Source organism: Phragmites australis, chromosome 4, assembly GCF_958298935.1.
Source record: "Phragmites australis chromosome 4, lpPhrAust1.1, whole genome shotgun sequence".
Classification (NCBI taxonomy): domain Eukaryota; kingdom Viridiplantae; phylum Streptophyta; class Magnoliopsida; order Poales; family Poaceae; genus Phragmites; species Phragmites australis.
Window position 1 is genome coordinate 293402 of NC_084924.1, and position 69242 is coordinate 362643.

A 69242-nucleotide genomic window follows, 5' to 3' on the forward strand; every position below is an offset into this window, starting at 1 on the left:
TACATTTCTTACCCCCTTCTCAAGTCTAATCCCGTTTATATAACCAACCGGCAGTGTCTAACTAGTTAACCCACTCCGGACCACACACGCGCGGGTTCACGCACCGGACTCGCTGGCTACGCGGGAGTTCAATTTCACTAGGCTTCAAGGCTCCTTCTTCAGTTTCGTCAGACACGCGTACATCTTCAGAGTTGCTGCTGACATGTACATCCTAATACCGAACACAAGACAATTCATCAGCTACTCTTTCCAAGTTATTACAGTTAAGGTGCCATTCATTCTAACATCAATCTTATCAGAAACATACAGCCGAATGGTATGATACAAAGGAGCTAATTCTAATAAGCTTGCACGCAGATGATGAATGATCAGGGATTTCTCTGGATCAGCTTCTGGGAACTGATTGCCCTGCTCTCTCACTGACGCTTAATTGCTTCAGTTCCTTGAGTGCCACTGTAACAAGCTAACAAAGCACATATTAGCTTGCATACCCAGTAAAATCACAAATACGTTAGGCAACACTCAGAGGTAAGCTTATTATGCGGGTTTTTTTCAACCAGATATTTGTGCAAGAAGCCTTGGGCAATTACATATTGAAATAGATGATGCTAATCCCACACCTGCACACACCACTGTGACTAAACTTGCCACTCATTTGGTTGCGATACTTTTGAGGTGAATTTTACAAAATCAATGTCATGGGCAAAGTTAAAGTAAGGTATGTGTGATGCACAGAGGTCATTGTTCACACGCATAAATTACTATTCCCACGCGTGAACAGTGCTGGTGGTACTGTAGCGCGAGTTTAGTATATGCTACGGCAGAAGATCTAGACTTGCCATTTAATTAGAAGATAAGTTTGGTAGGAGTTAGATTTGATTTGGTTAGAAGATAAATTTGGTAAATTAGAGATTTGGAGTTGATTTAGGATTGTAATGTCCTCTCTCTATATAAAAGGGCAGCCGTGCATCATTGTAATGAAGCAAGAAGACTTAATCTAGTCTACTATAATATTCTAAGTCTTTCTCATCTATAGTCTAATCTTTCATCCCTAGCAGCTAACGCCGTCCGACTATCCTTCGCGGATGTTTACCCTGTTATGATCATAGGATCATAACAAATTGGTATCAGAAACCATAGCTTCAAGTGCTGAACAGGAGCAATTCAAGGTATTACTCGATGTGCAAGAAAATTTGTTGCGTAAGGAATTTCAGGATGGCATCAGCAACATCAAGAACGTGTTGTCTAATCTGACACGTGCAATAACAGGCCTCATGGAACGAGTGACGACACTCGAGAAGCTCAAGGGCATGGAAGGCATGCCGATCACGGGTGACACCTCTGTTGCGAGTTCGTCGAGCGCGGAGACCATTGCGGTACATACCTGCTCGCCAGGTATTCAACAATATGCCTGAGTGGCGGCAACGACGCCGCTAGCGCTGCTACCGTGTCGCCACTAGTGGTTATCACCATCGCCAACCATGATGTGCATGCTGCTGCTGCTTCAAGCATGGACACCACCCTCGACACCAAGCCACTCACCATCTCTTCGATGAGATGTTCCGACAACAACAACATCAAGCTAAGGCATGCGGCCAAGCTGGCCGTGTTCCTGACTTCATCAACGACCACCGCGCTACCACTAAACTACATCTCGTACCCACCATACACTAACGAAAGTATGTACTATTGAGAAAGTCCATTTTATTTTCAAAACTACTGTGAGAAAAATGAACTAATGAACTAAAGTAGATGAAGCAGAGCAAGAATTGAATGCTCACCCTAACGGAAGCTCCATTTTGTAGTCTGGGACTTCTCCGAGGTCCGGGGTTTGGGTTCTGCGAGTAGCCTGGAGCGCTCCCGGAAATGGAAGGCTGGTTCTGGTTTTGCAAATAGGCTGGACTGCCCTGGACAATGGATGACAGGTTGCCATTACCTGAACTGCTATCCGCACGGTTTCCCCAAGATTGTTCTCGCATACCAGTTTCACGTTTAGTAGTGGCATTATGGTCCTTCCTTGAAAACTGACTAGCTGCAGCTCGAGCCCCGGCTATTGCTTCTGTAACACTTGGGGTTTTTCGTACCGCGGATTTGGAAGAATCAAACGTAAGAGATCCTGGCTTCAAGGAGAAAGGATCTGTTGGATCCGGAAGAGGGAACTTGACAGGTAGTGGACCTTGAACGGGTGAAAGACCTCTCACAGCCCCATCATAGATCTGTGACACAACGCAGAAGAAATTCGAAGTTATGACTTATGAGTAACAGCAAGCATTGCTTATGCTAACCAGAACTGAACTCACCCTTCTCTCTAAATTGTAAACACCCTGATAACCCCTCATCTCGAACGGAACCACCAACTTCTGCATAAATCAATGTGCCAAATGTGAGCGAAATCACAAGCATCTTGGATCTTTTAGCGGCATTGATGAAAGGGAAAGCTGGAATTTGGAACGGCAGCACCACTGACAGTATAGGACTTATATTTACTAGTTAGGGTCTTAGGGACTGGTAAATGGATAGAGCAGTAGTACGGTGTGGCAAACCCACCTGTGGATTTTCACAAAGCCAACAAAAGTCAGTGAGTCCTTCAAGCCTGACCTGCATTTGGCAGAATAGATATTTGATCTTGCATCATGAGCTAAGCAATAATGCATTGCATTGCAGGCTACATAATCGAAGGAAAGGATAGGGGTGGGGGACATGAACATGACATACAGACTCAGGCACATCTTCCCAGCAAACAAGCTCTTCAGACCTAACGCAGCCTACCACTTCAACACAGCCTGCAGTTTAGTGTAGGTGTAGCACATAAAAGGAAGAAGGAAATGACGTGAGCTGCATTTTTCTTTTTCATGTCCCAGCTCAACTCCTTCATCAAAGGATGATGTAGGCTGGAGTAGTAGCATCCTTCCTAGCTAGTGGAGGAGTAGTAGAAAGACGAGACATAAGATAAAAGTATCAGGAGTGGCACAAGTTAGTTTACCAAGGAGGCGTGAGACGGGGTAATGGTCGGGAAATTTGATGTCAGTGATCCCGTTGACGGCATAAATCTCCCTGTAGAAATCCTCCATGGCTTTGATGGTGTCGGGATCCGGAACCTTGGATGCCGCGTGAATCCATAGGCGGCCTGCGGTGGGGAAAAGAAAGAGATTTTCAGAAGCACAAACGAGCAATCAATTGATCAGACCCTCGGTTGCAGGAAAGAAGAGAAGAGTACAGACTTGGAAACCAATCCAATCCAAATCTAAATCCAAATTCAAATCCAGTGGAGGAGGGGCACGGAGGGACCTGTGATTGGGGATGGCCAGGAGCGGCCCTCGACGCGCTTGATGCCGTGCACCAGTAGCGACGCCCACGGCTGGTGCATCGTCAGACAAGGGTTCCGGTAACTGCCACCGCTGTTGCTATTCCGGCCGCCGCCGCGCATGCTGCCGCTCGTGGTCGGATTGGATCGCCTTGGCTGCTGGTGGCGGTGCGGTGGCCGGAGCCCGGATGCAGCTCCTGGAGTCGAGTGGTGGGCCTCGGGGAAACCCAACTCGTGATGGGCTTTGGGCTGAGGCTCCTCCAATCCGAGGTTGGTTTGCTTGCTTCACCCTTTGTCCTACCTTCCTTTTTAAGATGTGTTTGATTTCTCGGATATCTCTCATCAAGATCCAGTAAATACATAGAATCTTAAAAACAAGTTTGTTTGGTTGTATTTATTCACCATTGCAGTTTGACCTAGTGGGTACAAATATATAATCTCATCATAGCTCTGATCTATTATAAAATTATATTCATATGAGTAACCAACCGAAATCTTAGGATCGAACGGTTAAGATGCTGGTAAAGTCAAGGATTAGCGACTTATTGGCTTCAAAAGGCGCATGTTGGATCTTAATTACTCTGCCCTGGGCGTACCCCCTCCTCCTCCTTTTATAATCAGGACGAGGCAGTCTTATCCTACTCGGACTCCTCCGAGTGTAAACTTTTCAGATCGTAGCTCTCCCGGATATCTTGGAGATCCTTCCAAATACGGTGGTAATCTTCGTATCAGATACAATTATGTACTGGATATTTTGTCATATGTATTATTTACCCATGGCAGGTACGATACTTACTTAAATAAGTAAATGATACGTGTATGGTGGATACTCGTTATGGATATACCATACTTATAGTAATATTTAATAAATAATTATCCATTCCTCGTCAAGAGGATGCCGATGTAAGTGACAAGACGGATCGGGAGCAGGAGATACTTTACGAAGGTCAAGATCGCGAGATAAGATGACACATGTCAACATCAAAATACTTGCTTAGGGTGTAAACAAGCGGCGGGAAATCATGCTTTGAGAAGCGTGCAAAGTGGTTTGATAGTTTGACCTCAAAACCACATTAGGGATGGAGGTGCACACAGCTCCTAGCGGATTAAGCCAACAACTTCATCACACAGATATCTAGTCCACACACTCACTTATCAAAGACACACATGCCCTCTGAGTCTAACCAATGAAGTCATTGCTTTGCATATATCCATAATCATAGACACGACTATTCGAATAGATTTACATTCTACAAAGGTTGTACACTGCACCCACACGATATGCTCAGCCTCTAATCGTTGCAAGCGAAGGAGCGAATCATACTAAGATCCTGTTCCCATCGAGCATGTTGCTACACGATCCACCCATGGGAAAAACAACATGGGTCTGGAGTATTGGATTAATCGCGGCTCAACGACCATTGCAATGTCACCAGCCATCTCTCGTACTATGCACAATAATAAGTCTTTTCCTGAGTTTCCATTGTACCCTTGCTCTAGGGTGTGCAATGAGCTCAGCTAATGGGGTGTGAGATCAAATTCTACCCATATAAGACGCATGGTTGCACTGGGATGGCTTAGCATGATGACGCAATGATTCAGTACTTATACGACCGAGACAGGCATATTCAACATTGGCAATGAGTACCACGCGGTATCTCAAGCCCGCAAGAGTATCCTCACCGGAGGACTACTCTACCTGCCACTACCAAAATAGTTTTCACTCATTTTACACACCACCCGCCATATCACACACTACATCAAGGATTTCACAATCACTAAAAATTTGGCATATAAGTTGAAATGATTATTTAGTGATTTCACAATCACTAAAGAAAAATAATTTTTGTTATTGTCCGTCTGTATCTTCACACCACAGACGGTTTTTCTTAATGTTCGTCTATGTCTTCCTATCACATACGGTTTTTCTTAATGTTCGTCAGTGTCTTCACATCAAATATGATTTTTCTTAATGTTCTTATGTGTTTTCAAATCACAGACGATTTTTCTTTATATCTGTATGTGTCGTATGACACATCATAAACTGATTTTTTTAATGTTTATCTGTGTCTTATGACATATCACAGATATTTTTTTCTTAATGTCCGTCTGTGTCTTCTCACAGACGATTTCTATCGAAAAACGTCTGTGATTTCTGGCAAACTAAAACGGTCGGTCATGTTACAAACACATCTATTTTAGTAACTGTCCCTGTTTACTTTGTCAGTGACGGATCTTAAGAAACTGTCTGTGACACTCCGTCTACTTTCGTTGTTTCTATAGTAGTGATACACATATATATATTCTGGATTTTATGTTAGTTTAATTAGTATTTTTCAGAAATGTTTCAGTTATAGATTTTATCTGAAAATATTTCTCTGGTGAATCAGAATCATCTCTAAAAATAATTTAGCTAACTGCCTGAATTTGGTTTATTGGAGAGGATGATGGTGTAATTAACCAATTTACCCTTGCCATGATATTTTTTTTGTTTTTTGTTTTACATTAACTCATCAGATCATGAATTTTGTCATTATCATCACAGGCTATACAACATATATGATTCCTTAAGTCTAGCTCTTTCATATGTCATCACTTGCACCAGTGTCAGCCTCGTTTCATATATTGGCAATATGAAAACTGCTTGGTGCACCAGAATTGGCAGCATGCAAATATGGACAGATGCATGATACCATCATCGACCACCTCCACAACATAGAAAACTGGCAGACACAAAATAGTCAAAAATCAACTTGCGGTGTATCAGGATTTGCCTCAGAATTTGACAACACGTAAACATCACTTCATCTCATTGCATGTCGGTTTGTTCCACTGTTTATTCTGAGTCCAAGTTTCTCTCTCTCCATTATCCTCAGCTCTTATCCTCTTCCTCCACTGCGTGCTCTATCTCTCTCTCCATTGTTCACGCCCGCAGTGTAAAATCTCGAAACGCTTGTTACGCTTCTGCCCGTTCCGAGCGAGAAATGGTTGGCGGGAGGGAGGCGGGGATCATGGAGTCGGTTGGCGCGGAGAGAAAAGGTGTGACATCAATCCTCCCCTCTAATCGTTTTTCTGGGTCCTTGAATATTAAAAACAGCAGGCACACACTCCCTATCCATTTTTCCTAGAACAGCGACCGCATCGTTGAAGTGTTTGTTGCTATCAATCTAGGAGTAGTCTGAAAATTGCTTGCTTGGAACCTATTGAAGTATTATTGAGTGAGCATGCTGAAATCGAAGTAAAAGGCAAGGATGGACGAAGAAATCAACGGCATCGCTTTCGGCAACTGAACCAAGCCGGACAAATGTCAACAATGAGAGGAGAGGATGGAAGTGACAAAAGCAAGATTCTCAAAATCTTTGCAAAGCTTTCACTTGGTGCGGAAACCCCGCCACCCGTAAATTTTAAGGTCTCCTACTCTCCTGCAGAAGCGTGCTTGCTTTATTTAATTTCTTCTTTGGAATCTTGCTTGATTTGTGATGATGCGAGCAGCACGGGCATGATTGGTTTATCTTGATGTCCCGTCCCGGACTTTCGAGTTGAGTTTCGTCGGCTCCTTTCGTCCCCGAGCAAGCAGCTGAGCTGACTCAACCTCGATCATGCCCGTATTGTGTGATGTATATATAATAGAAAAAAGTTCTGATCTTTTGTATTGTGTGATGTATACAGCTATCTATCTATTTATTATCTTAATATTTGAGACGAAAAAAGAACATTCATGTTTGCTCTCAAAGGCTACATCGGACGGCACCGGAGAAGGAGGCTAGCCGCCGGCCAATGCGACGACGCTTTGGTGGTCGGGAGGCAAAGCAGAGGTTATGGACGAAGAAATCGGCCGGCGCAGGAATCACCGAACGCGATGAACGAGCATAACGGCGCTCCTCGCCGGAGTTAGGGAAGAAGCGCTCCCCGACTGCGCTACGGTAGCACTTCGGCGTGGGTTTTTGATGGGATGAGAAGTGCACGGTGCCGTAAATTCGAGAGTGATAATTATATGACGCCGAAGTAAAAAAAAATTCCATAACAGGGTTGCCCCCGGATTCCATTATCACAGATAATGAAATTAAAAAAGTACTTCATCCACCAGTTTAAAACGCGAAGAAAGAATGAAAACAACGAGGTAGTTCCAACCAGGAGATATGGCACCGAAGTAACGAAGCAGCGGGAGTTGCTTGCCGGAGATGACGGTCGCGAAAAGGAAAGATAGGCGTGGTGCTCGCGGGATTTGAGCGGTGGCTTTGTTGTTGTGCGTACGTCCGCGTGCATCGGACGTGCATGTGATGGGAGAGAATATGCATGTCTGCATTCACGCATGTCCACGGAAAGATGCGTAAATGCGCCCATTCACGTTTGCACGTTCCTGAGCTAGCAATGTCAACAAGGAATAAGAAAAGTTGTGACAATCAGATGAAGGCTGCGAGGCGGCAAGGAACATTTGAGAGTGGCAAATTCGAGCTGGAGATGGACGGCAGGGCATCCTATAGGTATCGACATGGAGAAGCCTCATGTTGGATCTTTGTGACGTCGCTGGTAGCAGCTTGCAGATTCAGGACGTGGCGCTGGTTACATGATGTTGAACAGTAGCTTCAGATGGATCAAGGCACGCCGACGGCGCTGTCTCCAAGGATATTCATGCCCTCGCCGAGGTGCACAAGTTGAACGGCGGCTCTCCTCCAAGATAAAATGATCTTGTATCCTCTATTGTGCACTCAACTGACGTAGCTCTCTCTATATCAATATATCAGATGGATACGTAAAGCAAAAATGTATATTTAAAAGCAGCAGCAATACATAGCTTATATAGCCCTCCATCTCAACAAGAAAATCTTATCTTAGAGCTAGAAATCAAACAACCAAAAGGTTGATTCGTTGGCCTAAAAATCTGCAAAGATAGAGGTTATCTTCCACATAAAGCTCAAACCAAATCAAACATAACAGAGAACCGAAGTTAGATAAAGCAAAGTTTAGAGATATCCTAACTGAACAAATGGAGAAAACTAAGAACAAAGAACGTATCAAAAGAGATAAAACTGAACAAATATCAAGCATCGTTTGTAACTTTCATTCAGAAATAAGCAGCAGGAAAACACCTAAACTCCAACAATCGCCCACAAAGTTACAAATGATGTTTTGACAATAGAGAGTTTGATATATTGTGTTTTCGACAAAGGTGCCTTCCTGACTTGAACCTTATGTCTAGCTGGTACATGACGAGCCATTTACATAGGAGCGTAGTGGAGGTGACCTTGAACTTTACTCCTTGGTGTGCAAACTTCATCAAGTAGGCACACAATATATGGCTACAACCACATGAGCCTTATCAGTTTGGTGCATTTCGGTCATACACACGTATCTTGGATCTCATGAGTGTTTTAGGAAGTGGCCAGTAGAACTTCCATGGATTGCGACAAAACAATCACGCTCTCCAAGGATATCCTGCAAGGAACATATCCTATCACTTATATTTGAATCCATTAAGAGCCACAACTCAACCTCTTCCTTGCAAATAAAAGTACTAAATCAATGCCAAGAGGTACAATATATAGTTTAATTAGTACTCACCATTACTGGATCAATTTGTTTTCCCATTGAACCTGTGTCATGGGATTTCCAATCGAGAAGGTTGGGTTGCCACTGTCAATAATTTATTAGCAGGCCTCAGTCCCATCCCTTTCGACAATTCTTGCATTGGGTTTCGAGCTAATCCTTTTATGAATGGATCGGCCAAATTCTTTTCTGTCTTCATATAGTCAAAAGGTGACTACACCAGCATTCCTCAAGTCTTCAACAGACTTTAGCCTCCTCTTCACATGTCTGGAAGATTTCATATTTTCTTTCTTTCTTGTAGCTTTAGCTATCACTACTTGGTTGTCACAATACAAGAGCACTGCAGGAACTGGTTTTTTCACTACTGGAATATCCATCAATAGTTCTCTAAGCCATTCAGCTTCACAGCAAGCAGTCTCCAATGCTACTAGCTCTACTTCCATGGTGAATCAAGTTAATATAGTCTGTTTTGTGGACTTCCAAAGTATGGCAGCTCCACTAAAGGTAAAAACAAATCCACTTGTTGATTTCATTTCATCAGAGGTAGTGATCCAATTTGCATCACTGTATCCCTCCAGCACAGTTGGGAAACCATGATAGAACAAGCCTTGGTCCATGGTTCCTTTCAAATACTTCAGTACACGATCTAGAGCATGCCAATGATTTGAATCCGGCTTGCTCGAGTACCTGCTCAATCTGCTAACTGCATATGAAATATCTGGACAAGTGACCTTGGCTTTTATGCAATTTTAAATAGTGATCATAAGGAGTAGCTACAAGTTTACTATTAAAATGACCAAAATGATGTAGCAGCTTCTCCACATAATGTGACTGATTGACTTCAATTCTATTGTCTTTTTTCTGAATTTTAATGTTTAAGATTACCTTGGCTACGCCTAAATCTTTCATGTCAAATTTATTTGATAAAACCCTTCTATTTCATAAATAACATCAAGATTGGTACCAAGAATTAAAATATCATCAACATAAAGACAAAGAATTACACCTACAATTCCATCAAACCTGGAATATACAATTTGTCAGCATCATTTACAAAGAAAACAGCAGAGATCAATGTTTCATCAAATTTTTCTTGCCACTGCATTAGGGCATGTTTAAGTCCATACAAAGACTTCACAAGTTTACACACTTTATCTTCTTGTCCAGGAATAACGAAACCATCTGGCTGCTGCATGTATATTTCTTCTTCTAACTCTCCATTGAGGAATGCGATTTTAACATCCATTTGATGGATTTCATAGCCATATGCAGCAGCTAGTGCTACCAGAGCACAAATTGTAGGCATGCGAGCCACTGGAGAGAATATATCAAAGTAATCTTCTCCCTGTCTTTGAGTGTACCCCTTTGCAACTAACCTAGCTTTGAACTTGTCTATAGTTCCATCAGGTTTCAGTTTCTTTTTAAAAATCCACTTGCTGCTTATAGCTTTGTAGCCTTGAGGCAAGCGTGTGATTTCCCAAGTGCCATTAGAGAGGATAGAATCCATCTCACTTTGTACAGCATCCTTCCAGTATGCAGCTTCAGAAGATGCCAAAGCTTCTGACAGAGTACTGGGCACATCATCAACGAGATATATGATAAAATCATCACCGAATGTTTTTTCAGTTCGTGATCTCTTGCTCCTCCTTAAAACAAGGGAATCATTTGATGAAATGATAATTCTAGGTTCAATAGGAATAGGTACAGAACTAGATGAGCTTACCTTCAGCGGAACGTCTTCGAAAAAGGTCGCATCACGAGATTCCATCACTGCATTTTCACGAACTTCTACATTTTCAGATTTAACTAGAAGGAAATGATAAGCTGAACTGTTCTGGGCATATCCTAAGAACACGCAATCAACGGTCTTAGGTCCAAGCTTCCTCTTCTTAACTACATGTATATTTACCTTAGCAAGGCACCCCCACACTTCCAGAAAATTTAGATTTGGTTTTCAACCTTTCCATAGCTCATATGGAGTAATTTTTGTTCCTTTTGCATGAACACGATTCAGCACATAACATGCTGTGTACAATACTTCACCCACATATTATTTGGAAGACCAGAATTGCTAAGCATTGCATTCTCTAAATCAGTGAGAGTGCGATTCTTTCGTTCAGCTACCCCCATTTGATTGGGGTGAATACAGAGGAGTGGTCTCATGGATAATTCCATGTTCCTTATGAAATTCATCGAATTCATTTGATAAGTATTCTCCTCCTCTGTCAGACCTCAAAATTTTAATTTTCAGGTCAAGCTGATTCTCAGCTTCTGCTTTGAAGATTTTAAAAAGCTTAAAAGCTTATCTTTAGATCCCAAGAGATAAACATACCAGTATTTAGAGCAATCGTCAATAAAGATAATAAAGTATCGTTTACCTCCTCTAGTCAAAATTCTATTCATCTCACAAATATCAGAGTGCACTAGTTCAAGCATAGAGATGTCTCTATGCTTTAAAAGGTTTACGTGGTTGTTTAGCTTGCACACAGATTTCACATTTTACACCTCGTGTATCATGCTTAGGAATTTTCTTAGGAATTAAATCTAGTGACATCATGCGAGATATAGACTTGAAATTAACATGACAGAGACAATTATACCACAAAATTATCACAAGATGAATATTGAGACGAAACAGAGAAAGCTTTATTACTAAGACTCGAAAAAGGAATCAACAAGGATGATCTAAACAGGCCATGATCTAGATAGCCTTTCCAAACAAAAGAACCTCTAAGAGTTATTACAACTTTATTACTTTCAAAGAAAAGCTTATGACCTGACTTTATTAACAAACTTACACTAATCAAATTTGCTTTTGCTGTTGGTACGTAGAGCACATTGTGTAGAGTCAGGATATTTCTTGAAGAAAGCCTCAGATCCACTCTACCACTACCCAGCACCTTGGAACGGCCTCCTTGTTATTCCTGAAAAGTGGACAACAAAGATCAGAACACACATGAACAGATGCTCCAGTATCAACCCACCAATATGTAGATTGACACTTCTCAAAACTTTGAGAGATGTTCAAAATGCACCTTGCAACCTCAGCTTCGTCAATCACCATATTGACTTTGGCATCGATCTGATCTTTAGGCATGTCTTTTTGGACCTTCTCATTTCTTTTCTTGTAACGACAGTTCCTAGCAAAGTGTCCAGGCTTGCCACACTCGAAACAACTGTTCAGACCTTTGCTGTTTCTTTTGCCGTTGCCTTTGTCGATCTTTCATCTTGGCTTAAAGCCACTGTTGTGTTTTTTTTAGTTCTTCTTGTTCCTTCTCTAATGAGTATCAGTGAGATTCACTCTAGAGTTATCATCTTCATTAACCAATGGAGCATCCTTCATGTGCTTTTTCTTCAACATCGAGGGAAGCAAACAGGTTATCCATAGTCATTTCCTCTCTACGATGTTTAAGAGCAGTAGCGAAATCCCTCTACGAGGGTGGGAGCTTTGCAATCACCATTCCCACCTGATACTTGTTAGGGAGAGTAATCTTGTTGTGGTTGAGCTCCCCCACTAGAAGCTGGAATTAGTGGGTTTGCTCCACCACAGACCTTCCATTGGTCATCTTGAAATCGTGGTATTTTTCAACCAAGTGCATGTTGTCGGTGTATCAGGAACCGGGGGTCCCTGAGTCCCGAGGCCAGGCCAGCCGTCCGCCACGTGTCACCATCCCGCGAGGTCCCTCCTGCGGGATGAGAAAAATCTAAGTTTCGGGAGAAGGTGCTCGGGGCCACAGCCTCTGGTCCCCGAGCACCCCAGTTCCCCGATGACCCGCAGAGTCCAAGTACCGGGAAGAAAGTGCTCGGGGAGGTGCCCGGTCACCCCCGAGCACCCTAGTCCCCCGACGATCGGAAGAGCTAAGTTCTAGGAGAGAGTGCTCGGGGGGCTGCGTGCGGCAGCCCCCGAACGCCCGGTTCCCCGAGGGTCAGTGCAAAAGTGCTCGGAAGAGAGTGCTCGGGGTTGCACATGGCAGCCCCCGAGCACTCGGTTCCCCGAAGGTTCGTGCGAGAGTGCTCGGGAGAGAGTGCTCGGTGAGGTGAACAGTACCCCCGAGCACTCGGTGCCCCGATGACCCAGAAGGGCCCCCGAGGGGCCCGTCGATGAGGTGTCAACCAGTCAGAGGTCCGAGGCCGCATTTAATGGGCGTGCGCGGCCTGACATCCCCAACTGCTCCCGCCGCAGTGTCAGTCCCTGCCATGCTTTGGCAGAGAGGCGTGGGGCCATTAATTGCACGGGTCCCGTCCCGCATCATCCGGTGTGTCTCGGGAGAACATCGCCAGGATCAAGGCGTTCCGCCTGCCGCACTGCCGTGGCAGAGGAACAAGACAGGGTGGTCACGCCGGGTGCCTCTGTGGCTGCCCGGTGGGCCCTCTCAACGGTGCCCGTCGCCAGGGCGTCCACAGTGACGAGTGACCGGACGCGCGCCGCATTTTTCCACCGCCCCAGTCACTTCGCCCAGAGGAAATGATGACGCCTCTCTCAGTCGTGGCGTCTTGGAACTTGTGCCCCTTCCTTCCCGTTCGGGGTATGTCACGACCGGCGAGTGCATAAAAGGATCGGCATACAGAGAGAAAAAAAAGAGCCCAAGCAATCAACCATGACACATTCAGATGAAGAAGACGAACCCCACAACGAACCAAGCCAACGGACGAAGACATTGCAAGCAAGCCTGAGCAGAGCTCCTGCTGGAGAACAAGGAGCCTCAAGCTCTTAGTTAGACACTATATTCTTGTAACCAGATACATCCTTGAGGGATCCTCCTTAGGATAAGTTATTTCATCCATACAGGAGTAGGGTATTACGCCCCCGTGCGGTCCGAACCTGTCTAAACTCCGGTGCATTTACTTCCCTTTGCACTAGGTCGATCATCCCCCACCACCGGCCGTTGCATTTACTTCCACTTCCATTTATTTCTCCGACGAACTTATTCAGGATCATCCCCCCGGCCGAATCTCTAAAAAGGGGTCTCTCGGGATCCCTGCGATAGGAGTTGATCCTCCGACACATGTCCTTTCCAGCATCTGGAACACTGTACTTCTTCTCTAAAGTTTCCCACAATACACGAGCAGAGGTACGATGCATGTATATATCATAGAATTTATCAAAAAGTAGGCTCAATATTCTACCCACACAATTAATGTTCCTGGCCTGATAATTTTCAGCATATGGAACAGCCCCAGGTAAAAGCTCATCTGCTTGTGGCTCCTGGTCAGTGATGACCGAAAACAAATCCAAAGCAGTGAGCCAATACATCATCCAGGTCTGCCAACGCTTAAAGTGATTGCCATTGAACTTCTCAGACTTCACGGCATCGTCGTAGGAGTTGGGTGGTGCTATGGAAACTGTTACCTATGAGTCGAAGATCACGCTGGATCTCCTTGAAATTGTTGGATCTTTATGACGTCGTAGGCAGCAGCCACTTTGACCACTAACTACTAATATAAAATATATGTAAAATACAGTAAAATTGTAGTATTTTGAAACTACTTTTCAAAACAAATTTATACCATTTTCAAAAGTTGAACTAACAAATTAAAAAGATATTGATGGTCAAATCTGTTGACCTCACGCAAACCCAAAATGACAATCCTTTTATAATTGGTGAGAGTAAATAGGATCTATTTAGAAAGAAAAGAGCATAGTCTTGTTTTTTAAACCAAAAATAAATAAGCCCTTCTTTAAGGAAAGACCACATATAACAAAGACTTCAACGTACATATGTATGTCTATTCCCTCTGTTATCAAATAGATATTGTTTTAAGAACTTAGTTTCGTTCTCAAATAGATGTTTTAGATTTTTAAGTGATGTATTACTAAAGACACCATATTAAAAGCCATTGAAAAGTGTAATTTAATTAATGAGTGTGATGGATCTGTGGATTATATATCATCATTTATTAAAGGTGAGAGGAATGAGATGAGTAAACATGTTATGTATGGAACAATTGACCGCTACCTTGTTCTAGGTGCTACCTTCGAAGTCAAGGTGGAAGTCAATTCGTCCACTTATTTCCTTTTGCACTTTGCGGCGCCCATCATCCACGTTACTTGGTTTCTCACCAATGCAACTTGATCATATGCGTACTCCGATATATGGATCCAGCTCTGAATTGTTATTTCTTTCTTGTTCCTTTCTTCAATTCTTCCTAGAGAGCGACAGCTTTTGTAATCCGATCAGCAGTCTGCAATATCGATCAAGCATGCGTGCCGCTCTTTATCAAGCAGAGAAAATTCGCATGCATCACGACTTCACGAGTAGCTAGGTACCTAACTTAACCTGTCGAATGTCGACGTCGATCGGACGCTTTACGACTTGCCGAACCCAAATTTGACATTTTGCTTGCCTTTTTGAATGTGTGCCTTCATTATTTCGTTCAATACATCCAACTGGAGCTAGTTTTTTCGCAAGGATTAGAAACAAAAAAATATAACCAGAATCGAGCTCTCACGCTTGCTCGTTGCATGCCTCGTGCATATGCTAGCATGACATCATCGTTAGAAAAAAAATGGAATGTGTGTACCTGCATATATGTATATAGCGTTATCATTATTAACAACATACAAAAAAATCTAACAACAAGTGCCTACCGTTGTTTTTTTTTTCTAGAGATCAATACCTACTGTTGTTGACCTTCCCACGTCTTTAATTAATAATAAGTATATATACGAAAGAAAACAAAGAGGGTTGCTAGCGCGCATAGACAAATTATGTTAAACGTACATGTACAAGGCCAATCGAGACAAACTTATTTTATTTGGATATACAACAATATATAATCATGCATGCATGTGTTTAGTACACTGACTACGAACTTAAATTGTTATTTTAATATTTCAAACGATGAACATATTTAAATAATTGGACATATACATACCCATATACCGCTACTACATAACACCATATATCTAACTGAAAATCACATAGATTTTATAAAAACTATATGTGATAAACTAATCTCATACAACTTTTATAGCCACCTGTCTAAAAGAATATCAGAGGGCACTACGCCAGAACAACATATTAGTAATAGGTGATAAACGTCATTAGTGACGGTTACCGCACTCATCACTCTTATTGCGTCACTGATGCTACAATCACCAGTGACGGGTCATAATTGAGACCTGTCACTAAAATGTGTCTCCTATAGTCTGAGCATGCATGTTGCTCGTCATTGTGACCATCATTAGTGATAGGTGTATGTACCACCCATCACTAATTATCAATCTCCAGTGACGAGTAGCTTTCTAACCCGTTTCTGGGGCTCGGTCATTAGTGACGGTTGTTAACCACAAACCGTCACTATTGTCCGAGTCATTAGTGACGGGTTATTACCACCGTCTCTGGGACTCTGTTATTAGTGACGGGTGCTAACAATAACCCGTCACTGGTGACCGAGTCATTAGTTATGGATATATTTACCACCCATCACTAATTATCTAGAACCAGTGACGGGTAGCTATAACCCGTCACTGGTGACCATGTCATTAGCGACAGGTGTTATAAGTCATTAGTGACGGGTATACTTCCAACCCGTCTTTAATGACTGAGTTCTAGAGACGGGTTAGAAAGCTACCCGTCACTGGGACTCGGTCATCAATGACAGGTGAATTTACCATCCATCACTAATATTCTCATCCCCCGAAAGGATTTACCTGTTTCCTGGCTGCATCCTAAAGCAATGTTAAAATTTGGCAGTCGTCTTCTCCTACAAATAAGACACATCCAGATACGTTCATGCCATAATCACCATTCATTTCAAGATATATACACTCATGCCATAATCACCATTCATGTTCTCCGAGAACTCTAGAAAAGTATTGACACCATCATTGAACAAAACGTTCATTTGATCCATAGTGAGGCCATCGAACTTCAGAAGGGTCAATGGCACTCTCTCCCGAGAATTAAGGTATATGAGCTTCCGCAACATCTGCAGGGTCTTCTTCTTCGTAGGCATGCTGTCATATCGATTTTCATGATGGTAAATTTTTCAGCCGGCCACTTTTCTTGTGCCCTTGGCTTTCGTACTGTTGCTTCACTGGGACCTGGTTACGCAGACTTCTGACTGGGAGCTTGTGCTTCGTCAGAGGATCCCGATAACTCGTTGGCAGACATCTAGTAGATACGAATATGTAGATAAACTTGTATAAGTCTTAGTAACCATATTCACTTTTATATGAATTTATGAAAATATGATGCATTTCTTATCTAAAGCGAAGGATTCTAGCTAATTTCTAATAGACAAAGATAAGTCCTAATCACATTCGAGGATATGTGGTCTGAGTAGGTTTACATGCTCTTGTACGGTTCTGGAGAAAATTTCGACAGCACCTCCCCACTGTTCTCCAAATACACGTCTCGACAACGAGCTGAGAGGGTGTGTATACGGAGAACAATAGGGAGTCACCACCGAAATTCTCTCTAGAACCATATAAGAGCACATAAACCTATTACTCGGGCCACATATCCTCAAACTGTCCAAAATATGTGGACAATTCGGGAGCATCTTCTTATAAATATGATAAGTTGCCAAGTCATATTTATAATCAAACACTCCCAAATAGGAGATGACATAATAGGTTACGCAACCTAAATTCATTTTTAGTATTTTCTTACAAATTTAATTTTTAACCATCATGAACTTGTTGTACAATATGCATACATTAGTGACAAGAATATACAGCAGCAGATAAACAAGAATAAGAATTAATGTGTGCTGTTAGGACTGAACATAAGCAAGAATAAAAATAGGTAAATATGGAAATTGCATATGCCAAACATATAAACATCAAGAACATGTTTATGTTATCAAGTTTTACTCTCAGAAAGTGGATTACAATTGATGTCGCCATCCAAACGTCAAATTAGCTATCTCATATCATCGGTATGTGTGACGGCGTACTCTTAGTTCTCATATCATTCCCAAAAACAACATACATTGTAGCCTCCATATTTATGCATATTAAAAAGTAAAAATTCTACATGGTTGTGTTGAACTACTAACTATTGATTCGCATACCTAGAAACTTGAATTTAACTCAAGTTAATCATACAATATAGTTATACATACATTATGTACTTATCCAAATATCCATACATCATTACACTTTAGCATTTGTCGGAGCACGTAACCTCTGATATTTAACATAGTTGAAATCTACAATATTGTATCCTAGTACTTCATCGATATACATTAGCGTATGAATTAGTGCACTCTCTTTTACTTGACATGGATGATTCGATGCTTTACCATAGACAGTAAACATCTTATTAGCTGATTCATTTCCACTTAAATGAAACCTTATATCAGCCTGAATGTTACCTTCAGCAGTGAATTCCACTTTAGGGTCATAGAAGCTTAACCTAAGATGCTCCATAGCTTGATCTAAGATAGCATGAAAGCTGATTGCCGTAAAGGTGTCACCAAAAATATCCTACAAGCAAAGAAAATAGAATTATGAAAACAATACCACTAACAGTCATGTATATCAAAACAACCGGATTACATATTATTATACCATATCATATTCATCGAACTGAGCAAGCCACTCACTGATCGAAGCCAAATCCTCTTAGCCCTCCTCAAGCGCTTTTATTCGAAAATAGTTATAGTCATGCAAAAAGAACTCATGCTCCTCAAGCACTTTCATGCACCCTTCAACAGCGGTTTTTTCGTAATGCAATAAAATCGGTGATGCATTGCCACAGGCCCTAATAGTTATATCCCCACTACTTTCTCCCCTTGAACATATGACAAAAGAGATAGATAGCTTCACAAAATTCCTTCCATCTAGAGTGGATTACACCAAAAGTACAGTACCACCTATCGCAGGGATTACATCTTTGAGTCATATGATCGATTTCATCATCTACATGATAGGATGATATGAATTGAGCATAGTGTACTATAAACACAATTAAATTGGTGTGTCCTAATGAGTGTTACTATGAGTCTAACAATGAGGGAGAAAAAAAAAGAGGTTATTATGATCGGTCTCGATCGTGGCCGGTGGGGGAACGCCTAGATAGTAGTGTACGCCTCGTGCATGAGCCGATGGAGGAGTTGTCAGGACCCATCAAAGTCCGCCACAGCGACGGCAACAACCCCCACCACTACCTTGATCCATCGCCCTAACCCTAGCAAGTAGAGGGGGCGGCGACGTACGTCGGGTTGTGGTGGAGGGGGGAGGATGGTGGCAGCGTTGACGGCGAGGTGCGAACAGCAGCGACGGTGGGAGGAGGAGGCGAGCGGACGTGAGCGGAGATGAGAGTGGTCGAGAGAGAGAAATGAAAGGATAAGAGTGGTTGACGCAAAAATTAGTGACGGGTGATAAGGCACCCATCACTAATGAGTCAGTCATTAGTGACAGTAACAACTATGATCCGTCACTAATTACTTTAATATTAACAACGGGTCTCATAACGATCCGTCACTAATGAGTATGCTATATTTAGTGATGTGTGGCCCATATACCTGTTACTAATGGTTGGATTATTAGTGACAGACTTTAATGTGATCCGTCACTAATATTTTTAGTGACGGGTCATTCGCTCGTCGTCACTAATGAACCCTCATTAGTAACAGGCTTTGGCTGGGTCACAGGCTGGGCCACACATTAGTGACGGGTCGGCAATAGACCTGTCACTAATAGTGTATTATTGACGTGTATTGAGGAGCCGTCACTAATAACGTGTCTCATTTTATGGTTTCTTACGTAGTAAGGCAAAAACAGTTTGGAACAACATATTATCACATACGGTTTTTTATTAAAAAACATTTATGATAATATCACAGACAGGTTGTCGAGGATTTGATACTTGGTCGCAAATTATTTTATGATATTGAAAATAGGGATATTTGCTAGCCGTCGAAGTATATCGCGTAGAGAGACACAAAGTTTATACATATTCAAGTCTCTAAGTTGAGTAATAGTCCTACATCATATCTTATCCTGATTATTCTTATATCACAATATATAATGATGAAATATAGGGTGTCTAACCCTAAGTAGGTGAATTTGACTGTGTCTAGAGTTTAAGACCTAATCTACTAGGGAATTATTTATGTCGTGAATCTTTAATAGGTGTTGATGTTCTGATCGACTAGTCTTTGAAATTCTTCGTGACTTTGGAGATCTGAAAATGCAATTTGCTTGTATTTCAATTGGCTCAATATAAGGATCGATGGTTTGGTTGCTTGATGCCTGGAACTACTCCTGTAGATGCGGATTTTAGGATGTGGCAACGCGATCCGGTGAAGATCCACGTTATAGCTCTTGTTTTGTTGTGGCTTGGGCGTTGTCTGTCTCTAATTCGATCTGATTTGTTTGTAATCCCACCGCAGCTCCAGCTCCGGCTGCTGGTCGGGCTCGAGCTGCTCAGGGAAGGCGGTGATGGTGGCTGTGGCCTTGCGTTCCACATGGAACGAGCTCGGGTCATCGGGTGGTTCGTCAGGGAGCACATGCAGGTCCGACTGGATTTGAGGGGCTGCGCAAAGGAAGAACAGTCTTTTTTTTTTAAGGAAGCGATAGAGAGAGAGCCGTCTATTTATTGTATTAAAAAGAAAGAAAGAGGGAAGCTGAAAAAAAGAAAAGCTTGGATGGCATCTGGCAACACCATGCCAAGTCGTCGTCTTCTCTTGTCTAGCCCGGTGACGGTGACGGGAAATTTGTTTCCCGATGAGCAGAGAAAGCACCTTGGACTCAAGGAAGGTGTGGCGACGTCTTGATCCGCCGCCTTTCTCGTGAGTAGAAAATAAAACCGAACCCGAGCCGAGGATACATTTCTGCTTCTTTGCGTTGCTTTGCTTTGACCAACAACAAAGCAGATCCTCTGCAGTCGTCGTCGTCGTCTTCGCCAACAAGAAAGATCGATCGAAGATGGCGCGCGACCAGCTCCAGGTGCTCAGCGCGCTCGACGCCGCCAAGACGCAGTGGTACCACTTCACCGCCGTCGTCATCGCCGGCATGGGCTTCTTCACCGACGCCTACGACCTCTTCTGCATCTCCCTCGTCACCAAGCTCCTCGGCCGCATCTACTACTACCGCGACGGCTCCCCGGACCCGGGCTCCCTGCCCCCCAACGTCGCCGCCGCCGTCAACGGCGTCGCCTTCTGCGGCACCCTCTCGGGCCAGCTCTTCTTCGGCTGGCTCGGCGACAAGATGGGCCGCAAGCGCGTCTACGGCATGACGCTCATGTGCATGGTCCTCTGCTCCCTCGCCTCGGGCCTCTCCTTCGGCCACACCCCCAACACCGTCATGGCCACGCTCTGCTTCTTCCGCTTCTGGCTCGGCTTCGGCATCGGCGGCGACTACCCGCTCTCCGCCACCATCATGTCCGAGTACGCCAACAAGAAGACGCGGGGGGCCTTCATCGCCGCCGTCTTCGCCATGCAGGGCTTCGGCATCCTCACGGGCGGCGTCGTCACGCTCATCGTCTCCGCCGCCTTCCGCGCGCGCTTCGACGCCCCGGCCTACCAGGACGGCGCCCTGGCCTCCACGCCGGCGCAGGACGACTACGTGTGGCGCGTCATCCTCATGTTCGGCGCCATCCCCGCGCTGCTCACCTACTACTGGCGGATGAAGATGCCCGAGACAGCGCGCTACACGGCGCTGGTGGCCAAGAACGCCAAGCAGGCGGCCAGCGACATGTCCAAGGTCCTCCAGGTGGAGATCTCGGCCGACGACCAGGCTGCTGTCGACAAGGAGGAGAAAGGCCGAGACTTTGGTCTCTTCTCCGGGGAGTTCGTGCGCCGGCACGGCCTTCACCTGCTGGGCACCGCGACGTGCTGGTTCCTGCTGGACATCGCCTTCTACTCGCAGAACCTGTTCCAGAAGGACATCTTCACGGCGATCAACTGGATCCCCAAGGCTCGGACGATGAGCGCGATGGAGGAGGTGTACCGCATCGCGCGCGCGCAGACGCTGATCGCGCTGTGCGGGACGGTGCCGGGGTACTGGTTCACGGTGGCGCTGATCGACGTGCTGGGTCGGTTCAAGATCCAGATGATGGGGTTCGCGATGATGACGGTGTTCATGCTGGGGCTGGCCGCCCCCTACCACCACTGGACGACGCCCGGGAACCACATCGGCTTCGTGGTGATGTACGCCTTCACCTTCTTCTTCGCCAACTTCGGGCCCAACTCGACGACGTTCATCGTGCCCGCGGAGATCTTCCCCGCGCGGCTGCGGTCGACGTGCCACGGCATCTCGGCGGCGGCGGGGAAGGCGGGCGCCATCATCGGGTCGTTCGGGTTCCTGTACGCGGCGCAGAACCAGGACAAGGAGAAGGCGGAGCACGGGTACCCCGCGGGCATCGGCGTGCGCAACTCGCTCTTCGTGCTGGCGGCGTGCAACCTGCTGGGCCTGGGGTTCACGTTCTTGGTGCCGGAGTCCAAGGGGAAGTCGCTGGAGGAGCTGTCCGGCGACAACGAGGACGAGGCGGCGCCCGCACACGCCAGAACCGTGCCGGTGTAGGCGCCTCCAGATGATGGAATCATTCTATCCATAGACATCCCACCAATCAAATACCATATATATATATTCTGAAGTTGCAACGAGCGATCAACTTAATTTTGTCTCGTCAATTTAATATATAGCTTCAGTTGTTCTTTAGCGTGTGACTGATTGTCTGCATGCGGATGCATATAATCCCGCCCGTGATCTTTTTTGTTCCATTGATACCGGCGCGGCGCGGCAGTTTCCGCTGTCTTTGTCCAGTTAGTCTTTGACGGCGACCGGAGGATTGATGGACCAACGCTACCTAAGCCCCCTCCTCGGTCATATCAAAGCTCAGCTCATCTCTGTCTCTCTGCCTGCCAAGTGCCAACACGCTGCCCACAGCGTGCATGGAAGCCTCCGCAATTCTGCTGCCTTTCGACCAACAGTACGCTCCTTGCCACAAATAAAATAATACTCGTACAAGCTGATGGAGATCTTGCAAATTTCTCACACATAGAAATTTCAAAATAAATTGGGATTAGGGTTAGCGGATTTAGGTTCTCGGCCGGGGATTTACCTGATGCAAGTGGATTTAGTGCGTGTTTGTTTGGTTGAACAAAACTGAATAGTATGGGATCGCTTTGGATGAATAGATATAGATATGGTTATTTGGTTAGATGCAATAAGTACAGAAACATATTTGATTAGATATATTAGATGATACGAGAACATATTTAGTTACTTAAAAGTTATATGATATCTATATATAATTTAATTATTTTACAGAAATAATAATTTTATATTTATTATTATCAACCAACTATGTTAATTAATATTAATCATTACTGAGTCCAACTAATCATAATTTAAACTGTCAATGCTAATTAGATTTTGGTGTTTCTTCCCTTCCTCACTCCTGTCACTACTATAGAATAACATAATACTACCGATTCCAAACTGATTTTTACTGTCGTTTTTAGAATCAACAGTACATAACAAACAGTAATAAATATAATAATAAATGAGCCGGCTGCCCCCACCGAGCGCCACCGCCGCCGCGCCGGCTCGGTCTTACTCCGACCTGCACAAGAAACACGGTGGCACAAAGACCACTGCCACATAACACACCACTAATTCGACATCAAACTAATTCAACATCAAACTAATTGGATATCAAACTAATGAAATAAGGTAATCACTTGTTACTGATGCTGCAGATGCAAAGAGATTTTTGTTCGACGATGCAAAATGATCCATGTTATCATTTGCATTGTACAATGTAATGATGAGAGAGATCTAGATACTACTAGTAGAGACCAATAAATTTTTTTGGAGATCCAAGCTCTGATCATCCAAACGTCCCATCTGCCTCAACCAAGAACTCACTCCCACCAATGTAACCTCAAAAGCAAACGAGACGAGAGAGCTGGCTATCACAGGAGGAGAGAGACAACGAAAGAGAGGGCTGCCAGGTCGTTGGCAGAGGGCGGCAGGTAGGTGCCGTTGGCTATGGGCACGTCGACCCAGAGCTTCTGGCCCTTTCGGCAGTGGCCTGGCGCGCCGCTGGTGTAGTAGAAGCGGCCTGGCGTGGTGAGGTTAAAGACGGAGTTGCCGTCGTCGAGCTTGAGCACGGGGTCGGACACCTCGCAGGCCGCGACGTGACCTGCAGCACCGAGACCTGGCTCGCCGTTGGGGAGATAAGGCAGAGATCTAGAGAGAGCCAGATGTGGGGAGGAGACAGCGGACGCGCAGAGATAAGGCTGAGACAGAGAGGCGGACGTGAGGCTTTTGCGAGCAAAAATTTATTAAAATCAAATTTCGGGTCCGGCCACTCTTTTACTGTCGGTTGCTATTATCGGCTGCCAGGAAATAGCATCACTGCCGACTAATGATTTAAGTCGACAGTGATATCTTTTATCATCGTTGATTTATAGGTTATGTTGACTATTTTTTTATGTTTATAAATTGGCTGTAATGTTTTATCACTGTTAACTTATTAAAAACTGGCAGTGATATGTCAGTATATATTACCGATTTTGTAGTAGTATATAAAAAAGAATTTTGAAGTGAACTTGTATACTCTCTCTGATTGTAAATGTAGGTCGTTTTAGATTTATGCATAAGTATTAAGAAAGTAGATTCAATGACCTTATTGTCTTTCATTTATTTTGTATTGAAAAAGATAACTTATTTATTTGTGAGAGTAGTAGCATTTATTAAACAAAGGTAAAACGGGAACAAAACAGAAAACAATGCATAGAAGTTCGAGAATAACTTATATTTAAATAATAGTTGATGAGACTAAAATGATCTATATTTATAACCAGAAGGAGTACAACAAAGCAAAGCATGCCTTTGGAATTAATCGAACGCTAGCACTAGGTTATGCATGGTTAGCCTGATGATCTACCCCATCTGCTTAACACGGTCCATCAAGTGTGGTCTTTGTAATACCTGGTATATTAGTATTTTTGTTTTTGTCCATATGGTCAAGTGTTTTATTTTGATGGAATTAGTCTCACCTGATAGTTTAAATAGATTTGTATTAGCTTATAAGCATTTAAGCTTCAAATATAGTACATTCAGATTAATTCTTTTACACGAAGCGAGAATAAAAATATAAAAGATATAATATACGTATACGAGACTATCCCACAGGTGAGATAGATTGTAAGTGGATTTTGGAGGTGGAGTGTTACAGATGGTATTTGGAACCAACTATCACTGTATGAGTGCATACGTGTCGGCCCGTGAAGAGGATATGACATAATCGTGACACCGAGAGAAGATTATGTATTTATATACTGTATACGCGGTAAGCAGTCTGAGCGTCCGGCCCAGCCGGAGAGATCCAACCCCATCTCAAACGGAAAAAACTGGATGGACCCGTCATTTGGCCAAAAAATGGTATCTGTGACCGGAAAAAAATTGCTGGGACTGAGCGTCCGCTGACTGAAAAAACCTAAACCACAATAAGAAAAAGTTGCTTGGAGACTGCTATGGCTAGAAAAACACGATGACCCACCGGGAATGTAAATCTATCGTACATCTCCTTGGTGTCTTCTACCTATGTGTCATCTATTGCCGTTATGGTGTATTTTTATAATGCATCCATGTCGCAAGTTTTATGCAAAAAACAACATAACCAGCCTCCCTCTCTCTATATGCATACACCACGCATAGTCATATTTCCAATCTACACGTAGCAGTACATAATGCATTATACGTACCCTTCTACTGGTATAAATCATACAGTACATAGCTTATGTTAATTGTCTCCTCAATGCAACATCTCTTCTCCCTAGCTTTACATATATATGCATTAACACATCACGCTGTAGCAACCCAACCTTCCCTTTCGGTCCATGCTAACTGCGTCAGAATTTCCTTTTGCTCCAACCTGTCATGCATGATAGAATTCCTGTCTGGTCCAATTGCCAATTGGAGGGTGAGCGAGTAATTAAGCTGATCATTTCCCGCATTTACAAGAGAAGGGAGATAAAAAGGAAAGGCTTCTAAGAAGAGATTAAACTTTTTTTTAGCGCAAAGAAGAGATTAAACTTGACAAGGGAACACTGCACATACTAGTAGATAGAGAAATAAACAGGATTCAAAAAACCTCCGACCGTCAAATAAATACAATTACATGTGTTTCATCGAACTGTTCTTCCTTGTCAGACGATATATAAACATGCATGATCAACTATCTGTAACACTTAATTTAGATATGGTGCATGCATAGATATATAATTGTTCACATGGGCAGCAGGTACTGAAACTCGTAGTCAAACGGAATCACATCCACTACCTCTTCCATCTTGTGACGGATCTGCCCCCTCAGGCAGTCAACCATGGATTTTCTCAGCGACCAAGATGTCGGGAGCTGCTCGCAGATCCATCGAACCAGCGACTCCATGTCCTTTGCAAAGTCATGCATGTTTGAGTGTATCAGGCTTGGGATCATGAGCCTCCTCGTCGAGGTCACCACCAGCGAAGCCTGCAGGTACTCCAATTTTGCCTTCTCCAGATCCGTGATGACACGATCTGCTTTGTATATCCGTAGCTGCATGCATGAATTTGATTCAATTTCCAGGCACACAAATCAGTTCCGGACGTCCAGGAGAGGAGAGCTTAATTTTTAAGGTTGCATGTACAGTATAGGATGGGCAATACTGTAGTTGTTACCGCTGGAGATGATCGGATACCACAGCACAGGGCAAATAGAATGTTGGGTTCCGAGCTGTTGAGCCCATAAAGGCCCCTCACTTGCTGTTCTTCAACGTCCACATCGCATTTCCAGAATTCCTGTTTGGTTGGTTATTGGACGAAAATAATCATTTTATATGGCGTGCAAGTGCAAGAGCAAATATTGTAAGATACATAAATAGGAATTCCTGGCTCACTTCTTTCACACTTGATGGTTGCCTCAAGATGAAATTTTCAATCACCAAAGCGTTCAACTTTTGCCCTGAAACATTGATTGTTGCCTGGAGAGAAGAAGCTTATTTATACACAGATACTAGATATTAGGTCCTTGTTCAGACCAAATGGCTGTTGAGACAACTGTTCACTGTACCTTATTCTTCAGTGCGAGTAACTTTTCGGAGTTTGAGGGCAAACCATGCTGCAAGATCCCCTGTTTCATTCGACTGCCATTAGTCAAATCAAATCAAATCAAATGGATACCAAAATGAAATCTCTCCTGCACCGCAGATGAACAATATAATACGTACGTGCATGATACAGGTGTTGTATATGTTGAGCCAGAACGCTAGCTTCTGCTGGTGGCTCAGGGACCTCAAATCCACCTGCTGTAGCGCCTCGAGCATCTCCCTGACATTTGGAAGCCAAGCAAATGTTGTTCAGTACAGGCAGCATAAATTTAAATTGGGAAGGATGTCCAGTCCTGAAAAAAGTTTCAGTGCAGTCCTGCAGTGACTGAACTTACCTCAGCTTGGTGAGCAGGGGAGAGCTGGAGAAGCCTCTGAGGTCAAACGAGCTCGAGGTGAACCTGACGAGATTCTTGTAGGGCCCGATGTCTCTCACGATCGCGTCCTGGATTCCAAAGATGCCGTAGTGGTCCTGCTGCCCCCTCTCCTTCTCCTTCGCCGCCACGCTCAGGCTCAGCCCGGTGTCGATCCTGAAGCTGAAGCTCCCCTGCAGGTTCCCGGACCTTGCGAGGTTGCCGGATTTCTCCAGCTCGGCTACACGCGATGACCGGAGCAGCCTGATGAAGATGCAGACAAGGCATTTCACGATCCTCTCTGACAGCTTGTTCGGCTGGATCTTGTGGTCGTCCATCTTTGTGGGGCTTTTCATTATGGGTAGATCATGTGATGAGGCATTTGGTGTTCGGTCCGACTGATGAAACACCTGAAAAAGATATCAATTGTTTTGTCTCTGATAGATTGGAACTTGAGAATTTCACCGGCAACGTGTGGGTAGGAGGCACGGATTTACGTGGGAAAACCAGTACCTTGTCATGGGAATTCCTGGGCGGCAAGCCGAAGATGTTGTGCTTTGGGCTCATGGCTCCCCTCTCTTTGCGGCTCTTGACCTTGTCGTCGGCACCTGAGAGGTGGCGCTTGAGGTACTCCCCGTCCATGGCCTGGCTGATGAAGAACATGGACTTGATCTCCGGCGCCACCGCCCGCGGCTGGGGCTGGGCATCGTCGGAGGACTGACGAGGCGAGCCTTTGTTGGTAGCAGCACTAGTTCCATTGCCATTGCTGGCCTGCGACTGCGGCTGCAACCTGTAGCTTGCTGCCCGTTCTTGTTGCATGGCGCTTAGGCCTCCCTTCATCTTGTGGATCTGGCTCTCGAGCCGCGCGATCTCTTCTTCCACCAGCACCAGCTCTGCAAGCAGTTCCTTGGCCTGCATCCATATATCAGACATCATAGCTAACAGCTTGATCAGTCAAGAGCTGGCGATAAGGGTGAAGATTGCAGCATGCACTGCACCTTCTTGGGGATGAAGGCCGGGATGTTGAGGACGACGGATCGGGCGGAGCTGGGCTGCAGCGCACGCTCCAGGATGTCATGGACCGTCTGCTCGTCCGACAAGTGCTTCTTCAGCTCGGCTACCTGCGCAGTTTAATTTGGGTGTCAGTCCAATGGAATGCATGTCGAGCGGTGAGTTGAGAGGGCCAGGCTCCAGAAGAAATTAAAGCAGTACCTCCTGCTCAAGAGCCAGGCGTCTGTGTTGTTGCATCATGGCGCTGCCCCTCGTCCTCTGCGACTGTACGTATCAAAATGACTCAATGAATTTACTGGGCCGGCTGAGCATATCCAACAGATACGGCTTGCATTGCTACTGGGTTTTTTTATTACTCAATAAATCCGATTGCACGAACGGCACCATGATGGAATAATATTCGCATATATATATAATGCAAGAGAGATCGATCAGCTAGAGTGCATGCGTACGCACCACCGGAGCCGCCGGCGGAGGATGACGAGGCTGATCAGGAACGCTAGTGTTGTAGGCGTGGCCCTGCACCGGCGCCACCATGTACTCCATCGCCCTTGTTACTTCTTAGCGAGTGCCGGTCGGAAGAGCTTGACGCCGGTCACCCCCTACATATATCTAGCTACGTATAGTACACCCAGTCGTCCAAGTACTTGTTGTACTATCGCTCCTCCTCCTCCTACTACTAGCAGTAGCAGAAGATGATGACGACAGGATAGTGTGTCGTCTCTAATCATCAAACTAGCTAGGTCGTCAGCACGGCCGGTCCTGCATGCAGCCGATGGAGGGAGAAGAGGAGGAGGAGGAGGAGGAGGAGGGATAGGCTATTAGCTGCATGGGGGCGCCAAGGCCATGGAGCTAGGAAGAAGACGTGGAAGGAAATTAAGATGTGAGGGGTTGGGAGGGAGCTGTCGGCGAAGGCTGTGGGTGCGGATCGATGGTAGGCTAGCTGCTGCTGGTAGGGCCTGCAGGTGGTAACCGCCGACGTCGTTGGATGGCGACGCCCGACCCGGCCGTGATCAGTAGAGTAGCCAGCTGATGATCGATCGAGTAACGTAACGGGTACGCACGCATGCACGTATATATCGTACGTTGGAAGAAGGATGCGCATGCCATGGTCCGCCTACCGGCCTCTACTTTGCTTGCTTACCGGCTGCATGCTTTTGCCTTGCCTAGTAATCTCTAGCGATGGATGGTTGCTGGCGATCGATCATCATATCGATCACATCAGATACTGATCGAATAATCATGCGCGCGCATATACATCGATTAATATGATCTTAATTGAGTGCAACTCAAGGCAATTATTAATTAGGGACTAATGAAGCTACCTAGCTTTCCTTACTGCATCGCGGTACATTTGCATCAGAATTATATTATATAATAACTAAGATGGCTGGCCTTTAATTTTTCAGGTGCAATCTTACTTACTAGTAGCACTAACATCCATGTATACCTTAATTAACTAGCAGATGACCCGCACATTTCATTACACTGTGCTTTTCTTATACTCCATTTAGTTGTAAATTCACATTTATACGATCATTTGATAAATTTATTGTCTTATTTTTTAATTTCCCTAATATTTCAGCCAATTAATTAGGGAGTAGTTCAATTCCGTCAGTTGCTGTTTTATATGATTGTATGGTTCTTACTGGAATTACATACTATAAGCGGGGCATTAAAGATTTTGCCGCCTTAAGGTTGGCAGTTTCACCGGTGTCACCGACACGTGGGTGTATCACTGACGGCAGTGGCGGGCCGAGGATTTTCAATTTGGGTGTACGTACCTACCTGTCATGCTCGTAACCACACGTTTTTGCTGGACTATAGTGCAGAGAGGGCAAACATTGAAGAACTTTGAACGGAATACCTCCGATGTGATCTTCGGATCCTAAACACCCATTGCAAGCCAAAAGGACTCCACAAAATGCCACCTTCCAGCTGCACACATTACTATAAAAATAGATTTATATGTCGGTCCATCACTGCCGATTTCTTACGAGCCAATAGTGATAGAATATCACTGCCGGTTCGTATCATAGATTGGCACTAAAAAGCCATTAAAAAAGAACCGGCAATGAAAATCCACTTTCACTGCCGGCCCTAGCCACGAGCCGTCAGTGATAGTATCACTGCTAGTTCGTGTTATGAGCCGGCAGTGAAACCTTTACTATCACTGCCGGCTCTAGCTATCAATCGGCAATGATGCTTGACGAAACTGGTCATTAAGCTCTCAAAGTTGCCTATCAATGACACCCAAAAACATATCAATATGAAATCGGTGTTTATTTGTAACTTTACCATAGAACCTTGCAGATATTCCAACCGGTTTGTAGCGACCATCCATATCAGCAATTTTGATCTTATGCTTCACAAAAAAGAAATGATACCTTGAAGGAAAGTATCCCATCCACCATCTTCCCACAATAACTACAATTATTCGTTTGTGGTATAACCAAGAGAAATAGCAATAACAATATATTGTTTCCTCTTTTGCAAGACATTGCCTAAGCCATCTGTGTACCAAATATTTCTTCCATCAAATGTAATATAAAAACGAACTCGAATGGCTCATATGATGTCAACATTGTTTGAACCGATGTAGCCTTTGTCCCACTATAGTCTTCCTCAATCTTGATGAGAACTTTCCGAATTGATTGGTACAAACCAATAATATGCAATATAGTTTTATAGTGAGATCCCCACCTTGTATCACCTGACCTTCCCAAACCAATTTCCTGATTCAAACCCTGACCAATTTCAAGTTTATCCAATCCCAATGATTCAATGATAGACTCGTCTTGAGCCACTCAAAGCATTCGTATCTTCTTACAAGAATTCCCAAGAACATTTAATAAATATAAAAGTTGTTGAAAAAGTCATTGACAAACACCACTCTCCTTGGCAACAGTAACAAGAGTTAATTGAAGTTGATGAGCAAAGCAGTGAATATAATAGGCAGAAGACGACTCATCCATAATAAGTTTTTTCAAGCCATTAATGTGACCTTTCATGTTACTAGCTCCATCATATCCTTGCCCACGGACCATAGAAAAGCTCAACTGATGATACATAAGCAAATTTTCAATTGCAATTTTTATTGTTGAAGATGTAGTGTCTTCAACATTAACAACGCCAAAATATCTCTCAACTGGCTTTCCCTTTTTATCAACATAACACAAGCAAAAAGTCAATTGTTCATTTAGGGACACATCACTAGATTCATTAGCAAGTATCGAAAAATGTTCATTACCAAGATCCTCCATAATAAGCTTAGTAGTTTTCTTGGCACAAGAGCTTATAAGATCCTTTTGTATCTTGTAGTCTATCATTTTACTTTTTTTTAGCATTATTTAGAACCACCTTGTTAACTTCTTGAAAATTATTTACTATAAAATTTAAAAGCTCAAGAAAATTTCCTTTATTTTAGAATCTTCACCTTCATCATACCCACAAAAACCCAACCTGTCGGAGGATGAACTTCTCAAGCGGGGATCCTGAGGGACCCCTTTGAGATTCGGCCGGAGGGATGATTCTGAATCTACTTCGTACGTGAATTTAATGTGAGTATATAAGATGCAGGCGGGATGGATGATCGGATGCTAGTAGGAGTAAATGCTCAAGAGATTTTTAGACAGGTTCGGGTCGTACGGAGCGTAATACCATACTCCGGTGTGTATGCTATTAATGCTCTGGGAATGCCTTTCTCTGGATCTCTTGTATTACAAGGTTTTTTGTCTAAGTCTAGAGCTTCGATCTTGCTTCGAGCTTGGTGAACCTCTGCTCTGCTTCTCAGACTTGTGTGCTTCGGCTTGTTCAAACTTCTAAAACATGTCTCAACCTGTTCTTCTCCAGTGTGCACCCCCTTTTATCCCGTTGGGGGAGGCTTGGGGTGCCCAGAAAGGAGGGCACGAGCCCCCATGAGCCATAAATGGAAAGCAACCATCATGAAGCTAAGGATGGAAACAGATCGAATACGCATGGAATCGAATTCGGATAGTACGATTTACCATATTTTAATCCGAATGCGAATACAAATCCGGATATCCTCGAATACGAATATGAATCGGATAGTTCGAATACGAATCCGCATTCGGATATCTACTCGATCTTCAAAGTTCAGGTCGAAAATTTAAATTTTTGAAAAAATTTGATTGAAATTTGATAAATTTCGACTGAAATTTGTTCTAATTTGATTGGGCCGGAATTTTAGAAATTTTGTTCAAAATTCATGTTGGAAATTTAAAATTTTGATCAAATTTAACTAAAATTTGATGAAATTTGACTGAAATTTGTTCTAATTTGATTGGGTTGGAATTTCGTTCATATCTGAAATTTCTAAAACTTTAGCAAAATTTGGTTCCCTGGTTGGCGGATACGGATACGAATCGGATATATCTCGAATTTGGATATCCACATTTGAATCCGAATCTCGAAAACGAATTCGGATATATCCATTTTAGTATCCATTTCAGAAACGAATACGGATACGGATATCCATATTCGTATTTTAACGGATACGGAATCAGATAATTTGGATTTCCTGCTATCCATTTCCACCCCTACATGAAGCTGCATTTTGATGTTACAGGAGATTAAAAATGCACCCTTGGCCGGTCCTGTCGCCCATTATGCCACCTTTTGGTGGGTGCAGCAGGGGGGCCCACCGGGCAGCAGCCGAGCAACCCCGCGTGCCCACCCGGTCAGAGCAGGTCTGACACAGCAGGGCGGCAGATGATATGCCTCGAGCCTAGCGACGATATCTCCAAGCCATGCAGGGTGACGTGCGATGGGACCCGTCGCATTAAATATCCCCACGCCTCCCTACCAGGCGATGGCAGGGACTGACGTACTCAGTACGACAGGCGTGGGGGAGTGGTTGGAAGTGGCAGGCCACGCTCCCTCTTAAATGCAACATCAGGCCTCTCACCAGTTGACACATCACCGCTGAGCCCTTGTGGGGTCCATCGGCAAGGGGCTTCCCAGGTCCTCAAGGAACTCTGGGTGCTCGGGGACTACTGTTTATAGCCTCGAGCGTCCTCTCCCGGATATGTCTCTTCTCAGTCCTCGGAGAACTCCGGGTACTCGGGGACCACTGTTCATGGCCCCGAGCGCCCTCTCCCGGAACTGTCTTCTCGGGTCTTCGAGGAACTCGGGTACTCGGAGACCACTGTTTATGGCCCCGAGCGTCCTCTCCCGGAACTGTCTTCTCGGGTCATCGGGGAACTCGGGTACTCGGGGACCGTTGTTCATGGCCCCGAGCACTCCTCCCGGAACTGTGTCTTCTCGGGCCTCGGGGAGATAGTCCCCGAGGGAAGGCACCACGTGGTATTCTGCTGTCCTACCCTCGGGACTCAGGGACCCCTGGTTTCCATATCACCGACACAACTCTTGTCTCAAGAGAAACTTTATGCACCTAAGTGACCATGTCAAGTGGGCTATATAAAGAACCTTGTCCTGTTTGGTTATCGAAGCAAATGACCATTCAATTGATGTTTTAGGTTTCACAAAGAAATCATATTTCTCTTGAGCTTGATTGTGGGTACTATTGATATCACCAACATGTTTCCTAAACGCCTCTTTATGGTTCCAATTTTTAAATCTCTCATTCACAAAAGCATCTTCACCAGCACTACTATTATCCTTAAACAAATACAAACAAAGCAAAAGACAACCTCTCTATCCACATTATACTCAATCCAATTATAAGTATCAAGCCAAGCTGACACAAATCTACTCATACCTCCAATCATTGTTCTTTCAAAATTATGGTCATGTGGTTGACAAGGCCCCAATGCAATGAATCCCCTTCTCACCCTATCTTGATCATTGATATTATAATCTGCAATTGGAATCCTCTTCTCACCTTTACAGTGCCCTCAAATGAATGTGAGCCCTCCATTTTCTTCCATTTAATGGTCAAGATACACTCTATACTAATGAAAACTTCCACCACTAGTATACTAGTATTAGGACTAGTATTTACCATTTAAGGGTATCATCGGGGAAAAAAATAATGGCATGTAGTAATTTTGTGCATCTATTAGAGTATTAACAAATGATTTCTCTCGTACTAAAAAACTAATATTTCTCTCTGTTTCTTTGATCGATCTCTTTCAACGGAGAGGCACTGTAAATGTTCTCTTATCTGTTCATTCCCATCCACCATCCTCCAATGACCCTCCTCTGTTCTTCACATCCGCCACCGCCAGCTGTTCCCGTGTGCCCCTCCCGTCCACCCAGCACCCAGGTGCATATCCCATGGCCGCCGAAGCAGCCACGGATCAGAGGCGGCGGCCACGAACCCTAGCCGTCCGCTAACGGAGGCGGGTTGGACGACAACACGAGATCGAGCGTCTCGTGTCACCTGCGGCCAGAACAAGTCGGAAGATAGGTGGAATACTCACCGGCGGCCATAACAAATCGAAAGACAAGAAATAACATAAGATGGCATGCTAATTACAAAAATACCCATACAAATCAACGTTAATTTATTTTATACTATTGTCTCCCTACGAATAGTATTGGGCACTGTAAAGGTGCTTAAAAAATTGCTCAAAAATTTGGATATACATATGTATACCCATGCCCCCAATATGGCCCGCCCCTGACTGACGGTGGGCCAGGGTGATGAAATAAGTGCCAATCACCTAGGCTGGTTGATATGACATATAGATGGAGCAACTACGCCGCAATGACAAGTAAAAAGAGATAGTTCGTATGCAATGGCAAAATTGAGATTGAGCCATCTAGAAATTAAGACTGTCGGTCGAGGCGAGGTTTTAAGTTTGAGGAGGCGTCACTTTCTCTTTCTCTTTAATTTGCTTCTGAAATAAACAACGTTTTATGAAAACAGTGATGTGAAGTGAAGAAGTAGTAGTGATCATCAAACAGTGATCTATCATCTCTGCTGACTGCTGTGATGAGTGGAGTAGAAGCCAAGAAGGCCGGCCGGGCTGAGGAGTCGGCAGGTGAATCGATCGATTTGGTGGCGAGGAACTGTCTGTCGTCCACGCATTGACCTTGATCTACCTCCTTTTCCCCATATAATATAAAACCCAAATCAAAATTGAATTTTACCGGTGTCTCTTTCACTTCACAGGGGATATCCAAATTAAAAGTTTCGCAAACAATTCCTAATCGGGCCACCCGTCTGAGCCCACGATCCAAACGTCCCCTTGGTGGGCCAGCTTTTTACAATTGAATGGAGCATAATTAAGTATTGGGCTGTCGGCTATGCATATGGAATAATTCGAACTTTTTTCTATATTTTCTAAAAAAATACAAAACTATACTGCCGTTTTAGAATTTTGCACAAATATACTCCTCCCACCAGTTCAGTTAGGGAAAAATAAAAATCATCCACTGAATAAACGAAAGGTTAAAAAATTATTCTTTGATTGGATGATTTTTCCCATCCAATCAGAGGACAAGATGACTCCACAACCCACGGTGGCATACCATCAACTTTCCGTCCACAAACTTCTGCTTATATTGAGTGGGCGATTTTTACTTCCCATCTATTTCCGTCCACAAACAGGCAGGAGGAATATATTTGTGCAAAATTCTAAAATGGTCTTATAGTTTTGTAATTTTTTTTAAGAAAATATAGAGAAAAAAAATTTGTGTGGAATTGAACATGAGGACTGGACTTTGACCCAGTTTTGTGCCCGAAGTACTAGAGGATTAGAGTGACCAGCACAACGCTGTGCAAGGCAGCAAACAACACACACACACTACGCTACCAGGTGAAGCTACGATCTAGAAATCTCCATAGCACGAGCTTGAGAGAGAGGGAGAATATACGGCAAGGCCAACCACAAGCTTCTGTGGGAGGCAACTTAGAAGCTGTCCAATGGAAGGCCGGGAAGGCAAAGACTCGTCGGCCGTGCCAAGGTGCTCGCTTGTAATCATGTCTACAAATATTGGTTTATTTCTAACTGAACAAGACAAACACTAGAGAGTGACCAGTGTTTGTTCTCTAAATTGTTGTCAAAACATAAATATTTGTGCATCAATCAATCATCAATCACACTAGAAAGTAGCGATGAGTATGGCCGTTGGGAATTAAGTTAAGAAATGGAGAGGCGAGTGGTTCAAGAAAGTCGGCTCCGGCCACACTTTGTTTGGTGTTGGTCTCTCTTCTTCCTCAAAGAGAGACGTGGAGAATTCCAGAAGCCTCGTCTCCCAACCCATCGACGCGGCGACTCTCTCTCTCTCTCTCTCTCTCTCCTCCCACGCACGCGGCACGCCCCCCTTCATGGTCTACGTACGTATTCGATACTTGCCCTAGTTATTTTGATTGGGTTTGATTCGAATTGAAGTAAGCGGATGCGGCGCCGGAGGTCCCCATCACCTGACCTCGCATCGCATTGCATCGCATCAGTTGGAAGGCGACGTCGGACGCTTCCTTCACCCCTCCTCCACAAGTAAGAAAATTCCATCCATGTTCCAACCCTCCCCCTGTTTCGCGATTTCCTCGCTCTGCGCAATTCCACCGCCTTCCCCCCTCTGTTTCGTGATTTCCTCCTGACGATTTGATTGGATTCGATTTCGGTTTCGCTGGAATTGAAATTGCTAAACGAGTAAATTCGACAATGGATTGAGATCTAGAGAGCAGCCAGCCATGTTCTTGATAGATATTTAAACCGATGCCCTACCTAGGGTACCTATTTCACCGCTTCTTGGAAGGAAAAGCTAATTGGAAGGTTTTGTGCGATGTTGCCACTTGCAGAGAGAGATTAATTCGCTGATCAAGCGGAGCAGCAGCGATGGTTTTGCGCGACCAAGATCCGGATGTCATCCGATGGGGCCTTCACCATCTCCTCCCCGGTGCTGCTGCTGCTGCTGCTGATGACTACTCTGCTTATCATCACGCTCAAACCGCCACTACTACAGGTTGTACTGGCTACGCCCAGGTTGTTGATGACCGGAACGGGGATAGCTCCGTTGAGGTCATGATTGAACATGATGTCGACCACCAGGATGCTGTTGAGAACGACGAAATCATCGCACAAACCCTGCAGGAGGAGTTATCCCAAATCACCTTTGCCGAAGCATCTGGAACATCCTGCGCCGACGACCACCATTCCGCTGTCCTCGCACAAGAATGGTTGCGCCCGCACATCATCCATGTAGCCTCAGGTATTTTTCTTCCCCTCAAAGTGTAAAGCACAATTACAAATTCAAAGCACAGGCGTCTTTCTGCACAATGTTGACTGTTTGTACATATGAAGGTACAGCTCCAGCTTCTGAGGAGGCGGAGAGCAGGGAACCTTTTAGCTCATGTTCAAGCCCTGGAGATAACAATGTCCATGATGGTGAGGCATGCTTAATAGTAGTGGATGACTTCTCCATCCTGGATGGAGAAGTTGGGAAAAGATTGAACGACATGCTCCCAGTTCCTGTAAGCAGTCGCTTCCCCTTGGTTGAACATGCAAGCTACCTCTACATGTAGTATGTGCATTTGCAGTGGGTCCCAAAGTTTTACCTTGCTGGAGTGTCCTGTCTAACTAATGGTTACCATTACTGTCTAAAATTGGATGGGGTCATATGTTGCAACAAATAACAATGTTGATCTATGACAGAATTATTATCTGCCTAATGGATGCCCATGTTCATTTGGACATATGAATGTTCTTCCCTATCAAGGATCTAATTTTCTCCATGTGATTATCAAGGATCTCATTTTCGTTGAGGACGTCTGAGCATCTTGCATGCTATCTCTCTGTGCACAAGGTTCAACTATATGGCATACATTTTGTTAATCCATTCCTTTTGCTATTCCAGCATGTTCCTAAAACAAATGGAGAGATTCCTTCTGTTGATGAAGCCATTTCAGATCATCAAAGGCTCCTTGACAGGTAAAAAACTGTAAAATATGATATGGATGTTTCATCAGTCATCACCAAACCTAGATAAAAATAGAGATATGTTACCGAAGCTCATGCTTTATTTTTCATTTTGTGCTAATCATGTCAGTGGTATAACTGTTTACCTCATAAAATTATTAATAGTGCTCTAGGAATGATCCACGGTTCACGGCAGTCTTTATGATGCTTTGCCATTTTACTCCAATGCGATTTCTTGTATTTTTAGGCTCATGTTGTATGATCTGGCTGAGCTCAAGATAAAAGGAGATGGCAATTGTCAGGTCTGATTACAGGAATTCAGTTTTCCCTTTTTGCATATAGCATATTCATGAGCTGTGGCTGCTGTGCTAACTTACTGGTAGACATACTGATTTATGTTGTATGTTCCTTTTTACGCAGTTTCGAGCATTGTCTGATCAATTTTACCGTACTCCTGAACATCATAGATTTGTTCGGCAACAAGTGGTCAACCAGGTTAGTATTGTCAAAACAACTAGTTTCAGCCATCTGTGAACTTCCATGTGCATGGGCGTTTCATGGGTAAATGTCTAGTTTCATCTTTCGTGCTGGTACTGGCATAAATAATCATGCATGCACACAATCAGTTGTATGCATGCAGTTGAACTGATTGTGTTTATTTGTGCCGCAAGACAACTATCGTTTCAACCTCGTGGGGCTTCAGTTTTTTTCATTCTCATGTATGTTTCCCTTTAAATTACTTGACAGCTTGAATCTCATCCCAATATTTATGCTGGATATGTCCCTATGGATTACAAAGAATATTTGAAAAAGATGTCGAAGTAAGTACCAGCCCTATTTTCTAGTTATTAGCAAATGCTCCATTTATAGTGTGCAAACACAGATCCTCATTTTGTTACGCTAAATAAACCAACCAGGAGTGGAGAGTGGGGTGATCATGTTACATTGCAGGCTGCTGCAGACTCGGTAAACTTGATGTTTCTTGACCCCATATTCTTCTGCAACTCATACTTCTGCACTTATTTATGCAGTGAAGAACCCGAATGACTCCTTCACTTTATCCACTGTGATGAGTGGTTAGTGAATGTAGTAATTGGGAATATAATCGAACTAATGCTGTTCTTGAACTTGCTGCTTCTGTACTTTTTTTACCTTTCAGAATTGCATCGCATGGTTTTGCCTAATGTAAGAATCACTAGGAATACTTTTACTGGAAAAACATACCTTTAACATATTTTTTGGGGAATTTATTGGCGTTGTGTTATGCCATATGAGTGCTCCTAGTTTATTGTATGCAACTTCAGTGTATGCATTGACTTTTGCAGTACGGTGTAAAGATTTTCATCCTGACATCATTCAGAGATACGTGCTACATTGAAATTCTCCCTGTTGTTGAGAAATCAAAAAGAGGTGGTGCTTCATCATTTAATTTGCTTGTTGTTGAACTTTATACTAGATTCAGCAAACATTCCATTGCACAGTCAAATTTAGATGTTTGCCTCACACTGTGCCCTTTTGTGTATCTAAAGCCTTTCTATTTTTTTTACAAACTTTGCAGTTATATGCTTGAGTTTTTGGGCTGAGGTGCACTACAACTCTATATATCCAGAAGGAGGTACGGTTTAGCGTTTAGATAACATTTATTTTTTGCTCTTGTTGATTCAGTATTTCACTTTCTTATCACCCCCTATTGCAGAGTTACCAGTTTTGGAGAACAACAAGAAAAGGTGGTGGCCCTTCTAGCATTCCCAAGAAGGACATTAGAAGCAGCTAACAGTGGGATATACTCTGCAGCCAGCTGTATACTCCTCCATTTGATTCATTCTTTTCCGGGTGGCAGCTCATCAGACCAAGTGACCATTTTGTTCGGCCATGTGATCGACGACAATGGATCCAGTGACCTTGGGAGTTGGGAGGCTGCACTGCGATAGGATTTGTTGGTGTTACTTGTAGACGGTATCTGTACAGACAGATAGGTTTTCGGAATTGTTTCTAACTCTGATAACTGTTGAAGGGTTTTTCGATGTTGATCAGGAATTCAGAGTTGTGAGTGATAGGCACATTATTTTGATCAACGGACAGCCTGACTAATTTGGTTGGAAATATCAGGAAAAAAAGGAATACTACTTGTTCATCTTCAGATTTCAGTACATATATATTGATTATAACTCGGCAAACTGTCAAGCAGAGCTAATTGGTTGCCAACGTAGATCGAGGATTGCGGAAAGAACTCAAACATGTGTTGTGTGTATGTACATTGTTAATCTTTGCAAAGAATTTTATGTTACTTAGGAAGTCTTTGGTCGATCTTTCGGTCGTTTCTCTGCTGTATAATTGTCTTGCAAAATTCCTATTAAAAACCTGCGATCCAAACATGAACTTTCCGTTTTTTACTGGTCACTATCGTTTACTGTAGCAAATTTGACTAACCGTTCTTTACTTAAAAAAGTTTATAGATACTTAAAAATATATAATAATACTAGTAAAGTTTGTTTCATGATAAATCTAATAATATAAAAGTTTTAAGTATTTATAATTTTAAAAAAAACATACGGTCAAATTTGTTATAATAAAAAACAGTGATAAGTAAAAAAACGGAGGGAGTAAGAGTTAACAAAAGAAAAAAGCTCAAGAAACCCTTCTGGAATGCTCTGGAACCAACCAACCAACCCCCCGCTCCCCTTGTTGCCAACCCAACCCAACGGTCCCAACCCTACCTTCCTTCCTTCATCCAGCTCCTGTTGCCGCCGCCGCCGCCATCTCCTAAACCCTAGACCCAGGCAGGCTTCGCCATGGCCACCATCCCCACCACCGACTCCGCGCTCCTCCTCGGCTCATCCGCTCTCCACGTGCGTAAACCCCAACCCTTCTTTCTCCGATCGATGAATTAATTACTCTCAAGCGCTGCTAACTTTTCGTGTGTGCCTCCAGAGGGGCGCCGGGACCAGGAGGGCGTCGGCGGCGAGGCTGCCCGGAGGCGGCCGCCGTCGCCCGCAGGCGGTCGTGCGCGCGTCCGCCAAGGAGATCGCCTTTGACCAGAGCTCCAGAGCCTCCCTCCAGGCCGGCGTCGAGAAGCTCGCTGCCGCCGTCGGGGTCACCCTCGGCCCCAGAGGTTGCGCCACCTCTTCTTGTGTGCTGTCGTTTTCGATCTAGGTTTACAATGTGTGACCATTTGGTACGGTGGAAAGTGGTACACATAGCAGCGCCTCTAGTGCAAGTTGGGAAATGTGGTTACTGCTTAGTTGGCATTATGACCTATGAATTCTAATTTCATGGTTGCACAAATGTCTGATTTAATGCTTAAGCATGGAGATTATATGGCGCTTGACTAGTTGGGCGACTGAGCCAAACTCAGCAATGAATGTTAACATAGCCCCCTTTATAATCTACTCCTGCTAGTTTTGTTACAAATGGAAAAGGTTCAGATGGTGAAAATCAGGACTTCCTACTGTCTAGTGCAAGCTTTCTGTGTTTTGAGTTTGACCACCTGTCAGATTCAACCAAAACACTATGATGGGACACTATCCCTTTTGGTTGTGATGCTTTCTATTTTGGATGTCTTACTATAGGTTTCCATAACCAATTTCGTTGTCCATCTATGGTCTCCTCTGCCCTTTGCAGATTTTGACTTGGTTTCCACTGTTTGGTATTGTAGGAAGGAATGTTGTTTTGGATGAGTTTGGAACCCCTAAAGTGGTAAACGATGGAGTTACCATTGCTCGCGCTATCGAGCTCGCCGATCCAATGGAGAATGCTGGAGCCGCATTAATTCGTGAAGTAAGCGTTGTGGTCTCTAGTTGTATTTATTTTATTATATGTCTTCCCGATGGGGGTAGCTATTTCACCACGTAATTCTTTACCATGCATCCATTCATCTGTCAAATGAAAGGTTGCTAGCAAGACAAATGACTCGGCTGGTGATGGGACCACAACTGCATCTGTTCTTGCTAGGGAGATCATAAAATTGGGAATGCTGAGTGTTACTTCAGGGGCAAATCCAGTGTCTATTAAGAAGGGCATCGATAAGACTGTTAAAAAATTAGTGGAGGAACTTGAGAAGAAGTCCAGGCCTGTGAAGGGTAGCGGGGATATTAAAGGTCTGACTATATATGAACATCTGCACACTTTTGTTTGTACTAGATCTGATGGTTGAGCTCACTATCTCTTGAAGTATATATGTTTTTAACATTTTTTGCCTTTTGATTTCAGCTATTGCTGCTATATCAGCTGGAAATGATGAACTTGTTGGGACCATGATTGCGGAAGCTATTGAAAAAGTTGGTCCTGATGGTGTTCTCTCGATCGAGTCGTCATCATCGTTTGAGACCACAGTTGAAGTTGAAGAAGGAATGGAGGTATTTATCCTAGCTAGGATACTCACATGCTGATGCCATGTGTTTAGTGGTTGAGTAAGTACAGTATTTATCCTAAGTGCATTAATTCCTTATTTTGCCCATATCTGCAGATCGACAGAGGATATATCTCCCCTCAGTTTGTCACTAATCCTGAGAAGTCAACCATTGAGTTTGAAAATGCTCGAATTCTCGTCACTGATCAGAAGATATCATCAATAAAAGAAATCATTCCTTTGTTGGAGCAAACAACACAGTTAAGAGCACCACTTCTCATAATTGCAGAGGATGTAAGTGGTGAGGCTTTGGCAACTTTAGTTGTTAACAAGCTTAGAGGAATCTTAAATGTAGCTGCAATCAAAGCTCCTGGTTTTGGTGAGAGGCGTAAAGCTCTTCTGCAGGACATAGCCATCGTTACAGGTGAAACTGCTTACTGCTAAGCTTATTTAGACAGTGGTCAGTATTCTCATGTTATTACTATCTGAGTACTATCGTATGACATTGTTTTCCTTCCCATATTACTTTAGGTTTTCTTTTTCTTTTTTGTCCTGGTTATTATATGTTTAAATTTATATGCTTACTTTTCTACTAGAACATGGGCGAGCTTAATGTATTCTTTGCTATCTGGCTTCTAACTATGTACTCCTATATGTAAAGTTCCATTAAAGGGCTCAGCGCTACCTTTTTTCTGGTGCGTAAATTTAAATGATTGGAGCTAGTAAAGAGCACATGCAAAATTGTTTTTCTTGAACTAGGAAGTTTAGTTCTAATTGTCTTGGTTGTCTAATCTGTTTCTGACTGTTTGTTTTTCCCAATCTTTTGTTTCAGGTGCTGAATATCAATCCAAAGATCTTGGCTTACTAGTTGAGAATACAACATTGGAGCAGCTTGGCATAGCCCGGAAAGTCACAATCTCCAGTTCCTCCACGACCATTATAGCAGATGCTGCCAGCAAAGATGATATCCAGGCCAGAATTGCACAGCTGAAAAGAGAGCTCTCTCAGACGGACTCGACATATGACTCTGAGAAGTTGGCAGAGAGAATTGCAAAGCTTTCTGGTGGAGTTGCTGTGATAAAGGTTGGAGCTTCAACTGAGGCAGAGCTTGAGGACCGCAAGCTCCGTATAGAGGATGCGAAGAATGCAACCTTTGCTGCCATAGAGGAAGGTATTGTACCAGGAGGTGGTGCAGCCTATGTTCACCTTTCTACATTTGTACCGGCCATCAAGGAGAAGTTGGATGATCCCCAAGAGCGCCTTGGTGCTGATATCATTCAGAAGGTATTATTCTACTAAACTGTACTGATATGCTAATTAAAATTAAGGAATCATTGCAGAATAGCATAGTGAACTAGTATATAGTAGTATGCTAGATGTTTCATGTAGTGTAATCCTGCAAGATTATTCGTGTAGAAGAAAATAGCGTTGATTATTCATGTATAATTAGCTAACTGTACGAATTCAACTCTGGCGTGTTGCTTTCACCCATTTAGTGGTGTGCATTGACCTCGTAGGCTGGGGTTTTTAGTGTTCTTTTGTTGATTTTCAGGCCCTAGTAGCACCTGCAGCACTGATAGCACATAATGCTGGGGTTGAAGGTGAAGTGATTGTAGATAAAATCAAGGAGAGTGAATGGGAGTTTGGTTACAATGCCATGGCTGACAAGCACGAGAACTTGGTAGAAGCTGGTGTGATTGACCCCGCAAAAGTGACAAGATGCGCGCTGCAAAACGCTGCCTCGGTGGCTGGAATGGTGTTGACTACCCAAGCAATTGTTGTGGAGAAGCCAAAGAAGAAGGCTCCTGCAGCTGCCGGGGCACCTGAGGGTTCTTTCGCCATGTGATGCTATTATTTTCACTAGTCCTGTGACACGATGATGCAAAATTGCACCTCTCATGTCATGTTGTGTTGGCGAAGCAGATACATTTTATCATGTTGAATTGTTTAGCTAAGCTAGACGAGCGGGCAAGAATAAGTTTAATGAAAATGAGATTCATCTGGTTCTTGTGCACTGCTTTTGTTGTCGATCACAGGTTGCGATACATTCTTTTGAGTGACTAGCTTGTGCAAATGAGAGAGAAGCAGGGCGTGCGGCGATGCTGGAGGAGTTGGCTTATCTAAACAATTACAGCTGTACTAGTTAACACATAGACGAATTTGCATCTCCGTTTGCTTTCTGGTTTGGTACCATGATCCTTGTCTCTTTTGTATCGTCCTCTCCGCTCCTCATGGGGATGATTTGATTGCATGGCAACTGGCGGGCCCCACCTGGCAGCAAATTCCATGGTGCTGCTTGCGCGCCTTATCCTCCTCGCGACCCGCCCTCTCTGAGTCTCAGTCTGAGAGGAGAGGAGAGGAGGCATGGTGCAGCAGCAAGGACACTGAACCAAACAAGCTGTGCCCCTCCTCTCGGTCTGCCTTCCTCTTCCTCCCACCTTGCCAAGGACTGCTCCCTCCATGAATTCCAGCCGGAGCCTCCTCTCGTCACCACTCTTTGCTAGCTCGTCTCCAAACTTGAGGAGCACTACCTCTGTCCCTTCCTCCCCATCACCCTCACGCACCTCAGGTATGAATCAATATGATTCTTTCCATCTTAGCCTTCTTTTCTTTCCTCACGCATTTGATCTGGGTAGCTCGCTCTTTGTTTTCGGCCCTCAAATTCATCTGCTCTGGCATGCAGTTCCAATGATACATGACAACACCGGCAGAGCATCATCCACGGCGTGCCACTACTCGCCGTCGCTTGTGGCAGAAGAGCAGCTTCTTCATGGTCCCAAAGATACCTTAACCTTGAAGGGCGAGAAGGCTTTGCTTGAGCTGCTGCTAGATATGGTCTGCTATTATCAGACCTTACTTATCGATGAAAGCTAAAAGCGATCGACTTGGTCGTTAATTTTGTGTTGTTGTGTTCTCCTTCTCCCAGGCTCTGGACCAGCACGTCGATGGGAAGAAGAAGCTCATCGTTAGTCAAGAGACACAAGATAGTGATTTCGAGAGCTATTTAAGAGATGCTGCAAGCCGAGTGCTTTACCAGCCACAGCCAGCATTCACGTACGGCAGTTTAATTTCTACTTCTATTTCCTCGCCAGATTATTTAAATGACTGTACGTTGTGAATGGTAATATGCAAATGGCTTTAATGTAATTTGTGGTTATTCTGATCTAAACTGAGTCGCTCCTGCCAGTGAAGAAGACGATGATGCTACTTCAGCGAGCTCTTCAACATCGACTGCAAACTTAGGTTCAACGACGCTGGCAAAGGAGGTGGCATTGCCAGCACAAGAATCGAACACTTCAACCACCCAACTGGATGTGTCGCAGCTTCACCGGTTTGTTTCTTCATGTTTGAAACACTCATTTTTTTAGATAATGGAAATACAACTCCTGGCCTATGTACCAATAAGACGTCAGACATTCAGAATGCAAAGAAAAAAAAAGACACTCAAATTCACGTCCAAGACAACCAAATGAGTTAGGCTTGAAACAATCTTGTGCGACAGGCAGCAAGTGTTATGCACTTTATTCTAACTCTTGACTATTGTGCTTGCAACCAGTGTGGATACGAACCACTCATACAAGGAACTGCTGAGCAAAGGGCAAGTGTTCGTTAGATCCAAAAGGCTACTTGAGAGGAGATCCAAGAAACGGAATGCTCCCAGAGCATCAAGTAATGAGGTTCTGTGCACGGTTGTCGGCTCCAAGAAGGAAGAGAAGCCAAAGAAGGTTGGCAGAGTTCTTGATCCAGATGAGCCTTTTAAGTTGTTTCTACGAGATCGTGAGACGACGGAATTCTTGGCGGCAAAAGAAGAGAAACATTTGTTCAGCCAAATACAGGCATGTCTAATTTCCTGTCCTTGATGCCCAGAAGCACTTTCTTTCAGGTTACTAATTGAAATATGAAAATTCTATAGAATCTTATGAAGTTAGAGGAGGCTCAGCGTAAATTACAAGTTCAATGTGGTCGTGAGCCGACAGTTGCAGAGTGGGCTCAGGCTGTAGGAATGAGCTGCAGGGAGTTGCAGTCCTCTATAAGCACTGGAAGACGGTGCCGGGAGAAGATGGCTCGCTCCAACTTCCGCCTTGTGATACATGTAGCTAGAAAATACGAGGGATATGGTCTTGACATTCAGGACCTAGTTCAGGTTCCACTCTGTTCCATTCATTCATTACTCTAAAGGCTAGGCTACATCACCATGTTTCTTGTTGTTAATGTTTCTTACTCGTAATGCCAGGATGGATGCTGTGGGTTGATGAAGACCTTCGAGAAATTCAATCCAAGCAAGGGATGTAGATTCCCGACCTACGCATATTGGTGGATACGCCAATCGATTAAAAAGTCCATTTTCAAGAATTCAAGACTAATCCGATTGCCGGTATGGACACATTTCAATTTGAAGGGGGCAAGTTTTATTCATTCTTTCGGAACTATTTCTCAAGGATGTACATACCTTTGATGGTGTGCCCTTGTTTTTCTTGTTGCTTGCAGGAGAGTGTCTTTGCACTTCAGAGCAAAGTCAGCAAAGCAAGAACGGAATGCATAATGCAAGGGGAGCAGCCCACAAATGTGAATGTAGCAAGACGTGCTGGCATCACAATTGAGAAGCTGGCAAGACTCAGAGCAAAATTCAGAAAACCGCGGTCCATGCAAGATCGAGTTTGGTCGGATGACGGTGTCACATTCCAGGTACTTCCATTTTCTCCAATCTGCATAGTACTACCTAATCAGTTGATACGCTAAAAGCCGTTGAGTACATACATACATCAAAAGTAGAGAGGGTAGGGCAGCTACAGAATCTTCAGTTACCATCAGGATCAGAATGCTGAAAATTTTTGTGGCACCATCCACTAAGCTCTAGGTCTAGTTTAGCTAGGTTCTTAGCCCGATGTGGTTTTATAGTTTTTACTCAGTTTTCTTTTAATTAACCGAGCATGTCAAGCCCATGAAGCTTTTCTTCTTATTAATACGATTAACAGCTTTCCTGTCGGTTCTTTTCGACCATCCACTGAGCTCTGATTTAATACTGCAGGAGATAACGGAAGACCCAAATGTTGAGCCTCCTGAGCTCAGCGTAGACAGGCTGATGATGAGGCAGCAAGTCCGCGATTTCCTGGGGATCCTGAGCCCCAGGGAGAAGGAAATCATCGAGCACCGTTTTGGAATCCACGATGGGGAGCCCAAAACGCTTCATGTCATCGGCGACATGTATGGCCTGTCCAAGGAGAGGATCCGGCAGGTCCAGAACAAAGCATTGGACAAGCTGAAAAAGAGCGTGTCGGCGCAGGGGTTTGACGTTTACTTTGATTTGCTAACTTGAACAGGCCAAGGATCTCTTGGTTTCAATTCAATTGTTCATACAAACGGTTTTAGCAATTAGACGTGTATACAATACATCCCCCAGCCAGGGAAATGACAGGTATAGAACCGAAACAAAAATGCGGTATACAGCAGATTCACTGTCATCTTTTTTGTTGATGTAAGTAAATTTTCCCAGGAAATTGTTGGTACATATTGAATTCAGCGTCATATTTGGAGCTGTAAGGCTGGATTCAGCATCATATTTGGAGCTGGAGCTGGGCGCCTGGGCCAGGCCATGCAAATAGGCGATTTACAATTGCTTTCTTTCCAGTAAGAAGAATAGTAATAGTGCATCATAGCTCCAACTCATGAGCCCTTGATCAGGAATATCATTTTTTTTCGAGAATACTTCGGTAGGCGCGGAGCCGACCTGAACTTCTCCTTAATGGGTGTGACAAATCCACATGTTACATCAGAAATTGCGAGAACAACGCAACACATACATTGACAACTTAGAAGACACAACGGGAAGAGGCACGCTAAGAAGCACAACTCACTGGCGCTCAAAAAAAAAAAAAGAAGAAGAAGAAGCACAGCTCACTTACAATTCAAAAGTATCATTACAAATGAGTGACCCCATCTGCTGCACTTTGACCCTTTGATCTTAGGATTCCTTTTACCTGTGCTGGCCTGTGATTTTTGTTAAGATGGACCCCTGTTGCTGCCAGTGCCGGGAACAAATGGAATGGATTGCACACATCACATGTGGCTGGGGGCATGGAGATCTGCACCGGATATGGCTACAATCCCATTACAATTCGCAACGCTGAGCTGCTCTGCATTGTCTGGACGTGGATTCAGTGAAATCAGGTCATGTGGAAGATTATTAGATGCATCGTCATGCATGTGCTCATCCTAGCTACTTGCAGCATTCATTCCATCCATGCTACAATACTCCCTCCCATCGGAGACTGATGTAAAAAATAGATTATCTAAACTATAAAGGTGCGAAAGCGTTTGATGTTGAGCACACCATCTAACCCTCCAGATACAATCCAACGCTCTCCCTCCCTCCCATCATGTTCTGCCCGGTCTGTTTCCTGCCTCCTCCCACCTAATAAAAAACCAGAAAAACCGGTACAAAAAACCAAATCCACCCGGTCCGTCCCTTCCCCCGCGCCTCACAGATGGACGTCGTCACACCGCTCAATCCGTTCCCCTCGCCGGCGGCCCAACCCACCCTCCTCCCCGACCCCTCTCCTCCTCCCCGTTCTCCTCCGCCCGCCATTCGCGCGGGATCCGGGCCCATGTCGCACCGCTCCCGCCCCTCCGCCGCTCACTCCGTTCCCCTCGCCGGCGGCCGAACCCAAACTCCTCCCCGACCCCTCTCCTCCCCTCCCCTCGGTCCTCCTCCCTGTGCTCCTCCTCCCTGTGCTCCTCCTCCCACCATTCGCGCGGCATCCGGGCCCACGCAGCCGCTCACTCTGATCCCCTAGCCGGCGGCCCAACCCAGCCTCCTCCCCGACCCCTCTCCTCACCCCCGGTCCTCCGGCCCGTGCTCCTGCTCCTGCTCCCGCCATTCGCGCGGGATCCGGGCCCACGCAGGTGACTATGTTTGGCAACGCATCCGAAGGTGGTTCCTTATGTGATTTTGTCGCCAAATTTGTCGCGCGAGAATTTGTCGCCATCTTCCAACAGAGGTCGTTCCATACGACGAACTTCCTTTTTTGCGGAAATGATCGCCGATGCCAGCGGAGGTGATTTCGTAATTTCCATTTCCTTTTTCGCCGCTTTACCCGCCGATGACATTATAAAGCTTTCCTTTTGGTGTTTCTTGTTTTCCGAGGAGGACGGAGGATGTACGCCGAGAGGAGAGGCACCTTAACTAGGAGGACGGAAGAGGACGCCGAAGAGTGCATTTCACCGAGGAGGAGGAAGAAGGACTAGCATTTGTTGGTAAGCCCATAAGTCCAGTGCTTTTGTAAGAGAAAACTCAAACAGGAATTCTAAAGGAAAATGTGTTCTCTTTTATGTATGCAAATGTTTTGTTCTTGAACAATGGACGAATGACCATACAATACCGTATTTTTCCTCTTCCTGCAACACATGGAATGATGGTAGCTTCTGTTGTTAGTTCAAAGCCTAATTACAAATTCTAAAACATCTATTGTTAGTTCATCTTCCTCCTGATCAAATGTTCACTCATTTTATTCCTCTGTGCCTCAGTACTATTCCTTGACTTGTATTTAAACAACTGCATTGTCCAATGTCTAGGTAGCAAAGGCCACTGTTCAAGTATCGAAGAGGCCTACAGCTTTTTGATCTCTGTTGGGAAAACCGGCGTCTGGAAGAAGGTCATCATTGACCATACAATACCGTATTTTTCCTCTTCCTGCAACACATGGAATGATGGTAGCTTCTGTTGTTAGTTCAAAGCCTAATTACAAATTCTAAAACATCTATTGTTAGTTCATCTTCCTCCTGATCAAATGTTCACTCATTTTATTCCTCTGTGCCTCAGTACTATTCCTTGACTTGTATTTAAACAACTGCATTGTCCAATGTCTAGGTAGCAAAGGCCACTGTTCAAGTATCGAAGAGGCCTACAGCTTTTTGATCTCTGTTGGGAAAACCGGCGTCTGGAAGAAGGTCAAATCTTTTCACAGGGTTTGCAAGTGAGCAGGTATTTTCTTTTGCTTATTGTGTACATTATCTCTATCAGGACCGTAAAAGCGAGTAGTCGAGATATTGAATCTTGTATCTAGGAAGATATTTTCTGTGAATACTCAAATAGTACTTGAAGATCATTCAAAGTGCATACTGTTTCTCACTACAGAACAGTCAAGATGACTTCTAGGCTTCAAGCTGTTAAGTATTTTGGTAGTATTGTGCTTTAGTGCCTTTTCATGTGTATAACAATTAAAGTGAACTATGGAGAACCGGAGAAGCACGTTGCTATACATGCTTAGTGTTTGTAATCCTTTAATTAGCGTTTAGCAGTACAATATAATAGGACTTGAAATATTTAAGTGCACTGATCTGTGGTATATTGGCTTTGTAAATTAAGGTGACTGCATGCATTATAGATCAATAAACAAAGGAGGCCGCAGATAGTATTATTTTCACTGAGCAATACATACGTTTGAGGTCGTTATAGTATTATTTCCACAAGGGAGAAGCTATGTAGCAATGATATTATTAGTATTTATAGGACTAGATATGATCTACATTATTACCTAATTAATTATTTTTTATGTTGATTTCTGCAGGATAAACTTCATTATTGGGTGAGTGATTTCTGCCTGGACGTTTAATCCTTGAAGAGGCTTTAAAGAACAAAGTTTTTGATATACATAACTGTAAGGCCATCTGTTATCTATTATATATATGAAACCTAGGCTAATTCTAGCACTTGCATATTGACTAAAGATTTTTTCGCTACTGGTGGGATTGGTGGGTGATTGCCATGTTACCTGCATGGCATGCACTGGCCATGACTTGCTGGTAGTGCTGAATGACTTCATGATTGAATTTCTTAGCTTTATAATTCCTGTTATAAGTCACATATGCACATAAACCAGAGCTGCAATGTCTTTTCACCTACAATGTGCTGTATGTTTGCCTTGTTTCACCTATACATTGGACATAAACCAGAACTGTATGTTTGCCTTGTTTTCACCTACAATGTGCTGTATGTTTGCCTTGTTTTGTCACCAATTCGTCATGCCTAATGTGAACTGGACTATTTTCTTTATGGGCACTTTCCTCAGCCAAGCTTGCAAACTTAAGAGAAGGGAAATTGTGATTATCAGCCCTCTGTTTTGAGGTCGTTATAGTATTATTTCCACAAGGGAGAAGCTATGTAGCAATGATATTATTAGTATTTATAGGACTAGATATGATCTACATTATTACTCTTGCGAAATAATAATTCATAAAACAGTTATTTAGATTTGCAATCAAAATAATCCATTTCCTTTGAATTTAGGTTGTCTTTGTTCCTTCCAATCAATTCAGATCAATTATAGATCAATCCATAAAGCGTACCGATGTCAATGAGAAATGTTATTTTACTAAATGTATCTGAAGTTTATTACCGGGTCATAAAAATATGATACCGACATCAATCTTTGCCAATGCTATATTGGATCCGAATTTACAATTTTGATACCATGTATTATTTTTTCTTTTTTGGACCCTCTAAGCTGTGCAGGTTCTTTACCAAAGACTAATTGTTCAATAGAGCATTCTGTTTATAGCTTAATTTCCTAATTAATTATTTTTTATGTTGATTTCTGCAGGATAAACTTCATTATTGGGTGAGTGATTTCTGCCTGGACGTTTAATCCTTGAAGAGGCTTTAAAGAACAAAGTTTTTGATATACATAACTGTAAGGCCATCTGTTATCTATTATATATATGAAACCTAGGCTAATTCTAGCACTTGCATATTGACTAAAGATTTTTTCGCTACTGGTGGGATTGGTGGGTGATTGCCATGTTACCTGCATGGCATGCACTGACCATGACTTGCTGGTAGTGCTGAATGACTTCATGATTGAATTTCTTAGCTTTATAATTCCTGTTATAAGTCACATATGCACATAAACCAGAGCTGCAATGTCTTTTCACCTACAATGTGCTGTATGTTTGCCTTGTTTCACCTAGACATTGGACATAAACCAGAACTGTATGGTTGCCTTGTTTTCACCTACAATGTGCTGTATGTTTGCCTTGTTTTGTCACCAATTCGTCATGCCTAATGTGAACTGGACTATTTTCTTTATGGGCACTTTCCTCAGCCAAGCTTGCAAACTTAAGAGAAGGGAAATTGTGATTATCAGCCCTCTGTTTTGATAATACTGCATATTATTTTTTTACTAGCTTATGAATGTAATTCCATATTAGTCTAGCCGAAGAGCTCCTCGTCCAGGAAAATAGTCCTTGGGCATATCTATTGTATATGAAAGTTAGACTAATTCTAGCACTTGCGTGTGAAAAATAAATGAATAATTATTGAAACTTTTATTTCAAAAGAAAATTTGAAACTATCAGAATGTGAGTACAGGCTGAATCCAAGATATGTTGAGTTGAACCCTTTCTGGCCCAAATCAACTACCCTATTGTTTTTTCCTTTGACCTCGCTATTTTGCTATCTGAATCCCTGACGTTTGCTGTGTTTTTTTGGGGCCTATGCGATTATATGGTCTATTTTTGTACAAACATCTAGCCTTATGGATCTTAACCGAAAGAGAACATATGCAAACTTCTCTCACAAGCCAGTGGTGCCTAGGTGCGTTTATATTCACCTATCAACATGTAGCTAAAATAAATTATAAACCAAATAAGGCTAACATGTAATTTTTTACAGATTCAAATTATTCGATGACATTGAATATTTGGACTTGGAGAGATTATGGAGTGTCGTTGTTAGGGTAGATGTCAAGTTCCCGATCCTCTCTCGTCATCGTGATAGCCAACACTTCATTCTCATGGATATCAATGTAAGTCACTTGTCTAATGGATAGAGATAACAATCGTCTTATAAGAAATATTATCGCAACCTAACTTTCCTGTTATTAAATTTTAAGGGATCCAAAATAGAAGCAATTGCATTGAAAAACAACGTTGACAGATTCAACACTTTACTCGCACAAGGGTGCGTTTATACCCTGCATGAAGTGAGATTCGATCCTAACTGGGAGGAGGCAGTGGAGTTTCGGAATATTGGGCACCGGTACGAGTGTGTCTTGAACAACCGCACTAGGGTTGAGCCGTATACCTTGCAAATTCAATTTCCACTCTATCCGAGACACCTCATGCCAATCCATGAAGTGTATCGACGTCCAAACAAGACGTTTGTAGGTAAGAATTAAGTGTGAAATATTTCCTTTTATCTATTATATTGAGAGAAGCAGGAGTGTTCATTTAATAAACTGATACAATTAATAAATCATACAGATGTAGCTGGAGTTGTTGTGCACTGGTGTGAACTTGAGCACATTGGTCACAGAAAAACCTATAGAGAGGTCATACTAATGGACACAAGGTATACTTTTGTTGATATGAATCGAAAATTTGTTAACTCAAGCTTTATATAGTAGAGATAATAATTTCATGCATAACATCATATGTTATTTATTGTTAAATTGTAGGTTAAACCTGATAGTTGTTGGAATTTGGTGTGAGCTTTTAGAGCGGTATGCGGTAAGCTTGCAATCTGCGGGAAATAATAAACACATTATCATTGGGACCATGCTGAAATTGAATAAGAGACACAGTCAGTGATTCCTCACCTTATAGTTTAGATAAGATAAAAAATATTGATATAGTTTATACTTATATAACTACATAGTAACTAAGAAAGTTCACTTTATGATAGGGTGTTTGGAGACTTCAGATCACACGATATTTGCATTCAATCCAAATCATCTTGAAAGTCGTGAACTGCAGGGTGAGTAGTTCTATAGTCATCTAAAATTTATTGTACATGAACATAATTACTGAATTAGAAATTATCAACTTACCCTATAGTATAGTTAATTTAAACATCTCTGTTCGGATTGTGCAGCCTTCCAGCGGTCGTTAATCAGGGGCAATAGGGACCTCAGATTCGTGAACAGATTTATTGAAAAAAGGTGGGCGTACCTGGCAACAGTGGTGTGACCTACATTGGAGACTTATGGCTACAAGTTAATCTCGAAGGATAGTTTTGTAACAGATAATAATAGATAGTGTTAATGATTGTAGTTTACAATCGGACATGATAAAAATTTTGTATTTGTTTCCTTGGATGTTTGCTTCATCGTGATTTCTATATTATTCTTGATAGAGGAGCTTAGATATATGGTATTTTTTGCTTTATCTTAGAATCCGTGTTCTATTCGACAATGCAAAATGGGCCTATGCAGGTGGATTCTCAGAAGAAAAGCAGGTACAATTTTCATGATATAGATATACAATTGAGTCATGTTCCTAAAAAATGCAACTAAGTCAGTAATACTATAGTTCCAAGTAAGTCAGAAATGGAAACATAGAGTACCAATTGGCCATTTCCATTCTTCATGGGGCAATCTATTTATAGGTGGATTTAACTCCTGTTGCCTGCATATGAGAATCTTTTGTAGTAGCAGTGTGAAAGCATGATGAAGCACATCATTTCTTCATGGGGCAATCTATTTATAGGTGGATTTAACTCCTGTTGCCTGCATATGAGAATCTTTTGTAGTAGCAGTGTGAAAGCATGATGAAGCACATCATTTTCGGATTTTAAAAGGAAATTATTTGTGTACTGTACATATGGACTAAAGCAGGCCTTACATATCGCAGAAAATTCGAAGGGGAAAACCGCTTCATGGTTAAGAGAACAAGTATTGCAGCTTGGTCCAACATTTATCAAGCTTGGACAGTTATCCTCCAACATTTTTCTATTCATTTAAATCTACACAAAACTATATGTTTGTGACATATTTTCACATCTGTATATTTCGATTGCTTTGTGTATCATTAGTGCTAATTTTTACTTGATGCCTTTGTGTTCTATATACTACAAAAAAAACTTATGATATTACACCATTGGCCTTAGTGGCCTTTGTTTTCAAACAAAGGTCAATGTCCTTGATGTTCTTTATGCTGCAATAAAAAAATCCAAAAAGTCAATGTCCGGCAGTTTGAAATTTGTATTATCTTGTAATTAGGTGCACCTAAAACTAAATGGTTTGTTCTATTTGTCATCGTTAGTTGCACCTGCATGGTACTATTTGTCCAGTGTCTTCTTCCTTCGTTGTGCTGATGTGCTGTAGGGCATTGTTTGCTTGCCAGTGCCAGTATTAGATTAGATCTACATAGACACGAGTCTCTTATCTGCCTGTTCATATATTTATGCATGTTATTTAGTTTAGTGAGAAAATTAATGCAGTTGGCTGCAACATTTAGACAATTCTACCAGAACATTTAAACAAACATAGGTCCATTGTCTGCTTCATTCCATTATACATTCATGCCGTTCAGTTGGCTACCTCTAGACCTAAAGCCTAACATCTGGTGTACCCCTAGACCTAGAAGCTCAACAAAATTACAAATTTAATTCTGAACATAACAACTCGAGTCACAACGAATTAGACCAGAATTAGACTGCTGCTCTCACCTACCTAACGTTGCATGCAGCTGCAGCACCATAGTCCATGGTTGTACTATGATGTACCCTACAGTGCAGGAACGAAAAGCAAAAATAAAGAAAGAAATGCAAAGGAAATTTATATATTTTTTAGAATGAGAGAAAAGAAGGGGCATTTAAGGCAAGGGGATGGTTTGAATCAGTCAGAATTTTGACTTTGAAATCTCACTTGGATTACAGCTATGTTTGGATGGATGTGGTATAGAGAGAGAGATTAGCAAAGACCATGGAACCGGTCCAAGATTCTAATTGTTCGGGCGCACCGTGTCCATCCGCTACGTCTGATAGTAACCCTTGAGTCAAACTGCCAAGTGACGGATCAGATTAACGATTAAGGACATTTAAAATATCGATTGTCTATTTTTTTTAGTTATTTATTCAGTTTGGCATTAGCCGTAGCATCATTATATTGTGTGATGAGAAATGATCGCTTTATAATAACTTAATAAATTTTAAAATTTTCTGAATCTGAGGGTCAGATATCCTTTTCTTGCAGATGTTGTCTTCGAAGCGAATTGATTGTACCAATTTAATTCTGAACATAACAACTCGAGTCACAACGAATTAGACCGGAATTAGACTGCTGCTCTCACCTACCTAACGTTGCATGCAGCTGCAGCACCATAGTCCATGGTTGTACTATGATGTACACTACAGTGCAGGAACGAAAAGCAAAAATAAAGAAAGAAATGCAAAGGAAATTTATATATTTTTTAGAATGAGAGAAAAGAAGGGGCATTTAAGGCAAGGGGATGGTTTGAATCAGTCAGAATTTTGACCTTGAAATCTCACTTGGATTACAGCTCTGTTTGGATGGATGTGGTATAGAGAGAGAGAGATTAGCAAAGACCATGGAACCGGTCCAAGATTCTAATTGTTCGGGCGCACCGTGTCCATCCGCTACGTCTGATAGTAACCCTTGATTCAAACTGCCAAGTGACGGATCAGATTAACGATTAAGGACATTTAAAAGATCGATTGGCTGTTTTCTTTAGTTATTTATTCAGTTTGGCATTAGCGGTAGCATCATTATATTGTGTGATGAGAAATGATCGCTTTATAATAACTTAATAAATTTTAAAATTTTCTGAATCTGAGGGTCAGATATCCTTTTCTCGCAGATGTCGTCTTCGAAGCGAATTGATTCTACCACGACGTTTAATGACATGACTATCATCGGTATTACAAGTGATGTTGAAAAATAGCTCTCTTAAGTGGTTGCTTTTTCGATATAATTTGTGAAGTTCATATGTAAACTACTGACCAAATATATTGTTGGGTTTTTATTAGAAGGATCCGACATTAACGGTGTGGGTGGGTCTTCATCGTCCAGTGCGCAACCATCTCTCGCAGATGCCAAAGAACGTAAGAGGCAAAGGGAAAGGGAACGGTACGCACAAATGTCTAAAGATAGGAAAGAAGAGTTCCTTAAAATAAAGAGTGAAAGGAGAAGGGATCGGATTATGCAAATAGATGTACATAAGAAAGATGAGTTGCTTGAAATTAAGCGTGAGAGGGAAAGGGACAGGTATGCGCAAATTACTTTAGATAAGAAAGATGAGTTGCTTGAAATGAAGCGGGAATCTTGTAAGCAAAAAAAGGATGATGTGACACTTCTTAGTGTTGAATGCCATCAAGAGTCGACTTCACTTTCAGTAACACATGGTAATTCCATTAACTTGCAGTACATTGTGTGCAGTGTTCACTGTTTAAAGCAGTACTTACATGTTTCATTTGTTCATTGGATGGCCCCAACATATACATCTCAGGTGGTGGATCCAAGACATCCACTACACAGCCAGCGCTCATAGATCCTAAAGAACGTAAGAGGCGGAGAGAAAGGGAGCGGTACGCGCAAATGTCTGCAGAAAAGAAAGAAGAATTACTCAGAAAGAATCGCGAGCGGCGTAAGAATAAGAAAGATGGTTCAACAATTCTCACTGCAGATTGCCGTGAAACATCGAATCCTATCTCGACAACACCTGGTAATTCCATGAAGTCATTATTTGGTTTTTCATCAACACCTCTGTTTTTCTAGATGATCTACTGAAGCATACCACATTTTTTTTGTTGTGATGTGTCTGCAGGCATTCCAAGTGTATGTGGGCAATCTTGCACCGCATGGAACAGGGAAAATGTTGCTCCTGGCGATGATACTTGTTGGCTGCGCCGAAATGATAACTACCAACGGTCAAAAATTCATAATTCATATGGTTCGATTGCAGCATTGGACATCGACCAAATTGGATCCGGAAAATCCACTGTCACTCAGTTACATCACACGTCGTGTGTAGTACGTACTCCGTTTAGAGACACGACAAACACTCTGATTAAAGGTATAATAACATGCCGTATATTGCGTGAACTAATTAAAAAACATGTGTTCACACTCGATCTGGTTATAACTTGTGATGTCCACAGAAAACAAACTAGATGCAAGTGTCGTAGATCACGCTCATCCATCTCCTCATCATGGGTCGTGGTATGCCCAAATGTCTGCGGATAAGAAGGTTGAATACTTAGAGAAGAAGCGTTTAGCCCGCCAGAAAAAGAAATATGAAGTGTTCGGTCTTAATGATCGAGAACCTTCTTCATGTGAACCGATGAATCCCACATGTACGGTGATGGTTTAATTACTCGATTTAGTTTCACCACAAATCATCTATCATATATTTAATAGGTTAACTAATTTGATTGTATTATTTGACAGTTACAGCTGGTAGTGGCATTGAAAGTTTCACGAGCAGTGACCATCGGGGTTCTGATCTTGAGTCAGACCGTAAACGTCAAAAGGGTCGACAATGGTACGCGAAATTATCAGACGAACGTAGAGCGGAATACTTACACAGCCTGCGTATTAGCCGCCAACATAAAAACTCTGGTGCACTCGTGGAAAATGATCAAGAAGTGGAATCAAATACTACGCACATCACAATTGGAACGCTTGATCCTTTGGATCATGCTGATATTCGACCAGATCCTGATAACGAACTATGTGATTCGCTTATTTTTGAACCACTGGAACTACATTCGTCGGATGAAGGTAACACATTATCCATCAGTGTACTCTATTTTGATGTGTTCTCACACTACTTCTTTCGACCCATAGAGAAACTCGAGGCAGTCCAGGATGTTCTCGATGATTTCGATGATGAAGAATGGAGGTTATTTCGTGGACAAGGTAAAAACATCAATGCAATCTACAGTCCCATCACATATATGTTGGTTTATCTGATTCATTATGTAACCTTTCCATATAAATATATTGGTATTTGTGCAGATGTTGTTTTTGAATCATACGTGGTGGAAGGTCCTGATAGTGTGGGTATGCAAGGTTATGATCCGTCTGACCGCATCTACCAAAATCTTCCAAAGAAGCATCATGTTTTAAGGGAAGCCAAAAACTGCCCGTATTGTGGAGCCAAACGGTTCCAATATGAGGGACTTGCTTTTTGTTGTAGGAAAGGGAAGGTTAAAATCTTCATTCCAGATGTACCGGATGAGTTGCGACGATTGTATACGAGCCTTGATGATGACGATGCAAAATACTTCAGACAACACATACGATATTTCAATTCTCATTTCTCCTTTACAAGTCTTGGTGTTACACTTGATCGTCGAGTCAGCACTGCTGCAGGAACTGGTATATATACATTCCGTGCACATGGTCAGCTATATCACCGTTTGGACCAGCTGGTACCTTGTGGGAAGGGTCCACGACACCTGCAGCTATACTTCTATGACACTGATGAGACAATGGAACACAGAGCTAAGAGGTCTCCTGGTCTTGATATCAATTTGATCCGGAAGATTCGGAGGATACTAGAGCACAACCCCTATGTGCAGACCTTTCAGAATGTTGGTTCTGCTCCTAACCTCCATGATTATAGGATTGAGCTGAACACGGATATTGCATTGGACCAGCGAAGGTACAATGCCCCCACAGCTTCACAAGTTGCTGCTATCTGGATGGAAGGGAATGATCCACAAAAATGTTTCGATAGAAGTGTTATAGTGTATGGAAAAGCCGACAAACCTCGGTATATTCGGGCATACCATGGGTGCTACGATCCGTTGGCCTATCCTTTGTTTTTCCCTGGTGGAGAAACAGGATGGCAACGTAAGATGCTTTATGAAGGCCCTGACCCAGTAGATTGGCCAAACAATTATGATAACAATGATGATGACAACAGTGACGAGGAAGGTCCGCAGGCTATTTCCTACCTTCCCAAATTTAAAATTTTGCATGAACAACTATTTTTCTAAGCCCCTTGTGACTATGGTATTGAGTTTATGTTTTTTTTTGCAGATGGTTGTAGCGAGTCTAGCAAACATGTCAGTGCTAGGGAATATTATTGTTTCAAGTTGCAGATCAGGCTTGGGGAATTTAACATACTGTTACATGGGCGCCGTCTTTTCCAACAGTGGGTTGTAGATATATACATAAAGATAGAGTCTATGAGGCTCGATTGGTATTCGAAACCAGAGAATCAAGCTCTCATACGTGCAGATTTGTACCAGGTATTACATGTCATCCTATTTATTTGAGATTGCATCATTAACACGTGTCATCCTTTTGTCTGATGTGTTGCTTATTATAATACTGGACAGGGCATTATAGATACAATTGTTGCTGGTGAAGCGCGTGCTTCTGAGGTTGGTCTAAGAATTGTTCTCCCGCGGACTTTTCCTGGAGGAGATCGAGACGTGCAAGCACGATTCCTTGACGCAATGGTTTTAGTGACCCGGTTTGGTAAGCCTGATTACTTTGTCACAATGACCTGTAATCCACATTGGGAGGAGATAACAAGGCAACTATTACCGGGCCAGACACCACAAGATAGACCAGAATTGGTTGCGAGAGTATACCGGGCTAAGCTGCGTGATTTACACGATTTTTTGATCAAGAAGAGTCACTTGGGTGAGGTCGCATCATATGCACATGTTACAGAGTTTCAGAAGAGGGGTTTGCCACATGAGCACTTCTTATTGATTATGGTCCCTAACAGTAAGTTAAGCAGTCCTGATGATTACGACAAGGTTATTTCAGCAGAGATTCCTGATCCTGTCAAATACCCTGTATTGCATGATCTGGTTATCAAGCACATGCTACATGGACCATGTGGTGCTCTGAACAAAAAATGCCCCTGCATGATAGACGGACATTGCCGTTTTCGTTATCCTCGACAATTCTGTTCGGCTACACAGCAAGGAAAAGACTCTTATCCTATATATAGGAGAAGGGAAGATGGCCGTCGAGTGGCGACCAGGGGTGCTGTATTGGATAATAGATGGGTGGTTCCGTACAACCCCACACTGCTTATGCGGTATAACTGCCATATTAATGTCGAAGTTTGCTCAAGCATCAAGGCAGTTAAGTACCTATACAAATATGTCTATAAAGGTCATGACCGTGCATCCTTCTCAGTCGATCCACCAGATCAAAATGGTACAGTAATCAACGAGATTCGACAATACAGGGATGCAAGATTCATAACTCCCCCCGAGGCCGTGTATCGGATATTTGGTTTCCCTTTGTATGCCGTATCTCCTTCTGTTTTGCAACTTCAACTACATCTGCCAAACATGCAACTTGTGTCATACAGAGCTACTGATAACCTGAATGATGTGGTGAACCGGGAGAAATCTAAGAGGTCGATGCTTACTGAGTATTTCAAGATGAACCTGGTGGATAGCAAGGCACGTAAATTGTTATACAAAGAGTTCCCGGAGCACTTCCGGTGGATCAAGTCCGATAAGCGCTGGCAGGCAAGGGTAAAGAGGCCGCAGGTTGGGAGAATTGTGTATGCAAACCCTGCTGAAGGGGAGAGGTACTATTTACGTGTGCTCCTCAACCATGTGAGAGGTGCAACTTCATATGAGAACCTTCGTACTGTACATGGGAAAACCTGTTCCACCTTCAGAGATGCGTGCGAGATGATAGGGCTCGTAGAGACTGATAGATCCCTCGATGAATGCTTGGCTGAGTCTACTACATTCCACATGCCTTGTGCACTGAGAAGGTTGTTTGCGATAATTATTGTATTCTGCGAGGCGACAAATATCCGTGGCTTATGGGAAAATCATTTTGAAGCAATGTCCCAAGATTATCGTCGTACACACAATGATGTAGCAATGGTTGAGCAACTGGTGCTTAGGGATATTAGAAACGTGGTTCATTCAATGGGCAAGGATGTAAGGAATTATGGTCTTCCGGAGGTTGACGACTCAGGTGATGTCCTTGCGTAGTGTTTTACGTTTTTTTCGCTTATTTTGTCAATAGTCATGATTTATTGGTAAATACATTATAGTTGATCTCCATGATGAATTATGGTTTGCAGATAACACCTTAACTTGTCGACTAAAGTATTATGATTTACATAATACATATAACAATTTTCCTTGGTTACCATACAAATAATTAGGCTCAATTATATTGCTAAAATATGGTGATGTGAATAAACCATAACAAAATGGCAGTTCTCTTATAGTTATGTCAGTGCTTATTTATCTTACACTGTATTGTAAATATTTTGTTATAGTTGATCTCCATGATGAATTATGGTTTGCAGATAACACCTTAACTTGTCGACTAAAGTATTATGATTTACATAATACATATAACAATTTTCCTTGGTTACCATACAAATAATTAGGCTCAATTATATTGCTAAAATATGGTGATGTGAATAAACCATAACAAAATGGCAGTTCTCTTATAGTTATGTCAGTGCTTATTTATCTTACACTGTATTGTAAATATTTTGTTATGTTAACTAACGGTTCAGTTAATATTTTATTATTATATTGTTCATACAGCTGATTATTATAGCGATCAATCGAGAGAAGTATTAGAGGAATTGTCGGTGGGCGTAGACGTAGAACATCTGAATCTTATTAATACACTGAACATAGAGCAGCGGTCGGGGTTTGATGAAATAATGGATCACGTAATCAACTCTAAGAGCCAGGTATTCTTTGTTGATGGTCCAGGTGGCACGGGAAAGACATATTTGTACAAGGCATTGCTTGCAAAGGTTCGTTCGATGGGTCTGATAGCCATTGCAACTGCAACGTCTGGTATTGCAGCGTCCATCATGCCCGGTGGTCGCACCGCCCACTCCAGGTTCAAGATCCCCATAAAGCTTTCCGACAACAACATGTGTAATTTCACCAAACAGAGCGGTACCGCTGAGTTGCTTCGCAGGTCACACTTGATAATCTGGGACGAAGTTGCCATGACCAAACGTCAAGCTGTTGAAACACTCGATAGGTCTCTCCAGGATATAATGGGATGCTCGCAGCTCTTTGGTGGAAAGGTCATGGTATTTGGAGGAGACTTTAGGCAGGTCCTTCCAGTGGTGACACGTGGTACGAGGGCACAGATCACTGATGCTACACTACAAAGGTCTTATATATGGGAGAAGATATGTAAGATACAGCTAACCCGGAATATGAGGGCGCAGTCTGATCCATGGTTCTCCGAATACCTCCTTAGGATTGGCAACGGAACAGAAGAGACGATTGGTGATGATTATGTGCGTCTCCCAAATGATATCGTGGTTGGTTACAGTATTGCAGAAGAATCAATTGACAAACTCATTGAATTTGTATTCCCAGATCTCCAGAACAATTCTACGTCAGCGGACTACATGAGTGCACGTGCTATCCTCTCAACTAAGAATGAGCATGTGGATGAGCTGAATGCAATTATGATAGATAGGTTTCCAGGCAAGGAGACGGTATACTACAGCTTTGACTCCGTCGACGATGATTCACGAAACAACTATCCGATTGACTTTCTGAACTCAATCACACCAAATGGATTGCCACCACATTTGCTTAAACTCAAAAGCAACTGTCCAGTCATCCTGCTTCGGAATCTTGATCCTCACAACGGTCTCTGCAATGGAACAAGGCTAATGGTTAGAGCTTGCCAACGTAATGCCATTGATGCAGAGATTGTTGGCGGGCAACATCATGGAAAGAGGGTGTTCATTCCTAGGATCCCTTTGTCCCCCTCAGAGGACATTTCACTCCCTTTCAGATTCAGGAGGAAACAATTTCCAATCCGCCTTAGCTTTGCAATGACTATAAACAAAGCTCAAGGACAAACCATTCCTAATGTTGGTATTTATCTACCCGAGCCTGTGTTTTCTCATGGACAGTTGTATGTTGCATTATCGAGGGGTGTATCACGTCAGTCAACACGGATTCTAGCTAAGCCAAATACAGATATAGATGCCATAGGGAGAAGCACCAAGAATATTGTGTACAGAGATGTATTGGAATGGTGTTCTTCGGTTTCATGATCGGTATCTTGCTTCTAACCTCACTATAATTGATTCGTCTGTGAATTGCAAATGTAATAATTAATTGTGCTGTAGGAACGCTTCTGGTTTCTTCGTTTTCGAGTGCAAGCGCACATAGAATGGAGAAAAGGCCAGAACCTACAATTCATAGAGTAAGTCTTCTCCAACGCTCAACGGTGCACAATTCGCACGGATCCTTGTTATTGACATGAAATGCACATGCAGGATGGGAACGACAGTCAACTAAGGAAGCAATTTTTGGTAAATCTACTGAAATATAACAGGAAAGAACGTGAAGACGACATCCCCTCCTTGGACGAAAAATTGTCAAGAGCATTAGGCATTCGATGTTTCCAAAGATAAAATACTTGTGATATTATATTTGCACGTGACTATCTATTCAACCATATATTATTTGATGTATTGTTTATTTTTATTTTTGATGCTCTAAAACCATATATAAGTAACTGTGGATATAAAAAATTGCGCGTGACTATTTATTTTTATTCTTGATACTTAAAAACATATTAGACACCGTAGTTAAAAAAAACACGCGTGAGTTTGGTATCCAGCACCCAATCCTACCCGTTTTGATCGAATCTAACGCATCTAGCTCCCCCCACCGCCAATACGTCGTATTTTCTGTCTGCCTCAACCTGGCTCCATCCCACCCACAGAAATTGGTCAACACAGATTAACCAACCCCGCTATCGCACCCCATCCTACCCACCCCCGCACATGAAAAAGCTGTCGCCAGCCCCGATCTCCATCTCCGCCGCCCCCGCACATGTATTGGAATGGTGTTCTTCGGTTTCATGATCGGTTCCAGAATCTAACATGACACCATCGAAAAAAGGGTGGATAATTATCTGGAGCATGATATGGTAACAATCAACACTATATTTATCAATTTTATATTTATATATTAACATATCTATATCTAATGCTTATGCCAAATGTTTGCTTTAGGTATTCATTCCAATTAATATCTCACGATACCATTGGTATCTAGCAGTTGTGAACGCCAAAAGATGTGAGATACATGTCCTTGACTCGCTAGGGCCTACAATGGATCGTAACGACCTCACTCTTACTGTAAGAATTTACAAGTTTGATACTTTATTTTCATTAAATTTAAGAAGACTTTTTTTATATTACCTATGATGCTACAATTTATATTTAACAGATAAGTGGATTGGATAAACAAATAAATATTACATCACAGTTAAAAGAGCTTAAAGACCACAAGTGGCAGGACCTCAGGGTTGGAACATGGCCTATTATAGAGATATTCTCATATGCAATGCAGACTGACGGGTACACTAAAGCATTGTTGCTTGCTGAAATAATTACCTTTCATTGTTTGATTAAATTAAATAAGTAACTGTATAAAGTTTCTGCAATACTGTAGTGTCTCTTGTGGTTTATTCATGCTAAACTTCATGAAGTATTGGACAGGAGATACACTATCTCGTAGTGTGACTCAGGTATTTTAAGCATGATCATAAAGGTTTGCGACATGTTTAAATATTATATTATATTCAGGTAACCGATTAATTTTAATTGCAATTTTGTAGTGTGATATGACGAATTTCAGACTAAAACTAGCAGCAATTTTGTTGGACTCGAATCTAAACACCAGGAAAGCGTGTTCATATTCCAAACATGACAGCAAAGAAGAAAAAAATTCAAATGATGTTGTGATTGTAGAGAGTCCTGCTAAGCGTGGCAAATTTTCGAAGACATCACATCAAATTGAAGATCAATCGTCACTATATGTTCTTCCTATTGCCATCATACCGACAAATGCATCTGAGTTAGTAGGCGAGCTTTGCAAATTTATCATGTCTATAGACCATGCTGAGACTTTAGAGTACGTCTATCTAATTCCATATAATATGTATTGCATATATACATTATTCTAATATATTATTGAACCTAATGCAATATTTTGCTTCATAGGAAAGAATGGATTCGGAGCACTAAGCCTCAACCGATTAGCTTAAGCCTAAAAAAGGTCCAAGAAATAATGGATGTGCAAAAGCCTATGGACAAGGATTGTTTCAATATGGGTGTGAGGATGTTCGCTTGTGACGAGATCAACCTGTTAATGGACGAACAATATCACTACATGGACCTACAGTTCTGGGTACAATATATTATATTCATGTAATAATTCTGTTTGTATATAATCTTACAAGCTCTCTTTATTATCACAGTTGTTGTGTGACTTTGGACGACATCCGAAATATCGAAGGAAGCTTGATGTCCATTTGTTGGCAAAAAAGTTTGATACGTGGCCTGGGATGGAGTATAATATTTCACAGTGCAAGTTGGTACGTTTAAGTTGGTATGTTTTGTTTCGTTGTTTATCTGTGTCGTGGTTTAGTTTCTCCTAATAGTAGTAACTATTGTTTGCAGATTCTATTGCCAATATGTCAGCACGGACATTTTATACTATTTGCATTCGACATAGTGGCTAGAAGTGTATCGATATTAGACCCACTGCCTATACCGGATTGGTTTAAAGGACATGAACCCATATGCTTTTATCTGTTGAAAACTCTTAAAATTTCCAATAAATTGAATCTAGCTCTGGAAGTAGCAAACCCCTCGTGGATTGACGACATATGTGATTGGCGTCGTATACTACCAATTTGTGTTCCAAAGACAAAAGATTGGTAAATTTTTTTCAACATTGGTTCTATCAATTAGATTATTCATGTAGATGTAACAATTTTTTTTGCAGGTTTGACTCGGGTTTTTTTGTTATTAACTTCATGCGTGCGTGGAATAGTAAACAACTACAACCACCGATTTGCACTGTGAGTGTTCTTAACAGCATTGTGGTTTACATTAAGCAATTGGCCATCTGGTTATGTACTTCTTCTGACAATTACAATGAAATATAATGCGTTGACAGGATGTGCACGAACTAAGGAAGAAGTTTCTGGTTGACCTGCTGAAATACAATGGGAATGAATCTAAAGATAACATCCCTAAAGTTGTACGAGAATTTGTTAAACGTATTAGATAGTGTATTATTTCGGAATGAGATATAATAAGTTGTACTATTATTTTTGCTTATGACTATTGTACTGTTTATTTTGCTTATTATGACTATTGTACCGTTTACACATTGTTTTATTTTTAAATATGTGGCTTTCATGCAATGTAATGGATATGGAGTACATCTATGTACGTGTATAAAAATTGCACGAAGAATCCTGTCAGCTGTCAGCAATTTTACACGCTTGGTGTGAGGTAGAAGGATGAGCTCTCCACTGCTTTTGGCTTCTTTGCTATTTTTTAGGATTGACAGGGCCATATTGAACTGCTTAAAAGCACCCTCTTTGCAAACTAATGAAAGGGACAGGCAGCCTTGCAGCCAGAAGAAGCAAATCTAAAACTCATAATTCATATTTGACAAAGAATCACATTCAAAATTTTCTTCAGTATAAGCATGTTACAGGAAACAGATTTGTTAGCCCTTTTGAGGTATGGCGAGGAGAGTGTAAAGGGAATGATATATGCCATATTTAATGTTTGAATTGGTCTATGATATTTCATTACAATTGTTCAAGTTGTCTAGAATGCACCAATGGTACCTATTTGGAATGAATGTATTTCCTGATCTCTTAGTGCCAAAAAAGATAAACCTGTTTACGTTGCATCTTTTAATCTTTTGCTTGCTGTGTAGGACATATATAGGATAAAGCTTCCAGGGAATGGAACGCTAGGTGAAGGAAAACCATAAAATCAGAATAATACCATAATTTTCACTTGAGGTGAAGGTCTTCAGACAATCGACATGACCGGATGCATTACAGCATGGGCCGCATCAAGCCAGGAGGGAAAAGGGCGATGGTGGCAAGAACTTTCAGCTTGCCATGGAACTTTCAGTTTGATACCAAGAACTTTTAGCTTGCCATGAAAGTAGTAAATCCTGATATGAATTATGATATAAATTGCGCGTGCGTGTCGCACGTGCATGGTTACTAGTGCAGCAAAGGTACCAGCAATCAACTGAACTGGTGGTCTGATCTTCGAAGGCGTGCTCCTGCACAGCGTCGCAAAGGAGTAGATTCCTTAATCCTACTCGTCAGCTGACGCACTTGGTTGTCACGCAACGATATTGTGACGCCCGTTTAAAATCGCCTCGGCCCAGCCCAGCTTTCGCCCGACTCTCGGCCCAGCTTGCACCCGCGCTCGCCCGCTGACTGGAGGGTCCCGCCTGTCGGCACCTTCCTCTCCCCCGCGTCGTCACCGCTCGCGCCATATCCGAACTAACTCCGCAGCTGCCGCGCGCCGAGTCCGAATCCGCCGCGCCGCCCGCCCTTCGCGCCCGCGCTTGCGCAACTGACACGCCTGCCTTGCCTATAAAGCGATCCCGCAGCGCGCCGCCGCCTCATCTGCCCCAATTGCCGAGAAAACCCGAGCAGCGCCATAGCCGCCGCCGTCGCCAAGCCAATCCGCCGCGTCGAGCCCTCTCTCGCGCATCCGAGTTCGCCGACAGCTTCGCAGTAGCGGGAGGAGCCCGTTTTGCTGCTCGCCGAAGCATCTCCGCCGCCGGAACGGGCCCTCATCGCACGCCGGTAAGCGCTGCCGCCCTTCACCGTCGCTAGCAGCGCCCGAAGCTCCCCGCGGCCAACTAACCCCCCCTCTTGCACCATATGTCCCCCAGGAAGCTTCCACGCCCGCCGATTGAGCCGCTCCGTCGTCGCAGCGGCATCTTCACCGAACTCCGATCCCGCCGCCGCCTCTCGCCGTCGCCGAGCTGTTGGAAGCCACCCCGACGTGGACGTGTCCCTCAATCGGGTTCGCCGTCATCTCCTCTCCGTGTTCCGCCGCTCGCCGTCGAAGTCCGATCACCGGAGCTCAACTCCGGCGACTCTCCGGTCAAGCACTGCCGCCTTGAGCTCGCGCCGCCGACCCGAGGAGGAAGATTCAAGGTTAGCGGTCGGATCTATTTTGAACGCCCCCGATTAGATCGC

The 69242-nt window shown here is 43.0% G+C and overlaps 8 protein-coding genes and 1 long non-coding RNA gene across 15 annotated transcripts; 7 read left to right on the plus strand and 2 right to left on the minus strand.

Annotated features, from left to right (window-relative positions):
- Positions 1-138: 138 nt before the first annotated feature.
- On the minus strand, positions 139-3564 carry LOC133914943 (uncharacterized). Of its 2 annotated transcripts, none has more exons than XM_062357905.1 (7): positions 3289-3564; positions 2984-3127; positions 2716-2783; positions 2548-2598; positions 2301-2360; positions 1782-2216; positions 139-463 (listed from the first exon to the last, which is right to left on the minus strand). In XM_062357905.1, exons 1-7 carry the CDS (start codon positions 3425-3427, stop codon positions 386-388), a joined length of 975 nt encoding a protein of 324 aa, XP_062213889.1. In that variant the 5' UTR covers positions 3428-3564; the 3' UTR covers positions 139-385. The 2 variants fall into 2 exon arrangements, with proteins under 2 accessions (XP_062213889.1, XP_062213890.1); XM_062357906.1 differs by having other exon boundaries at positions 139-453; positions 3289-3563.
- Positions 3565-20490: 16926 nt separating this feature from the next.
- LOC133914944 (probable inorganic phosphate transporter 1-8) lies at positions 20491-22419 on the plus strand. The gene has a single exon (XM_062357907.1). The coding sequence runs from the start codon at positions 20733-20735 to the stop codon at positions 22326-22328; it is 1596 nt and encodes a 531-aa protein (XP_062213891.1). The 5' UTR covers positions 20491-20732; the 3' UTR covers positions 22329-22419.
- A 3465-nt stretch (positions 22420-25884) lies between these two features.
- On the minus strand, positions 25885-29119 carry LOC133914945 (uncharacterized). 2 transcript variants are annotated; one of them, XM_062357910.1, is made up of 10 exons: positions 28723-29119; positions 28468-28530; positions 28254-28376; positions 27769-28167; positions 27241-27653; positions 27026-27125; positions 26869-26928; positions 26696-26779; positions 26478-26597; positions 25885-26355 (listed from the first exon to the last, which is right to left on the minus strand). In XM_062357910.1, the coding sequence occupies exons 1-10, from the start codon at positions 28810-28812 to the stop codon at positions 26047-26049; spliced, it is 1761 nt and encodes a 586-aa protein (XP_062213894.1). In that variant the 5' UTR covers positions 28813-29119; the 3' UTR covers positions 25885-26046. The 2 variants fall into 2 exon arrangements, with proteins under 2 accessions (XP_062213894.1, XP_062213893.1); XM_062357909.1 differs by having other exon boundaries at positions 27241-27665; positions 28723-29112.
- A 7177-nt stretch (positions 29120-36296) lies between these two features.
- LOC133914948 (OVARIAN TUMOR DOMAIN-containing deubiquitinating enzyme 12-like) lies at positions 36297-40308 on the plus strand. Of its 5 annotated transcripts, none has more exons than XM_062357913.1 (11): positions 36297-36692; positions 36998-37407; positions 37500-37669; positions 38053-38126; positions 38362-38416; positions 38535-38609; positions 38862-38935; positions 39032-39080; positions 39440-39524; positions 39673-39729; positions 39811-40308. In XM_062357913.1, exons 2-11 carry the CDS (start codon positions 37035-37037, stop codon positions 39855-39857), a joined length of 1059 nt encoding a protein of 352 aa, XP_062213897.1. In that variant the 5' UTR covers positions 36297-36692; positions 36998-37034; the 3' UTR covers positions 39858-40308. The 5 variants fall into 5 exon arrangements, with proteins under 5 accessions (XP_062213897.1, XP_062213898.1, XP_062213899.1 ...); XM_062357914.1 differs by lacking the exon at positions 36297-36692 and adding an exon at positions 36699-36928; XM_062357915.1 differs by lacking the exon at positions 36297-36692 and having other exon boundaries at positions 36699-37407; positions 37506-37669.
- Positions 40309-40772: 464 nt separating this feature from the next.
- LOC133914946 (ruBisCO large subunit-binding protein subunit alpha-like) lies at positions 40773-44476 on the plus strand. Its single transcript, XM_062357911.1, has 8 exons — positions 40773-40963; positions 41046-41226; positions 41770-41891; positions 42004-42211; positions 42324-42469; positions 42580-42886; positions 43295-43746; positions 44015-44476. The coding sequence occupies exons 1-8, from the start codon at positions 40907-40909 to the stop codon at positions 44306-44308; spliced, it is 1767 nt and encodes a 588-aa protein (XP_062213895.1). The 5' UTR covers positions 40773-40906; the 3' UTR covers positions 44309-44476.
- A 310-nt stretch (positions 44477-44786) lies between these two features.
- On the plus strand, positions 44787-48020 carry LOC133914947 (RNA polymerase sigma factor sigF, chloroplastic-like). Its single transcript, XM_062357912.1, has 9 exons — positions 44787-45031; positions 45146-45297; positions 45389-45516; positions 45650-45793; positions 46019-46298; positions 46376-46606; positions 46697-46837; positions 46951-47148; positions 47492-48020. The coding sequence occupies exons 1-9, from the start codon at positions 44923-44925 to the stop codon at positions 47777-47779; spliced, it is 1671 nt and encodes a 556-aa protein (XP_062213896.1). The 5' UTR covers positions 44787-44922; the 3' UTR covers positions 47780-48020.
- A 9316-nt stretch (positions 48021-57336) lies between these two features.
- On the plus strand, positions 57337-62185 carry LOC133913970 (uncharacterized). Its single transcript, XM_062357154.1, has 8 exons — positions 57337-57523; positions 57622-57921; positions 58024-58095; positions 58647-58979; positions 59046-59117; positions 59217-60140; positions 60246-60457; positions 60548-62185. Exons 1-8 carry the CDS (start codon positions 57337-57339, stop codon positions 62183-62185), a joined length of 3738 nt encoding a protein of 1245 aa, XP_062213138.1.
- A 797-nt stretch (positions 62186-62982) lies between these two features.
- LOC133913971 (uncharacterized) lies at positions 62983-64248 on the plus strand. The gene has a single exon (XM_062357155.1). The coding sequence runs from the start codon at positions 62983-62985 to the stop codon at positions 64246-64248; it is 1266 nt and encodes a 421-aa protein (XP_062213139.1).
- Positions 64249-66707: 2459 nt separating this feature from the next.
- On the plus strand, positions 66708-67213 carry LOC133914043 (uncharacterized). The gene is made up of 3 exons (XR_009909161.1): positions 66708-66929; positions 66998-67073; positions 67172-67213. It is a non-coding gene; the product is annotated as an uncharacterized LOC133914043 (long non-coding RNA).
- Positions 67214-69242: the final 2029 nt, after the last annotated feature.

What these genes read in the sequence shown, in the direction of transcription:
- LOC133914948 (XM_062357913.1), top strand. Translation starts at nt 37,035, where the DNA reads ATGGTTTTGCGCGACCAAGATCCGGATGTCATCCGATGGGGCCTTCAC. An exon ending in CATCAAAGGCTCCTTGACAG is followed by an intron (nt 38,127 to 38,361) that starts GTAAAAAACTGT and finishes TTGTATTTTTAG; the next exon opens with GCTCATGTTGTATGATCTGG. An exon ending in TGTTGAGAAATCAAAAAGAG is followed by an intron (nt 39,525 to 39,672) that starts GTGGTGCTTCAT and finishes CAAACTTTGCAG; the next exon opens with TTATATGCTTGAGTTTTTGG.
- LOC133914945 (XM_062357909.1), bottom strand. Translation starts at nt 28,812, where the DNA reads ATGGAGTACATGGTGGCGCCGGTGCAGGGCCACGCCTACAACACTAGC. An exon ending in GCCTGGCTCTTGAGCAGGAG is followed by an intron (nt 28,377 to 28,467) that starts GTACTGCTTTAA and finishes TAAACTGCGCAG; the next exon opens with GTAGCCGAGCTGAAGAAGCA. An exon ending in CGGCCTTCATCCCCAAGAAG is followed by an intron (nt 28,168 to 28,253) that starts GTGCAGTGCATG and finishes ATATGGATGCAG; the next exon opens with GCCAAGGAACTGCTTGCAGA.
- LOC133914947 (XM_062357912.1), top strand. Translation starts at nt 44,923, where the DNA reads ATGAATTCCAGCCGGAGCCTCCTCTCGTCACCACTCTTTGCTAGCTCG. An exon ending in CAGCCACAGCCAGCATTCAC is followed by an intron (nt 45,517 to 45,649) that starts GTACGGCAGTTT and finishes CGCTCCTGCCAG; the next exon opens with TGAAGAAGACGATGATGCTA. An exon ending in ATGACGGTGTCACATTCCAG is followed by an intron (nt 47,149 to 47,491) that starts GTACTTCCATTT and finishes TTAATACTGCAG; the next exon opens with GAGATAACGGAAGACCCAAA.
- LOC133914946 (XM_062357911.1), top strand. Translation starts at nt 40,907, where the DNA reads ATGGCCACCATCCCCACCACCGACTCCGCGCTCCTCCTCGGCTCATCC. An exon ending in GGACATAGCCATCGTTACAG is followed by an intron (nt 42,887 to 43,294) that starts GTGAAACTGCTT and finishes CTTTTGTTTCAG; the next exon opens with GTGCTGAATATCAATCCAAA. An exon ending in GTGCTGATATCATTCAGAAG is followed by an intron (nt 43,747 to 44,014) that starts GTATTATTCTAC and finishes GTTGATTTTCAG; the next exon opens with GCCCTAGTAGCACCTGCAGC.
- LOC133913971 (XM_062357155.1), top strand. Translation starts at nt 62,983, where the DNA reads ATGGGTCTGATAGCCATTGCAACTGCAACGTCTGGTATTGCAGCGTCC.
- LOC133914944 (XM_062357907.1), top strand. Translation starts at nt 20,733, where the DNA reads ATGGCGCGCGACCAGCTCCAGGTGCTCAGCGCGCTCGACGCCGCCAAG.
- LOC133913970 (XM_062357154.1), top strand. Translation starts at nt 57,337, where the DNA reads ATGTCTAAAGATAGGAAAGAAGAGTTCCTTAAAATAAAGAGTGAAAGG. An exon ending in ACTACATTCGTCGGATGAAG is followed by an intron (nt 58,980 to 59,045) that starts GTAACACATTAT and finishes TTCGACCCATAG; the next exon opens with AGAAACTCGAGGCAGTCCAG. An exon ending in TGACAACAGTGACGAGGAAG is followed by an intron (nt 60,141 to 60,245) that starts GTCCGCAGGCTA and finishes TTTTTTTTGCAG; the next exon opens with ATGGTTGTAGCGAGTCTAGC.
- LOC133914943 (XM_062357905.1), bottom strand. Translation starts at nt 3,427, where the DNA reads ATGCGCGGCGGCGGCCGGAATAGCAACAGCGGTGGCAGTTACCGGAAC. An exon ending in CTGGCCATCCCCAATCACAG is followed by an intron (nt 3,128 to 3,288) that starts GTCCCTCCGTGC and finishes TCCCCACCGCAG; the next exon opens with GCCGCCTATGGATTCACGCG. An exon ending in TTTACAATTTAGAGAGAAGG is followed by an intron (nt 2,217 to 2,300) that starts GTGAGTTCAGTT and finishes GTTGTGTCACAG; the next exon opens with ATCTATGATGGGGCTGTGAG.